Raw genomic sequence first — 69063 nt, 5'->3', positions numbered from 1 at the left:
CGCAGGTGCAGCGTATGGAGGTTCCCAGGCTAGGAGTCGAAGTGGAGCTGTAGCTGCCTGTCTACACCACTGCCACAGCAATGCCAGATCCGAGCTGCGTCTGCCACCCACACCCCAGCTCACCGCAATGCTGGATCCTTAATCCATTGAGCGAGGCCAGGGATCCAACCCACATCCTCACGGATGCTGGTCAGGTTCTTAACCCACTGAGCCACACTGGGAACTCTGAAGCTCCTTGATCTTCTATGACCTAGCCTCAAAAGACACACATTTCCACCATATCCCATTACTCAGCCAGGTCGGCCCTGGTGCCCGTGGGAGAGAACCACACACGAGCATGGAGAGCAGGAGGTTAGAACTGCCGTGGGTCGCCTGGAGGCGGCCTCCCACACGTATTGTCCTGCCTTCAGAATAGTTCTCTCAATACACAGAGTGACCCTCGCTTTTTAAGTGGATGCTCTGCCGGGTGGGTGCACCATGTCCTCTATGAGGCCCCCATTGGGGCTGTTCCATATTTTTTGCTGTTACAGTCAGAACTGCCATGACTCTTTTATAGGAATTATGTCCAGACTACCCGGAGGAGTGATACTCAGGGATGGAATGGGTAAGTCAAAGGATGTGGTGCTTTGAAAATGTAGTCATAATTTTTGTTTGGTTTTTTTTTGTGGTTTTTTTTTTTTTTTTTGCTTTTTAAGGGCCACACCCACAGCACATGGAGGTTCCCAGGCTAGGGATTGAATCAGAGCTGTAGCTGTCGGCCTACACCACAGCCACAGCAACACGGGATCCCAGCTGCATCTTCGACCTACACCATAGCTCATGGCAACACCAGATCCTTAACCCACTGAGCAAGGCCAGGGATCGAACCTGGGTCCTCATGGATGTTAGTCGGGTTTGTTACCACTGAGCCATGACAGGAACTAATCATAAAATGTTTGAAAGATGCAAACTATTGCATGTAGAATGGATAAACAACAAAGTCCTACTATATAGCACAGGGAAATATATTCGCTATCCTAAGATAAAACATAATGGAAAATATGTTAAAATATACACATAGGTATGTATAACTGACATTTTTGTACGGCAGAAATTAATACAACCTTGTAAATCAACTATACTTCGGAGTTCCTGTCTTGGCGCAGCGGAAACGAATCCAACTGGGAACCATGAGGTTGTGGGTTCGATCCCTGGCCTTACTCAATGGGTTAAGGGTCTGGCGTTGCCGTGAGCTGTGGTGTAGGTTGCAGATGCGGCTCGGATCCCACATTGCTGTGGCTGTGGTGTTGGTCAGCAGCTGTAGCTCTGATTCAACCCCTAGCATGAGAACCTCCATATGCCACAGGTACAGCCCTAAAAAGCAAAAATAAGCCAAAGAATACTGGAAAAAAGGGTATGGGAATTTTTTATTTGTCCCAGGAACTTACACACTTTAGCTGATTTCATCCTCCTAACAACACTTCAGGGCAGGTATTTTCACCCCCATTTTACAGATTGGGAGACTGAATTTCAGAGACGTTCAGCAACTTGCCTAAGACCTCACAGCAGGTGACTCAAAGGTCTGAGATGTTAGTGGACCTGACTCCAGACCCACCCTCTTACGTGAGCTTAGGGATGTCAGCTGAAGGAAAGAAGCAAGTCACTGTACCAGACTTGCAGGCTCAACCACACGGAATTACGAGACCTAAAGAACATACTGGGTTAGGTCAGAAGCTCCATCCCCTGGGGCCTCTGGGAGCTATTTTGGGCAATAACCACTTAGAAATTCTGTTTACTTTCCCCACCAATGGAGTTTAGTCAGGGAATACTGTGTCAGCTCTCTGTTATTGCTGGGAATTCTGTTCATTGAGAATCTTTATTTTTAGCCATACCCATGGCATGGGGAAGTTCCCACACTGGGGATGGAACCCACGCCACAGCAGTGGCAACACCAGATCCTTAACTGCTAAGCCACCAGGGAATTGCTGTTCATTGAGAATCTTGACGAGCCAGAGGTTCTCACCAGCAATTAGTGACCCCTCTGATGGACAAATGAAGATACTACTACTTCTTTTTTTTTTTGTCTTTTCAGGCCCGCACCCGTGGCATATGGAGGTTCCCAGGCTAGGGGTCTAATCGGAGCTGTTGCTGCTGGCCTAAGCCAGGGCCACAGCGACACGGATCCAAGCCGCGTCTGTGACCTACACCACAGCTCATGGCAACGCTGGATCCTTAACCCACTGAGCAAGGCCAGGGATCGAACCCACAAGCTCATTGTTCCTAGTCGGATGCGTTAACCACTGAGCCACAGCGGGAACTCCTTTATTTATTTATTTATTTATTTATTTATTTATTTTTGTCTTTTTAGGGCTGCACTCATGGCATTTGGAAGTTCCCAGGCTAGGGGTGGAATCGGAGCTGTAGCCATTGGCCACAGCCACAGCCACAGCCATGCGGGATCCCAGCTACACCTGCGACCTACACCGCAGCTCACGGCAATGCCAGATCCTTAACCCGCTGAAAGAGGCCAGGGCTCAAACCTGCATCCTCATGGACACTAGTTGGGTTCCCAGGATGGAAACTCTGATACCACTTCCTTTAGTGGGAAGAAAACTCTCTAAATGTGGGATTTTGTGGAGCGCTTTGCTGGGAGGAAGAACGCCCTCGCCTGGGCGAGTCCCCCCTACTGGTGGTGGGCGGTATTGCAACTCGGCTCTGTTAGACCCGCAAGGTGGGCTCAGCAAGAGGCGGTGCCGCCTAAGGGTCAAACCCGCCGTCTCAGGAGTAGGGTGATCTGATTTAAATCCCCGCCTTCGCAAACGTCAGTCAGGAAAGCAGAAACGCACCAGGTGTTTCAAACCCAGGAAAATGGTTTACGCTGAGGCTAATCAGGGGAGATGAGCATCAGCAGGAGGACGCTACCCCGCTGATGCTAACGGGACAGGAACGCGGAGATGGTGCCACAGAGAGGTCCCCGCTGCTGCCAAAGATGCCACCCGATGCAGAGGGAGACCCTCTGCTTCTCCCCTCCTCCACCCTCCAGTCTCCCGTTGGTGGAACCGAGCTGGAAGCCTGGGGGGGTGTCGCTCCTCGCCAGGCACAGGTGAGCAAGGATGGCTCTGAGGGCAAACAGGCTAATGCCACCTCGGGCAGGAGGCTGCCGCAGGTGACTTCCTGCTCCGGGCCTTGGTTTTGTCCTGTGCAAAAGGGGGATAACAACCCACCTCACGGGTCAACAGAAATGGCCCAGGGAGAGTGCCCAGCCGGCCGGGAGCCTGGCCCAGGGTCCAAGAGCCCTTCAGGCCTGGGGGGTGGGGGCGGGGAACTGTCAGGAAGTTACTGGTGCTCCCCCCCCCCGGGGGGGGGGATTGTTCCAGAGGGCCCAAGTCAGATTTGAGGACAGAAGGGGCTGGAAATGGGGGTTGGCTTTGCAGCCACGTCCTCTTAGCTGCCACCTGCCTTGTGTATGCAGATGGCCCAGAGGAGGCCCTGCTCTCTGAAGCTTGTCCATGTGTGAGCATGCATGGTGTGTGGTGTTTGTGTAAGAGCATTTGGTGTGTGTGGCTGTCGCATGTGTATGTGGGTGGGTGTGGATGCACTTGTGTGAATATCTATGAGTGTGCGAGGGGCTGTAGGGTGAGGGTCTGACACCCATCCTTCCGAAATCAAGCTCCGGAGGAGCCTTTGAGACACCCCCAGCTCCAGTCTCAGGGCAGACTTGGGGGTGCCCAGGGGGTCCCGGGACTGGGGTTCTTCAGCTCAAGAGGAAGCTGCTTCCTGCTGACAGTGTAACCTTGGTGGCCTATGTGGCCCCTCCTGTGTCTCAGTTTGCACATCAGTGACCTGGGGGTAATAACCGGACTTTACAGAATGGTGGGGAGGATTCAGGGGTTAGTATTAGTACTTAGAGAGCACTTCGCCTGGGACCTGGGGCTGGGGAACTGCTGGAGGTGGTAACTGCCGTTTCTGCCAACGCCTCCCTGTAAAGCTCCCTCTGGAAATAGCCGTCTGTTCGTTTCAGTATCCCTGCAGAATTTTATCCTGTTATTTTTCTCTCATTGTATTTGCTTAATCCAAGGAAGTGGTAACAGGAGTTGCCTGGTGACTTAGTGATTAAGGTTCCTGTGTTGTCACCACTCTAGCTCAGGTGTTCCATCTCTGGCCGGGGGGTTTCTGAATACCATGGGCCCCGCGAAAGGAAGGAAGACACCCCCAGTAGAAGGACTAAAATCAGCAGGGCTGACCACACCGCGGGGTGTCTGGGATGCCGATCCAGGTGCTCTCAGGCCCAATGGGGAGAATGGAAGTCACTAGCCACAACTGGAAAGCTGGCAGCACCCATGGCCCCCAGGTCCCCGCAATCCCACTGCTGGGGAGTAACCCTGAGACCCCGGTGCCCCCGCCCCCACAGTCAGGTGCAGGGCTGTTCACAGCAGCGGTGTCGCTAAGGGAACATCCCTGGAGATCCCAATCCATGTATCCGCCAGCAGGACGGGAGTGAACAGGGGGTGTACAGCTGTGGGGGTGGGGAGAAAGGTACTTGGCGCAGAAAAAGCACGAACGCCTCTTACGCACTGGCATAAGGGAAGCTCACAGACATCATGTGGACGGAAACAAGTCATATAGAAAAGCTCACAGGCTGAGTTCCTGTTGCAGCTCGATGGGTTAAGAACCTGACTAGTATCCATGAGGATGTGGGTTTGATCCTTGGCCTTGCTCAGTGCGTTAAGGATCTGGCGTTGCTGCAGGCTGTGTTGAGGGTCACAGATGTGGTTCGGATCTGATGTGGCTGTGGCTGTGGCGTAGGCTGGCAGCTGCCGCTCCAATGCAACCCCTAGCCCAGGAACTTCCATATGCTGCGGGTGCCGCCCTAAAAAGAATAAAAAATCAAGCCTCACACACTGTATGATTCCACTTATCTGAAGGCAAAATTCATCAAAAGGGACAGAAACCAGAACCAGTGACCACCTCTGCAGGGAGGAGGGGCAGGGTGGCCTGAGGGAACCTCCTTGGGTATCAAAAATGTCCAATATCTTAACACAGTGATAGTTCCACGGTGTCCTCTTGTGTCAGATCTGTTAGGTGGGACCCTCTGTATGTGCTGATTGTGTGTTTTACCCCAATAAACACTTTTGAAAATCTTTTTTTTTTTTGTCTTTTTAAGGGTGCGCCCTGGGCACATGGAAGTTTCCAGGCTAGGGGTCGGATCGGGGTCGGATCAGAGCCGTAGCCGCTGGCCTATGTAGGCCACAGCCACAGCAACGCAGGATCCAAGCCACATCTACGACCTCCACCACAGCTCCTGGCAATGCCGGATCCTTAACCCGCATCCCCATGAACACTAGTCAGGTTCTTTTCTGCTGAGCCACAGTGGGAACTCCCTTGAAAATCATTTTTAAAAAGTAATTGGTGATTTCTAGGAACTGCAGAAACGAAGTATGGACACCAGCTACCACACAGAAGAACCTGGGACTCGTCATACTAAGTGAACGAAGCCAGATGCAAAAGGCCACACACATCTGATTCCATTTGTGCGAAACGTCCAGATAGGCGAATCTTTCGAGAAGAAAGGTAGGCTAGTGGTTGCCGGGGAAGAGGGGCAGGGGGGAGTGGGGAGTGGGTGCGAATGGGTTCAGGGTTTTACTGGGGGGTGATGACAGTGTCTGGAACCAGATGGAAGTCACGATCACACAGCTTTGGGAATGTTGACGCTGCTAACCTGCACACTTTAAAATGGGGACCTTTCGGTCATGCGTATTTACTGCCATTGTAGATAAAGTAATTGACCTTAAAGCAAAACCTTTGAACTTCACTCTTAATCCTTACCCCTGAATGCAGGGAAGGCCCAGAGAGGTTAGTGTCTTGTCCGGGGTCACACAGCCTCCCAGACCTTGGCTGTGAGCCATCACCCACCATGGCAGGAAGGGTTCCTGGAAAGTAAGCTGCCCCCAGTTCCTCGTAGAGATCAGAGGAGCCACAAGATCACCAGGCCAGGGCAGAGGTCCCCACCCTGGACGTTGGTGACACTTCCACCAACGGAGTGAGGGGGGGCGGGGGACGGGGCGGGGATGCGCTGGTCTCAGCTCTGAACAGAACGTCCTCTCGCCTGTGGTTCTTGGTAGGCTGGGAACAGCCTGTCCTGAGGAGTTTCCTGTCACCTCCCTCACTGCCTGCTGGCCCCGGAGCTGCCACACCCGCCCCTCCCCCTCCCCCCACCTGCCCCCCCCACCCCCCAGCCCTGGAGAGGCTGATGTCCAGGTGTCCCGGGCTCCCGGAAGGGAGGGGGAGGGCTCAGGGCCATTCCGAGCTGAAAGGCCTCACACCGTGCAAGCCAACTCCTCTCTTGGGCAGCATTTTTTCCTTCAATCCAGGTGGTGCATGGCCGTGTGATAAAAGCCTAAAATATGGAGAAACAGAATGGATGCCCCACACCTGGAAATACCTCCCTCCTTCTTTCTTGCCGCATGCATGTATTGAGCACCTGCTGTATGCCAGGCACAGCTCCAGGCACTGGAGACACAGTAGTGAACAAAACCAAATCCCTGCTGTTGCACCATTTACATTCTGGAGGGACTTTCCATGCGTGTGTGTGTGTGTGTGTGTGTGTGTGTGATCAGGTGTAGTTGGTGGAGAATACAAGCTGAGATGTTTGCTGCATACACCCACTCAGCTCATCCTCAGGACAGCCCCATGAAGTAGGTGATGTCCGCTGACAGAGGCCCAGAGAGGTGAAGTGACTGGCCCAAAGTCGCACAGCCAGCCAGTGGCTGAGCCGGCGTGGAACCCAGGTGCATAACCAGTGCCCTGAACTCCCGTAGGAGACGGTGGCAGCCAGCGCTGGAGATTGTGATAAGCAGATTTCTCTCTGCAGCGCGGGCTGGCGGTCCCCTGGCTGTCTCTGTCTTGATGGGTTTCGTTGGCCCCCGAGTTCTCTAAGCTCGTTGTGACAGGTCCGAGTGAGGTGGGGGTGTGGAAAGCCAGCTGTGAAATCCTGCCCTTCCCTAGACAGCCCCTTCCCCCCAAATTCCTTCCTTCCGTTTGGGGCATCCACCCAGGCCCACCAGCCAGGTGGGGGCTGGGAGTGGACACTGCCGGCCCCCTGGGACCCAGCCTGGTTTTTCTTTCTGGCGGCATCTGCAGTGCCCCGCTTCTGTCACCCACAGCTATTCTGGGCCTCGGGCCCCTTTCACTTTCTGCTCTGCCTCTTCCTGCCTCGGTGGTTCCCCGACATCCCCTGCTCCCGCCTGCCTGCCCCCGCCTTCTCTCCCTACCCCCCCTCCTGCCAGGAGTGGCCCCGGCTCAGCCTGAAAGCCGTAGGAGGAGTCAGATGCGGAGTGTGGTGAGGCCTGGGTTCAAGTTCCCGCTCTGTCCCTTCCTGGCCTGGGGAGCTTCTCAAGCGTCTTCCTCCTGAGCCTCATGCAGCAGGGCTGGCGAAAACCCAGGGGAATGTGGACGCCCCAAGAGGGCTCTCTGCTCGGGTGGGAAGTGCTTCTGGGAGGGCTCCCAGGAGATGGGATCCCCGAGCTGAGCCTCAAAAGAGAATAGTGCTGATAAATCATAGAAGGTGGGCCAGAGCAACCTAGAGGGCGAAGTCAGCATGTGCAAAGGTCCAGGGGCAGAGCGGGGAGCTTGGGAAGGGCAGAGGGCTGGCGGGGAGGGGAGGGGGAAGAAAGGGGGCTGGTCTGCACGGACAGATCACACAGCGCTAAAGCTGTTGGAGGCTGCTCCCCAGGCAGTGGGGAACCTCAGAGGACTAGAAGCTTCAGCTGGCGAGTCTGCCACCCACCCAGACTGGGGACTTCCTGAGGCGGGGGCCAAGCCTTAGCTATCTTTGTGTTGCCCACGTCTGGCCCCGACCCTGCATGGAGTGGGCAGGAAGGTAGAGTCAATGAGAGAAAGACATCGCCCGCCCCTGAAAAAGGACGAGCCTCCCGCGAGTAGTTAACTGCATAAGGGTGGCCAGTTTCCTTTAACAGCTGTTGCTGCGTAACCAACCTCCCCAGACTGAGTGGATTAAAACAACTGGCTTCTCAGTTCCTTCTGTGGTGCAACAGGATCAGCGTCTCTGGGGCATTGGGACCCAGGTTCAATTCCTGGCCCAGCACAGCTGTGGCGTAGGTTGCACCTGTGTCTCAGATTTGATCTCTGGCCCAGGGACTCCATATGCCACGAGGTGGCCAAAGGAAAAAAAAAGAAAAAAAGAAAATCCTTCGCTATTGCTTGTCATCTGTGGGTTGGCTGGGTAGTTCTGGTCTGGGCAGGGCTGGGCTGATCTTGGCTGGTGCACCCTTCGTTTTATTTTTATTTTTTTATGGCTGCACCTGTGGCATGTAGAAGTTCCCAGGCTAGGGGTCCAATCAGAGCTACACCACAGCCACAGCACAGCAACGTAGGATCCAAGGCCAGGGATCAATCCGCACCCTCATGGGTACCATTTGGCTTCGTTACCACTGAGCCATGATGGGAATTCCTTTTTACATTTTTTTTTATTAAAGTACAGTTGATTTACAATGTTATGTCAATTTCTGCTGCACAGCAAAGTGACCTAGTCATACATTTATATATTCTTTTTCTCATATTGTCTTCTATCCTGTTCTATCCCAAGAGATTGGATAGAGTTCCCTGTGCTGTACAGTGCGATCCCATTGCTTATCCATTCGAAATGGAAGAGTTTGCATCTGCTAACCCCTAAACTCCCCATCCATCCCACTCCCTCCCCTCCCACTTGGCAACCACAAGTCTGTGCTCCGTGTCTGTGAGTCTGTTTCTGTTCTGTAGATACGTCATCTGTGCCATGTTTTAGATTCCACATATAAGTGATGCCATATGATATTTGTCTTTCTGACTTCACTTAGTATGAGAATCTCTAGTTGGATCCACATTGCTGCAAGTGGCATTATTTTGTTCTTTTTAGGACTGAGTAGTATTCCACTGTGTGTATGTGGCTGGTGCACTCTTGAATCCACAGTCAGGTTGGCCGGGACTGGCTGGTCTTGGGTGGCCTCAGCTAGGACGGTGCCTCGCTGCTCTGTGTGGCCACTCAATCATCCAGCAGGCCAGCTGGGGCTTCTTCTCAGGGTGGATGCAGAAAACCAAGAGAACAACTAGAAGCCAGAAGGCATCCTGAGGCCCAGGCTAGGAAACAGCACATCCTGCATCACTTCCTGTTGGCTAAAGCAGCTGAGGTTCTAGCATGAGGACATAGATTTCTTTTTCCTTTTTTTTTTGCCTTTATTTTTTATTATTTTAGGGCCACACCTGTGGCATTTGGAAGTTCCCAAGCTAGGGGTTGAGTCAGAGCTGCCGCTGCCACCTTACACCACAGCCACAGCCACACTGGATCCAAGGCAAGTCTGAGACCTACCCCACGGCTCACGGCAATTCCCGATCCTTAACCCACGGAGCGAGGTCAGGGATCGAACCCACATCCTCATGGATAGCAGTTGGGTTTGTTTGTGCTGAGCCACATCGGGAACTACCCAGTTCTTCATGAGAGGAGCAGCAAAGTCATATTGTCAAGGGATAGAGGAAGGGAGGGAAAATCGGGACATTTTTTTTTTTTTCCCCAGTTTGACACGTTCTCCAACATCCATTCCAAATCAGTGAAGGAAATTCCAGGCCCTGGTCAGTGGTTGTTTCAGCCTTGGGCAGGTAACCCCATTCTGGCCAGGGAGACAGGAGGAAAGTCTGCTGGGGGTTTCTGGGAAAGGGTTCCTTCCCCCCAAGGTGGGGTGCCAATGGTTCTGTTTTTCTTCTGGATATGACACTTGCAATCGCATCTGCCATCTGAGGACCAGCCTCAGGTGCAACCAACACCAAGACGTCAGAACAGAGAGATAAAGGAACCTGGGTCCATGCTGGCCTGGGGGAGCTGCTAACCAACCAGTCCAGAAAGAACCCAGCTCCAGACTTCCTGTTGAACAAGCTACTGCATTTCCAGCTTCTTTAAGCCCTTGATCTCAGGCTTCCTGTTACTTGGACCAAAAGCATCCTCAGTGATGCCTTGGGGCCCCTTTAGGTCTCTGTGAACTTGTTCTGCCTGATGGACCAGGTCAGAGCTGGGGGCTCCTGGCCTTTCTCTTCAGTGATGCTAGAGGGTCCCAAGGGCAGCCCCAAAGCTTCTGCCTTGTGTTTTGCACGGGGCCCACCACCTGCCCACTGCTCCAAGGACTCGCAGCCCCAGCGGCCAAGCCAGGAGGCATCAGTTGGGTTCAGAAGACCTGGGTTCGTGAGTTGCCCCTTTTCACTATGCAGTACCAGGCAAGTTTCCTAACCTCTCTGAGCCGTAGATTGCACTTCCATAAAATGAAGAAACGAAACCCACCTTTTGCATGGCTAATGCTTAATGATAGCATTTGAAAACATTTTAGAAGCTCTGTCAGGCAATGAAAATTTGCATCCCAATAGCTTTTTATAGTTTCCAGTTTGCTTCCTATACCTAAGCAATAACAACAACAATAATAATAATAGCCAGCAATTATGGAGCCTCTGCTGTGTGCCAGGATACTGCTGCATGCTACACATGTGTGTCTCATTGAATCCTCCTAGCGCTCCTAGGCTTAGAACACTCCTATGCTCACATTTCATTCAGAGTAAAAGCCAGAAACCTTTCAAGGATCCACAAGTCCCTACCTGATCTGCTACTACCTGCCCCCAGCTTCTCTGACCTCATCTACTCTTCACTCCCTCACTCACACTGTACCAGCCACAATCCCTATTTCCTCAAACGTGCTGCCTCAGGGCCTTTGCACCTGCTCTTGCTTCTGCCTGGAATGCTCTTTCCACATCCAAATGAGTAGGTGGCTCACCTTCTTTAGTTTCCTGCTTCTCCGAGAAGCTTCCCCGATCATCTAAATTAAATAGCAGCCCAACCCTGGCCCCTCCTTGTCCCTCACCTGCTTAATTTCCCTCCATAGCTCTTATTTCCATCTGACACACACCTTAGCATGGTTTGTAAAGTTATACGCTGTCTCTCCACTTGCTAGACTGTAAAGTCCTAAATGGCAGTGAACTTGGTCTGTTTTTTGTTTGGTTTGTTTGTTTTTGTCACAGAGCTGGAAAGATTGCCTGGCACATAGTAGGTGCTCAATAAATACTTGAGTGAATGAATGAATACACGCTCCTGGAGGCAAATGCCAGGGTTATTCCCACTTTCCATCTGAGGTACCATGAGCTTAGGGGAGGAAACGTGCTCTGGTCACACATCAGAAGGAGCTGTGCAGCGCAGGACACTAACTCAGAGCTGGCAGAATCCAGGCTTGAACTTCAGGGCTCACTGCCAGCACCTGCCTCAGTCACTCCCGTTGTCCCTCCTGTCTCTGCTCCTGAATCTGACACCAGCATGCCCTTCCTGTTGGCACCTCCGCAAAGTCTCGTGTGTCCTCTAATGGTAGCATATGACAGACAGAGCCACAGAGGCTTGTTCACCCGGGGTCACCCAAATGGACAAAGACCTTTCTGAGCAGTAAGCAGAGGACAGGAGGGAGCCCCAAGGGGCTGGGCCAGCCCAAGAGAGGACAATGTCCCTTGCAGCTCAGGGATCAGAGTGGGAACTGTGCCATGTTCAATTCAGGGCCCAAACTTTCCCTGAACCCTGGCTCTGAGCCCCTCTTGCTTGGGCCTAAAGTCCTAGAGTGGGAGACGGAGACAAAATTAGATTCCTCATATGCAGCAGATGCCTGCCGGGCCCTTCAAGGGGTGTTCCGTGTTTGCCCTCTGCTCTGTTCCTATCCTTCTAGTGAAGAGTATCTCCTCATTTCACAGATGGGGAAACCGAGGCTCAAAGTGGTTCAGGAACCTTCCCCGGGTCACTTGGCTGGGAAGGAATAGGTCTGCGTTGATGATAATGATAATGCAGATGTGACTCCCAAGGCCAAGTCCAAAAGGCTTGTGGCTTCTAAGTGAGCCCCTCGTGGTTCACTTGCTCTGGGAGAAGCCAGCCTCCGTGTTGTGCGGGCGCTCAGGCAGCCCCGTGGCGGATCCTGCACAGTAAGGACCTGAGGGCTCCTGCCCACAGCCATGGCAGTGAGCTGGCATTGACGAGAGTCCTCCAGCTGCGGTGACAGCTTTTTTTCTTTGCTTTTTAGGGCCGCACCCGTGGCACATGGAGGTTCCCAGGCTAGGGGTCGAATCAGAGCTACAGCCACTGGCCTTCGCCACGGCCACAGCAACGGAGGATCCAAGCTGCATCTGCAACCTACACCACAGCTCCCGGCAACCCCGGATCCTTAACCCACTGAGCAAGGCCAGGGACCGAACCTGCATCCTCAAGGACCTGCATCCTAGTCAGGTTCATTAACAGCTGAGCCCCGAAGGGAACTCTTTTTTTTTTTCCTTTCTTTCTTTTTTTTTTTTATTAAAGTATGGTTGATTGACCATGTTGTATCAGTTTCTGCTGTGCAGCGAAGTGACCCCATCATATATATACACATTCTTTTTCTCGAATCACCTTCCATCATGGTCTATCCCCAGAGACTGGATACAGTTCCGTGTGCAGTACAGCAGGACTGGGCTGACAAGTTTCCTGCAACCTCGGAAGAGACCCTGAGCCACAACCACCCAGCTGAATCACCCCCTGATTCCTGACCCACAGAAACAGTGTGAGATCCGATCCACGTCCCGTGAGATCAACGCGCATTGTTTTAAGCAGCTCTCTGCGTTTTCTATCGCACAAACTTTGTGGCTTCAAAGAACGAGGATTTACTCTCTCATGGTTTTCGCAGGTCAGGAGTTTGGCACAGCGTGGTGCACTTCTCTGCTCAGGGTCTCCCCGGGCCAAACTCAGGGGGTCAGCTGGGGTTTCAGTTCCCATCTGGAGGCTCCGGGGGCGAAATCTGCTTCCAAGCGTGTTCTTTTTTTTTTTTTTAATTTATTTATTTCCTCCCCACGGCATATGGAGTTCCCAGGCCAGGGGTCAGATCTGAGCCACACTTGCAACCTATGCCAAAGCTGCCGCAAGCCTGGATCCTTAACCCCCTGTTCCAGGCTGGGGATCAGTCCTGCATCCCAGTGCTCCGTCCGGGTGCTGCCAATCCTGTTGCGCCACAGAGGGAAATCCCCAAGCTCAGTCTTGCTTTTGGCAAAATTCAGTTCCTGTGGTTATAAGGTCTGAGGTCCCCGTTTCCTTGCCGAGTATCAGCTCTCAGCTCTGGAAGTGACCCCCATTTCAGCCCATGCCACCCCTCCTCCTCCTCCCTTCCAGCAACTTCGCATCCCATCTTTCCTGTGCTTGAAATCTCGGACTTCCTCTTCTGGCACGAGCCAGAGAAAAGGCTCCGCTTTTGAAGGGCCCTGTGATGAAGTTAGATCCCTTGGATGCCTCCCTTCTATAAAACCAACCACATGCCGTGACCTAATCACGGGAGCAAAATCCATTATATACACGTCCTGGGGATTGGCAGGGTGGCAGGAAAGGAGGGGGGCTATTTTAGAATTCTTCCCACCGTAGCGCTGAGAGCTGGGGTCATTTGTACACAGAAATAAAACACCAAGGCAGTCGTGGATAAGCTTTTCCGACATGGAAGCTCGCGTCCTCCCGTTTAAGAAAAATATGTCCCTCTGTCTTCTCTGTTCTGTCTTCAATGCCTGTGAGTTTGCATCTCGTGGAATGAGCCTCTCACGTCTTTGCCTTTTATGTCGTATATTCAGTCTCTTTTTCTGGGAGATTTTTCCAGTCTTCTCTTCCAATGCTGATGTTGAAGTTTTTTTCTCTGTTCTCCATTCTCCAGTTCCTTCTTGGTCATTGACTGTGTCTTTAGACAGACTCTTGTTCTTGTCTTTTTTTTTTTTTTTTTTTGTCTTTTTAGAGCTGCACCTGCGGCATGTGGAGGTTCCCAGGCTAGGGGTCCAATCAGAGCTACAGCTGCCGACCTACACCACAGCCACAGGAATGCCAGATCTGAGCCACGTCTGCGACCTACACCACAGCTCACGGCCATGCCAGAACCTTAACCCACTGAGCGAGGCCAGGGATCGAACCTGCAACCTCATTGTTCCTAGTCGGATTCATTTCCACTGCACCACGATGGGGACTCCTTGTTCTTGTCTTATAGAGTCAACCAACCTCTCTTATTTTCTCTGAGGTTTTTTTGTTGTCTCGATTTTTTTTCCTCCTCCCTGCATTGGTCCTGTTCTCTAGGATTCTTTTCCTCTGCTGATTTTGATCTTCGACTTTTGTTGAACAAGCCTGCCTCAAGTGTCCAGTGATGCTCGGTTGTGAGTTCATACTGAAGATCAGGAAGCTAAAAACAGATCATCAGAAGTGTCACGCCTAAGGGCAGGGTGTGTGGACATGTGCTTCTCAACCAGGCGACTGGGCAGGATCTGGCTGTCACAGTAGACTCCTAGAGCCAGCATCCGAAGTGTCCTCTCCTCGGCAGGTCAGTTTCCCCAGAGAGGATCCCCGGACCTCCTGTCTGGGGAAAAGCAGGGCTGCCAGCTCCTAGGGACCACACAGGGGATGGGGAAAGAGACATCCTATTGATGGGCACATGGCCTTTCCCTTTACCCCTTGTGTCAGGCTTGACCACATCCTCAATTTAGTCTGCTGTCCTCAAGTTCAAGGCCCCTGTCCTCAAGCACAGTTTTTATTTAGACGGTATATTTCTTAGGGGTGTGGAATGAGAGGCTGATGGTGACTGGACGGCTGACAGCCTTCTAGATTATCCCTTGGCACCTCCACAATGCCCGGTGGTGGGGTATAAAAATGAACCGGACGCGGAGTTCCCACTGTGGCGTGATGGGATTGGTGGTGTCTTGGGAGCGCTGGGACCTGGTTTTGATCCCTGGCCCAACACAGAGGGTTAAGGATCTGACGTTGCTGCAGCTGTGGCTTAGGTCTCCCCTGGGGTTCAGATCTGATCCCTGGCCTGGGACCTCCATATGCCTTGGGGTGGCCAAAAATGGAAAAAAAAAAAAAAAAAGGAACCAGACATGTTCAGCCACCAGGGTTGAAGACCTACTAATTCAGAGCACCCACTATGTGCCAGGCACTGACTCCGGATGCAGGGTTTGGCCCCTCGGGGAACATGTGGCCATGGGAGACATGTTTGGGGTCATACCTGCAGAGGGGGTGTGGGCACTACTGGCGTCTAGTGGGTAGAGGCCAGGGATGTTGCTGAATGTCCTATAATACACAGGACTGTCCCCATAATAGGAAAGTCAGTAGGGCCAAGGTGGGGGGTCCCACTCTAGAACAACGAAAGACATGGTCCCTGGCTTCAGGGAAGAGGAGCAAAAATTTTCTGTCTCCTTAACACCTACTATGTGCTTTTGCAGCAACCCTCCCTTGCAGGAGAGCTCGGCTCTCAGCCTGGGCCAGGTGTGTCGCAGTAAGAGCTGCTCATGCCCACCTTCCTGCCCAGCGAGCCCCCCCCCCCCTTCAGCCTCCGGGGAAGCACGCAGGGTGGCAGCAGCTGCCAGGGTGCGAGCCGGCCCAGACCTGCGGCCCTGCTTGACGTTGGTCCCCACCAAGCCATGTGACGAGGCCAGGCCACAAGAAAGAGGTTTCAACAAGCGTTATCGCTTCCTGGAACTCCGACTCGGCGACTTCCCCGAAGACCGGCTGTGCCTGGCGGGTGGGCTGTGTGCACGGCGGGGGGGTGGGGGGGTGGGGAAGAAAGGACAGGCTGCTCCCTTCCTCCTCCGCTGTCCCCACAGCTGCCACCCTCTATCTCAGTCTACCTGGAAATACTCCGCCCCTCCGGGCCCAGCGCCCCTGCGGCGGGGGCTGTCAGATCAGTAGCATCCCCGGGAGCGGAGAGGTGGGGGGATCCAGAAGGTCCCCCCCACAGCCTCTGGGATGCCCGGGCAGAGCCCGACCAGGCCGGGTCCCCGGGGGGTCCAGAAACCCGCCCCCAACAAGGGCAGCTGGCAACCAAGTTGGACACAGATTCACCTCAGTTTCACTGGCCGCAAAACGGACACAATCTCCCACTCCCTGTCATCTGCCCTCCAGATGGGGGACACTTGGTTGGCACACAGGCAATTACTGTTTCTGTCTGGCTGGTTCGAGCCTTGGAAATCCAGAGGGGAGGAGAAAAGTCCCACAGAGGCGGGGGCGAGAGGGACAGTCAGAAACGGAAGGTTCTTGGATGCCGTTATCTCTGGTTGGCTGTGATGACTCTGGAATAAGTCACTTCCTCGAGTCCCACTTCACAGAAACCCAGGCTGTAAATATAGACCCGGCCGCAATGGGGAGGGGTGGTGGGGTCACGGGCAGCCAGGGGAGGGAGGCTGAGGAGGAGGAACCCAGGGCGAAACCCGAATCCTCCGAGCAGGCGGACCCCTCCAGGCCCTGGCGGTGGGCTTTGCTTCAGCTGTAGCCGTGAAGACAGGTTGAAGCTCACTGCTGGCACTCTTATTAGAGTTTTGACCTACAGAAGTGGTGATGTCATGAGCTGCGGTCCAACGCGATCCACCTACAAGATGGTTTCAAGAATTAAACGAGGAGTTCCCACTGTGGCACAACGGGATCGGTGGCGTCTTGGGAGGGCTGGGATGCGCGTTCGATCCCCAGCCCAGCACAGTGGGTTAAGGATCCTGCATTGCCGCAGCTGCAGCTTGGGTTGAAACGGCGGCTTGAATCTGATCCCTGGCCTGGGAACTCCATGTGCTGAGGGGCAGCCCAAAAAGGAGGAGAAAGAAAAAGAATTAAATGAGATAGTGTGAAGCGCTTAGCACCGAGTCTGTATTAATTAGTGCTAAATGAAGAAAAGCCTTTAGGTCATATGATGGTATCTACTTTATATCGCTTATCGAATAGCATATCATCAATGATATTAGCGACCCTAAATGTTACCCGTTCTCTCCCCCATCCTCCTCTTGTCAAGTACACATTTTTTTTTTTTTTTTGACTGCACCTGTGGCATATGGAAGTTCCGGGGCCAGGGATCGAACCTGCGCCTCCGTTGTGACCGGCACCACAGCTGCAGCGATGCCAGGTCCTTAACTTGCAGTGCCACAGGGGAACGCCTCACATCCACACATGAGCATGCAGTGTGTGCCCAGGATGGGCGGGAGCATTCTTCGTTGTCACCGGTGCTCTGTGTCACTCCTGATTCCAGGGACTGTGCCATGTGCAGGCATGAGGCGAGGGCTCCACGTCTGTGTACGCAGGTGCATACGCCAACACTGTCACAACGGGTCACTTCTCATTCTGAACACCCTGGCTTGGAAGGTCCAAGCAGTTGTGCAAGCTGCAGCTGGCTCACGAGGCACCTTGTGTTTACGTTGGGCCATGGTATTGAGGCCAGAAGTCAGCCTGTATGGGGGCAATTGCCTTTTCCAACCCCAGTGTCAGACTTTCTATCAATGTCTTGAATGTCCCCTTGCCAGTCACTCGATGTCTTGTCTTTTGTCTTTTTGCCTCTTCTAGGGCAGCTCCCGAGATTTCCAGGCTAGGGGTCTAATTGGAGCTGTAGCCGCCAGCCTACACCACAGCCACAGCCACAGCCACAGGGGATCCGAGCCGCATCTGTGACCTACACCACAGCCCACGGCAACGCCGGATCCTTCACCCACTGAGCAAGGCTAGGGATCGAACCTGTAATCTCATGGTTCCTAGTCAGATTCGTTAACCGCTGAGCCATGACAGGAACTCTGGTCACTCAATGCCTTAACCAAGGGTTCATTTGGGATCCTGACTGTCTCCCAGGTGTTCACCGCCCTTGCCCTAAGCAGGAGTCTGGGAAGATGGAAGGATGGATAGAACTGAGGCTAGAGCTTTGTGGCACACGTGTGTGTGTGTGTGTGTGTGTGTAACCATTTACAAAGCCAGGGACCCACCCGGGACAGTGACGCTTCTGTCTGCATTCAGACCTCACTGTGGTCCACATTTGGTTTTACCCCATGTTGGCTGTGTGGCCCTTGGCAGGTCGTTTCATGTCTCTGGGCCTCAGTTGCCTCACCTGAGAAATGGGGCTCATAACGGAGCTACCTTCCAGGGTGGTCAGAAGGATTAACCAAGAGAGCGTGCATGGCACCCCCAGCGGTGTCTGACACACAGTAGGTACTCCGTGTGAGCTGAGTAGGAGAACTAGTCAGAGGCATGACCTTTTTCTGCACCTGACACAGCCTGGAAGGGTCAGCGGTAGCATGGCTGAGGCAGGGGTGAGGCAAGGCTCTTGCTGGTCACTGTCCCCCTGCCTGGGGACTCAGGTCCCCCAACCAGAGTGACTTTCCCTCTCTGAACAGTAATTCCCCACCCAGGAAGGAACAAGACCTCAGCGGCCAGTTTAGAGCATCCAGTGAAATGTCCATCGCAAAGTCCACCCGGGTCTCTTCCCTGCTCCCGCTGGACCCCAGCGTCCTTACTGGTGAAACAGGTACCATCACCACCACCCCCCGCCCCCGCTTGTCAACCAGTGACCTGGAAGGCTGCTCACGAAATGCTCAGCGGAAAGAGTGGGGTACCGTAGGGGTTGTAAAGAATGATGTCATTTTGGGGAGTTCCTCTTGTGGTGCAGTAGAAACAAATCCGTCCAGCATCCATGAGGATGCAGGTTCAATCCCTGGCCTCACTCAGTGGGTTAAGGATCCAGTGTTGCTGTGAACTGTGGTGTAGGTCGCAGATGCGGCTCAGATCCCGCGTTTCTGTGGCTGTGGTGTAGGCTGTGAGCTGCAGCTCCGATTCGACCCCTAGCCTGGGAACTTCCATATGTCGTGGGTGCAGCCCTAAAAAAGCAAAAAAATAAAACAAAAAAAGAATGATGTCATTTTTAAAAGAAAATATATACATATCTGTAGAAATCAGGAAAAAATATGTATTTCATACTCACATTATTGGTAGATACTTTTTTAAATCGAACAACAAACACGGAGATTAAAACATAATTTGGAGGAGTTCCATTGTGGATCAGTGGGTTAAGAATCCGACTAGTATCCATGAGGATACTCAGTCAGAGGGTTGAGGAGCTGGTGTTGCCGCAGGCTATGACATGGGCCACAGGTGTGGCTCCAATTGAACCCCTGGTCTAAGAACTTCCATGTGCGGCAAATGTGGCCCTAAAAGGAAAAAAAACAAAACCAAAAAGCCATAATATGGTGTTCCCACTATGGGACCAGTGGCATCTCTGCAGCACCAGGATGCAGGCCTGATAGGTTAAAGGAGCCGGTGTTGCCACAACTGTGGCTCAGATCTGATCCCTGGCCTGAGAACTCCATATGCTACAGGGCAGCAAAACAAAACAAAACAAAACCAAAAAAAAAAAACTTAAAAAACAAAACAAAAACCATAATGTGGATTGATGAGGGCTGTTGATAGCGGTGGGGGGGAGGCTGTGTGTGGGGGGGGGCGTGGGGATATGGAAACTCTGTGCTTTCCACTCAATTTTGACGTGAATCTAAAACTGCTCTAAAAATAAAGTTGGTTTTTTTAAAAAAAAAAATGGGAAGGAAATTTTTTTAATGTGGAATTTTTTTTTCCAGTGCAAAAAAGTCAGTTATTAGCAACCATGAATCCGGAGGTGTGAAAGGGTCTACATTCCAGCTTTCCTTGAGGGCAGACGTCAGCCAGAGAGGGGGTCGCTGTGGGCCCCAGCTCACTAGTCTTGCCTCTTTCAGTGGGTGAGTCATTTTACCTCTTCTTGGAAAGAGTGGTTCCATTTCACTCACTCACCCTTGGTTCCAACCAAACCTGACCCCGGACCCTTGCTGCTCTTCAAACTCTGATTACCCAGGGCTCTTTGGGTTGCAAGTGACCGAAACAGAATTCAGACAAGCCTAAGCAAACAAGGAAACTCGTGTGTGTAACAAGTACGTCCAGAGGTGGATTTCAGGGATGGCTGGATGCAGGAGCTCCCACGATAAGTCAGGGCTCTGCTCTGTGCGCCTTCTCTTCCACTCTCTTGACCCAGTAGGCACTGCTGGTGGGCCTCAGTTTAGAGGAAGGAATTCCTGTTTGTTTCAGCAGAAAAGTCCCAGGAGGGTCTCTGACTGGGACAGCTTAGGTCATGTGCTTACCCTGAACTGGAGATAGGGACCTCTGATTGGCCAGGTCTGATCCATGTCCACCTGTTGCCTGGGGCACTGTGACTCACAGCTCCTTGAGGATCATACAGGACGAAGCAAGGCAGTTCCCTGAGAGCAAAGCTCTCATTCACCCTACGTGGATTCTCTTTTCCAGCCACCGAGACTTGGTGCTTGTTCTTCCCGTCACCTCTTTAGAACATGGGGACAGAGACTATCAGGTCAGGACTGTGTTCTGCGAGGGCCCAGATGCCTCTTGCAGAAGGAGGATGGGGCACTTTGGTCCCATGCACCTGGGCATGAATCACTGCTTTGGCCCAGCAGGCTGTGTGACCTGGGCAGGTCCCTTTACTTCTCAGAGCCTTATTTTTTCTCCCAGCCACATCTTGCTACAGAGCGGTGCTGAGGATTTAAATGACAGGTGTGAGAGCCCAGGGCCTGGGTCAGAGGGCGTGCTCCAGTGAGACAGCCTTGGTGGGGATCCAGGTGCGACCTGAGGCTCGCTTAGGAGAGACGAGACACCGGGCCCACATCTGTATCTCCACCGGAGCGGTGAGGTCTTGGGTGAGTCAATCACCACACTTCTCTGAGTCTTAGTTTTTCACCTGCAAAACCCATAGAATCATGCTGACTTCTGGAGCGGTTATACAGTACAGGCAAGTCACTTTGCCTATGCTGTTCCCTCTGCCCGAGATGCCCTTCCCCACCTTGGCTACCCCGGTGAATTCCTTCTCCCGCTTTAGGACTCAGGCAGCGACACCTCCCTGGAGCCTCCCCAGACCCCTCATTTCCCACCCTTCTCCCCATGATTCTTAGGCTAAAAGTCACTATTCTTGTCCTGGTGCTCCCCCCTGCTCCCCCCAGCCCCCTCTTCCTGCTGGGGCCTGGATCAGGTGATACTGAAACCTTATATAAGTCCTGTTTGCCCCTAACTCTCTGAATGGCCCGGATTCATCTGCTCCCCTTGCACCTGGCACACAGCAAACCCGAATCAACATTTGTAAGATGAGTGCATGATTCCCAGGCTTTTTGGGGTGGTCCCCAACTCCAGCACAGGCCTCTGGTCCCACTTCTGCTGGCAGCGTGGGCACCCAGTGGGTGCCGGGACCCTTGGGTGAGGGCGGAAGTCCAGGCTGCAGCTGGTAGCCAAGGCAGCTGATTTCTAAGAAACCAGCTGAGGGACAGGAAGGCTGGGGCAAAGCTCAGGATGGCTTTTACTTTCAGTTTTCAGGCACTGGAGCCGAGTAGGTGCCCAAGGTTCGTGGTTGGGAGGGGCGGGGGTTGCAGGCCCGGCTTTGTCACATATCCAGGACACAGCCGCCACTTCAGGACATGGACCAGGCCAGGAGCCCAGAGAGGTCCAGCCCGGTCCAGCCTCGAGGGTAGGAACAGGGGGGCCGCCGGGGCTAAGGACCTGCCACCTGGCCCGGCCACCAATGCTTCCTCTTCAGTCACTTGCCCTTTATCTGCTTTGGCTTTTTCATTCCTTCACCCCCTCCCCCTCATTCAGTGATGGATCGATTCATTCACTCTTTGGCTGGTGAATTCCCTCATGCGCTCGTTCACGCACTGTCCCCAAGCTGGTTCTCGAATTCCCAGGCCCCCCTCTCTGTGTTCTCTTTGCTCCCTGTTTCCCTTCCCATCTTTCCTCTCCTCTCCCCCATCCTCATCTCCCCACCTCCGTCTCTCGCTCCCTGGCTCTGCCTGTCCCTATCCCCTTCTTCCCCTCTCTCTCCGACTCCCTTGCCCTTGCTTTCCCCAGGGGAGGCAACGGCTGCGCTGGATTTTGCAGGTTGCTTAGGGGACTTCCGGTTGTGGCTCAGCAGGGTAAGAATCTGACTAGGATCCACGAGGATGGGGGTTCCATCCCTGGCCTCGCTCAGTGGGTTAAGGATCCGGCGTGGCTGTGGCTGTGGTGTAGGCTGGCAGCTGTAGCTCCGATTCAACTCCAAGCCTGGGAACCTCCATATGTTGTGGGTGCGGCCCTAAAAAAAAAGGATCTATATTATACATATTCTGTATTGCTATATACATATGGTATATATTATCCATGCAGGCTGACTGGGAATTTACCAAACAAATAAAGAGGAAGCAAAAGAAACATCCAAGACTTTCCCCAGGTCGCTCAAAATGCCTAGGGAACGATGAGAAATTGGGGAGGACGGAAGAGGTGGGGAAAGGGAAGGGAGCAGTGAGGGGCTAAAAATGTCCATTGAGGGAGTTCCTGTCGTGGCACAGGGGAAATAACCACGAACCATGAGGTTGCGGGTTCGATCCCTGGCTTTGCTCAGTGGGTTAAGGATCCAGTGTTGCCGTGAGCTGAGGTGTAGGTCGCAGACAAGGCTCAGATCCTGCATTGCTGTGGCTCTGGCGTAGGCCGGCGGCTATAGCTCCGATGAGACCCCTGGCCTGGGAACCTCCATATGCCATGGGAGCAGCCCTAGAAAAGGCAAAAAGACAAAATAAAAAAGTCCATTGAGGTAGTAAAGGATGTCACATCCCATGGGAAAGGTGTCATATTTTAGTGTCTAGCAGCTGGAAGCCACTAGAAGGCTCTGGGGTTGTGTTGCTCGGTTCAAATACTGCTCCGACTACTTTTATCGACCTTGAGACCATCGACAAGGAACTTAACCTCTCGTGGCCTCAGCTGCCTTGTCAGTAAAATGAGATAGTAGTGGTGCCTAGCAAGAGCCAGATAAAGGGCAGCCAACGCAAGACTGCAGTGGGAGCTCAAGGGTGTGTGTGACCAGGGCTGTGAGATGATCAAATCTGCAATTTGGACAGTCAGCCTCAATTCCCTCGACTTCTTGCAAAGGAGCTGGCAGCCCACACCTCTCAGTTTCCCATCTCGAATCCCGTGGAGGGGGATGCCCACAGGAAGGCTGGAGGGTGCACCCCCAGCCCTGCCCACTTGGCTAGGGGAGCCGGCCAGGCCCCAGTCTGCTGGACCTGAGGTAGTTTCGCTTTGACCCACCTTCCAGAAACTGTGGCCCTTCCTGTCACCAGGTTAGCACAGAGGGGACTGGCAAAAGATAAGATAAAAAGCATGGAGGAGCCCCAGGCTGGCCATGCGGGGCTTTCGTTTTCAGCGTCCCGAGCTGGAGGGGGGCCAGGCACCCCTGATATAGAGCCCAGCCTGCCCTGCCAACATAGTGCCACTTATTAGGCACGTACAATCACTTCCTTTTAGTCCTCTGTACTGGGCGGGATCTTGGTGCTTACCCATTTCACAGGGGAGGCAACTGAGACTCAGAGTCAGGACCTACAACATGCAGCTGGCAGCCAAGCCAGCTGTTTCCCAGGTGTGGGATGGGTACCCTGGAAGGTTCCTGGATGATATTTTTAGGTGGGACACAGGGACTCTTTTTTTTTTTCTTTCTTTTGTCCTTTTCGGCTGCACCCCCGATGGATGGAAGTTCCCAGGCCAGGGATGATATCCGAGACTGGAGCTGCGACCTACACCACAGCTGCAGCGACCCCGGATCCTTCACTCACTATGCCAGGCCAGGGATTCGAACCGGCATCTCCATAGAGATAAGCCGGATCATTAACCTACTGCACCACAGCGGGAACTCCCAGGGACATTTTGCTGAAACAGTGAGCCCACCCCCTGCCGTGAAACAGTGATTTCCTACTTTCCTTTTCGTGTAGTCTTTCTGCTAAGTCAAGGAGAAAGTCTCATTTGGGTGCTGCTGTGTCTCAAACATGTCTCTGACACTTGACACATTTTTCTCTCTCTCTCCCTCCCTTTCAATCAAACACAAAGCAGACCTTCTCCTAGAGCAGAGCAAGATACCAATCTCTAGCTAGAACCTACTCACATTGCTTGCATTTCATTGCATTTTTTAAAGGGTTACCTCTTTGTGGCCGGTGAGTCTGGCTTTCTGCATGTAGTAACGATATGTTTCCCTTTAAATAAAACTTACTTAAGGAAACCAAGTGACTTGATCTGAAGAATATCATTGCATAACATGAAGCTGAAACTTGGATAGAACTGGCAAAAATCATAAAATTGGAGTTCCAGTGGCTGACCTCCTGGCCACCTCAGCTTCAAGCTTAAAACTAGGGGATGGCTGTGAAATTGGGCTGCCTGTGTTAGAACCTCCTAAGGTCTGCCACCGAGCTGCTGTGTGACCCTGGCCCTTTATTTACCTTCTCTGTGCCTCGGTGTCCTCATCTGCAAAGTGACCATAACAACAATAATTATACCTGTTTCACGTGGTCCTTGTGAGGCTCCATGGCTGTGCTGATTCAAATATACGTGGGCAGCTGGTGTGATGCAAAACAATTATTATTATTATAATTCCTATATTTGGGTGGTGACCTATTTCATTTCCACTTATATTAAATCTTCTCTTCCTCGTGACTCTTCTGAAGCAAGGCAGAGTGGGTCTAATTGAGTCTAATTCTCATTTTACAGAGCAGGCCACTACAGGCATATGGTTAACAGTCAGGACTTGAACCCAGGTCCTGGGGCCCAGTTCTTTCTGCTCCCCTGTGCTGCTTCCCACAGTGAAATGTTGATGGGGAGGGGCCCTCCGAGGCTGACTTACCTGGGCCTTGCGCCCTCCTCTCCATCCTGCCTCTGGATGCCCCTCCCAGCTCACCCAGGTGTGGGAGGTAAGGGAGGGAGTGTCTCACCACACAGGTCCCTGCAGGTCCCCAGGTGGGGCCAACCCTGAATGTCACCCTCCCAGCCCTGCTCTTGCACAGGATTCAGCTGTCTGGCTCACTTGTCCCGGTCCCTGCCCATCCTCATTTGCATCTCCCCCCCACCCCCAGCTGCCAGGGCTGGCCCGGAGCCACTCCTTCAGGGTCCCTTTTGATCCAGCATCCCTGGCCATTCTCCTAGGCTGAATTCTGATGCAGATTTGTAGTTAAGTTACCAGCCTACCATCTTGCCTGGCTTACCAGCCTAGGTTTGGAAAGAAAGGGCAGGTGCCTGAGGGGCTCTGAGCACTGACCAGTTCCGTGTCTCCGAACATCCTCTGGGGTGGTCCTAAGTGTTAGAAACACATTAATCCATGCACTCTAGAGCACTGTAGGGGGTGAGATCATGACCTTGGGCCTCGAGCCCCTGGAGGCAGACGCTGCCTTTGCCATTTACACATCACGCGGCCAATTCCTTCACCTTTCTGAGCCCATCTCCTCATGGTGCAAACTGGGTAAATATTAGCATCCGTAGGTGCTCATTAAATGGCATTATTTTTTTGGCCGTGCCCACGGCACACAGAAATTCCCTGGCCACGGATCCAACTCACGCCACAGCAGTGACAATGAGCCACAGTAGGGACAATGTGGGATCCTTAACCGCTAGGCCACCAGGGAACTCCAGGAAATGGCATGATCTTAAAACAGCAGCAGGGCAAAAATCAAGAAGCAGAGAAGCCAGTGCCAATGACTGGATCCCTATCATGTGTTAAACATTTTATAGGCACCGTCTTCATTTTGCCCAAGGGGTGGGTACGGAGGTTACTCTCATTTTCAGGTGAGGAAACCAGGGTTTGGGACCTACGGGCTGTGTGAGCTGGGGCAGCAGGGGTGGGTACAGACTGGATGGGGTGGAAGTGATTTTTGGTCTCTAAAGACTAGAGGGGGCGGGGCGGTGACCTGGCATGCCCTTAGGACACGTTCTCTCAGGGCAGGTGCAGGGGTGTGTGTGGGGGGGAAGTTGGGGGTGTGTGTTCCAAGCAGGCAGCACACATGGGGTGGTGTTGGGACCACGCGAAGGCCAGAGGGTCTAGGAAGGCCCAGGATCCGAGCCGGATGAACAGAGCCGAGCACTGCCGAGCGCCCGTGGACTCGGCGCCCACAGCGGCCATGAGAGCGGCGTGCTGACGTCATCAGCGCGCGGCCCGGGGCGGCCTGATAGGTCGCGAGCGGTGCGGAGCTCTTGGCTGATGGCGCTGGGACCTGTACGAGGCCTTGATTTTTGAAGCCAAACGAGGTGTGGGAACAGCACATGCAAAGGACCGGTGGCAAGAGGGAGTGCGGTGAGTGTGGCGGAGGCGGTGGGGCCCCTTGCAGCCTCGCGGAAGGTGGGCCTTCTGAGCGCCGCGGGGAGTCACTGGAGGCCTGCGGCTTGGAGATGCCCAACCTCCCAAGGGGTTATGTGTGTGTGGTGGGGGCGTGTAGGGGTTTGTACTGGGGCCAAACAGCCGGTATAAAATGCATGGCACCCGTTTCCCCTGAGGGCTGTCAGGTGCCAGGACCAGGTGGGAGGGGCGGTTGAACTCGCGCCTTGGGCACCATTGTCCCTGTGTGGACTTGCTTTGTTGAACACTGCACTGCCCTCCCTGAGCGACCCTGAGACTCCCTCCCCCCACCCTAAACCCGCGCGGGAATAGGCCAGGCCCCTGTTATATCCCCGGAAACCGCGCGAGCCCAAGGGAGTCTCCGGATGATGGTGAGGGTGCTGCCCAGGTGAGGGAATGCAAAGCAAGCCTCCAGGTGGCACTGGCCACCCTGTGTCAGGCCCAATCCGCCTCCTTTCAGGTCCTGTGGGTCCTTCCCCAAAGCTGAAGCCAGCTTTGCTCTTCACAGACGATCGCCGCTCTAGGAAGCCCCTCACTGGAGTCTGGGGGGCTCTGCCCTGGGTCTCTGTTCAGACCCAGGCTTGGGGTCTGGTCAGAGTTGGGGTTTCTGACTAATGCCAGGTCTGGCCCACACTTGCTGCCAGAATTGGGCCAGGCAGGTCCTGTGGCTGTCCCTGCCTTGCTGTGGCCCAGTTGGCTGGAGCTGAAGGTGTGGCCAAGAGTGACCCCCCCCCCCCGTCCCCAGATAATACATCATAAGGCAAGAAGCCTAAGGCCATCTCTGCCTCGCCATCAGAGAATCAGGCCACCCCCATCACATTTCAAATCCACACTCCTCTCCTTGGCCTACAGGGCTCTGGCCCTTGCCCACCCGTTCCGCCTCATCCCTTGCCCGGCCTCCACTCAGTCCCCTCCAGTTTGGCCAGTGTCTGGAATGGGCTGAACTTTCTCCCAGCTGACAGCTTTGGACTTGATGTTCCCTCTGCCCGGAAGGCCCATCTCCTGGCTGGCTCCGTCCAGTCATTGCAGTGTGACCTGTGGGGAGCCTTCCTGACCTTTCTTTTAAAATAGCCCCACCCCCCACCCAGCCACCTTGTTGAGTTTTCGTCTGAGTACGTATGGTCACTACTCAGAATGGTCTTGTTCCTTTTGTGCCATATTTAGTTACTGTCTGAAGCCCTGAATGCGACCATGGCGAGAGCAGGGACCAGACTCCCTTGGTTTCATCCATTCCTGTATGTATCCTTTGGGCTTCGAGTAATGCCTAGAACATAGTAGGTGCCCCGTGAATGTTCATTTAATGAACTTCAGTATCATTGTGTGAGCAACGCATCATTCAGAGATGTACTGCCAGGCTCTGTGCTAAATGCTTCAGGTGCAGCACCTCAGGAAGCGGCTTGGCTCTCCACTTCCTGGCTGCGGGACTGTGACAGTTCCACTCATGAGGTTGGGAGAGTCAAGCAGGCCGAGGTGAGGCCTGGGAATAAGCATCTCCATAGGATTCCTCCCTCTTCCCACCTCTCCTCGTGAAGAAACCAGTTGTCTTGAGAGGGGGGTAGACCTGGTGCAAGTCTTGGTTATGACCTTTGAACTGTGTGACCCTGAAGAAGTGACTGTACTTCTCTGAGCCTCCATTTCTTCATCTCTAAAATGGGGAGCAGAGTCCCCAGCTCAGGAACAGCTTCGATGCCAGCCACAGGCTGTTCCCGAACCTGTGCGCCATCCCTATCGTTCTGAAGAGCTGCCCCTTCCCATTCTGCGTGCCCCCCACTGCCCCGCTCACCCACTCACTGCCAGTGCAGAAGACACCTCAGCCGCACCTGGGCCCCCAACCCGGTCCCCCCCACACCAACCCTCCTCTCACTTTTCATTCTTGTAAATTGACGTCAGTGCTGCTGAATCATGAAGCTGAGGTTTGAGAGAATCTGCACCACGGAGAAGCCACACAGGGTGCGGGGCCCCCACTCCCTGCCCTTCTCCGAGGCGAGTCTCACTGGTGTGTGCCTGCGAGCTGTTGCTCAGGGCCTGGAGTGCAGCTCCTGGGGGCTTTTAGGTCATTTAGATCCCTGTATGTATGTTAGTATAGATTTTTTGAAAAATCACTCACAGAGAGAAGGGCCAGCTCTGGGGAGTGTGATTAGAGGCATTTTATTCTGAGCTATTTTGCTAAGGGGAATGGGTTGGGATACTGAAGATATAATTTTAAAGCCTTTTTTGAAAGGATAAAACCCTGGAAATACTGTAAACGAACTGCAAATTAGTTCCTCTTTAATTGAGAGCCTGTTTCCTCATCTGTAAAATGGGGATGTTAATAATACCTCAATTCTAAGGCTAGGGTGAAATTGACTTTTTAAAAATTTATTGACCATTTTAATATAGGTAACTAGGCACTTGGAATAGTGCCTGCACATTGACACTCTATATAAATGTTAGCAGCTGCTTTAGTATTACTGCAGCTGTGAGGCCCTCGTGGGAGGCTGTGCTGGCTAGTGGTACCCAGCTTCTGAAGCAGGACTGTCCTAGGTTTGAAAATCTGGCTCCTCCACTTGCCTCTCTGAGCCTCAGTTTTCCCATCTACACAATGAGGGGAGGTTACTAACTCACAGGCCAGTTGTGAGGCTTGAACAAGGTAGCACGGGGGCCAGCATACAGTAAGTGCTCACTAAGTGTCTACCCTATGCCCAGGCACTGCCTTCTTGGGTTTTTCTCCCAGCACTGCCCAAGCTGGGTGGGAGACAGGGAAGTCGGGAACAAGGCCAGGACTCGATCTACAGGGCAGAGAACAAAGGGCAGGGACACAGTTAAGAAAAAGCAGTGATTCCTTGGAGGCACCGAGACAAGACGTCTCCTCCTTCCCTCCCAGCCCACCTCATTAAAGGATGAAATTGCCAAAGCTCTCTGAGATCCTAAATCTCTCCTGGCCATCCTTAACCTTGAGGCCTGGAATCTATTTAATCCCCAAGACAAGCCTGGGCCGCCCCAGCTCTCTGGTTATCAAGTTAATTTTATGCTGCACTTTCAAGTCTGAAAGGTATTATTAAATATTAGGACACTCCATCACAAGCATGTCCAAGGCTGCAGAGGGCCATTCTGACTTCTAAAAATGAAGTGTGATGTGTCTGTGAGGCTGCTTAACCCTAAACCTGAAAGTGATTCAATCCACCAAGAGCAGCAGCACAGGCGTGAGTGGCCAGCAGGCCGGCCACAGATGCAGGAGTAGCCTGGGAACCCTCTGGTGATGCTGGCCAGCCCAAGTTCCCAAAAACACCACCTCCTCCAACCACTACGCATCAGTGCCTGCTGCTGAGGGTTACAGCAAAGCACCTCTTCCAGCCAGCCCATTTTAGAGGTAGTCACTGAGGCCCCGAGAAGCAAAGGGAATTGCCCAAAGCCGCCAAAAGGGCCCTCCTGCCACCACAGACCACAAAGCATCTTTCTGGCTCCAAGTTGTGTGTTCACCAAAAAGTACATGAGTTAGAAGAGAGCGGGAAGAAGGAAGTCAGTCCCAGCACTGAATCCCCATCCCATTTAAACTATGTCTCCCTAGATACTGAGTTTCAGAATGTGCCACTCCTTCCAAAAACTCATCGAGCCCCCACCCCCACCCTCTTCCTGGAAGAAGTTGTGGTCATAGAATGAAAGAAGTTTCCTCTCTGTCATCCATTTCAGATTTCTGGGAGGACAGCCAAAAAAGGCCATAGGGATGACCACAGGCAAATTTAAAATGCCTCAGTGTTCTCTTCTGTAAAATGGGGATTAGAGCCTTGCTTCATAGGGTTGTCTTTATAGATTAAGTCAATTTAAGCATGTGAAGCACAGAATAGGGCTTGGCACACATTAAGTGCTCAAACTCGAGCTGCCATGTTACCAGAGACAAGACCAAAACTAGATAAACTGTTCCTCTCCCCTTGAGCACTGTGGGTAGAGCCATGCAGGGCTCCCAGCCAGAACTTGGGCCCACACGGCCTTTGGCCAAGCCGAACAGGTCAGTCTTAGGACCCTGGGGACCCGCTCAGAATCATGGAAAACCTTTGACCAAAGCACACGCTCTAGAAACCTTTTTTCTTAAAAAAAAAAAAAACTTTCATAATAAAGTTTATTACCTAAACTGGTGGTAAAAAATATAAAATAGGATTCTGCACAGCAGAAAAATAAAGCCAGAGACCCTCCCCCAACCCCTGGTTTGTGCAAAGATACTGGGTATATGTAAACATGAAGAGGTAGGAGGTACTGAGTTCAGGTCCTGGCCCCAGATAGTTAAGTTAAGCTACTACCAGGGGGACAACCAGGGGGACCCAGAGGGAGCACCAAGAGGGGGCACCCCCACAAGAGGTGGGGAGGGGTCTACGGGAGGGGTCTCCAGCCGAGGGCGGGAGGCGCCTCGCCCCCACACTCGCTCCCTCCAACCCACATGGTTCCAAGGAAATAATAATTAATAATAGAAAATAATAAGGCGCCCCAGTTAATGCTCCGTGCAGGGCGGGCGTGGCCGATCATATCTGGAAGGGGAAGGAGCTCAAGTAATCGCGGAGGACGGGGTTGAGGGGGATGCGCGCCAGGTTCTCGCGGCCCACGGTAGCCACAATGCGCTGGCGGCACAGCTCCTGCAGCGGCCGCACGCGGCGCTGGCGCAGCGGGGCCCCCAGCATGCGGCGCGGCGCCGCCACGTAGTGCTCCAGCAGCTCGAAGAGGCAGTCGAAGCTCTCGCGGCTGCCGTCCAGGTGGAAGCGGCCGGCCTGGAAGTGCACGCGGATGCTTGTGGGGCCCGAAGCCATCTTCACACTGAGGGCGAAGAAGCAGTTCCGCTGGCGGCTGTCGCGCACCAGGAAGGTGCCCACGGGCTCGGCGCGCAGCCGCTCGTGCGCCCCGTGCACGCTCAGAGGCCCCCAGTAGAAGCCGCAGGCGTCGAGGAGCGCGCTGGCGCGGGTGATGCGCCGGTAGTCGGCGTGCGAGCGGAACGTGCGGAAGTGCGTGTCGCCCGGGGCTGGAGCCGGGGCCGCCGGGCAGGGCCGCGGGCGCGCCGGGACCCCGGGTGAGGAGGAGGAGGAGGAGGATGAAGATGAGGAGGAGGAGGAGGAGGAGGAAGGCTCTGGCCGCCGTCGGGTCTCTGCTGCCGTGGAGATTGCATTGTCGGCTGCCACCTGGTTGTGTGCTACCATCCTACACGCGGGATCGGCCGGAGGGGTGGGCCATAGCGTCCGGGGGTGCGCTGATGGGGGAGACAGTCAGTGAGCGGGGAGTCTGGGTGGGGCTGGGCAGGTGAGAACCCGCGAGGCAACTTAGGAGGGGTGGGGATCCGTTTCTAATGGGTCGAGGGCGCAAGACCAGGTCGGGGCGGCCCTTTGAGCCTCAGTGGTCTCATCTAGAAAATGGGCTTCCCCGTCCGCAGAGTACTTCCACGCGGCTGGGAGCTCGGTGGGGCTCGGAGTCGCTCAGAGTTTGGTTAAGAGAGGGGGGCGTGGAGAGAGGTGCTTTGGAGAAACCAGCCCCAACTCCGGCCACTCGGCTCCCCATTCGCCGCCCTACGGCCGCCGCCTGCTGGCCAGGCCGGGGATTGGCGCCTCGACTCTGAGATTTGCGCAAAGGCAGAAAAGCTGCGTTGCGGGAACCCCCACGCGCGGGGGGTCTGCCAGGGTGGAGCCAGCCGGGGCTAGGGGCGTGGCGGCCGCGACCCCACCACGCAGCCCCCGAGGCCGCCCTGGCAACCTGGCTCTCCTGTGCCGTCCTCCCCTTTCCCTCCCGCTTTCTTGCCCAGTGCCGGGCTCACCTGGCGGCGGGGCGCGGGGCGCCGCGGGCGGGGCGGCGGGGGTCTCCGGGGCGGCTCTCGCGCATGCTCCGGGGCCGGGAGCCGTGCAGCTGCCACGGCCGCAGCTCGCTCTGCTCCGCGCCCGCCCCTGCACCAGTCTTTTAAACTGGCTTGAGGTGTGGTCAGTGAAGGCCCCGCCCCCTACGGCTACACCCCCCCCCTACAGGCCCGCCCTTCCGCGCCACTTTCGGTTTCTTTTTGTGCGCGCCTCGGAGGCCAGGCTCGCTCGACCTTTGCCACAAATCCGGGAACCTTTCCCCGGGAGGCCCCCTGTCCTGATCTAGCCTCGCACCTGTCCTAGGACCCCTCTATTCAGGTCTCCAACCCCATCCCTGAGCTCCCTGGGCAGTTCTCAGACGCCCCCTCGGACCTAGTGGCCCAGCTTCCCCCGCCCCCGCCACTGCTCTCGGTCGCAGATTTCTGCAGCCAAGCCCTTCAGGATACTTTGGACTGACCCTAGCACATTCTTCTGCCCCATCAGGTGTCTCATCACCCATCTTGGCTAGATCTGGGTCCTCTACTCTGGAGCCAGACACCTCCACCCGCCCTTGGAGTCTCGTTTGGGACCCCTCCGGACTGCTTTCGCCATTGCTCTGCCCCGTAGTGCCGGAGCCTCTAGATGGCTGCTTCTGCGCCCCTCCCCGCCTGTTGCTGTCCCCAGTTTTGTCTTGGGCTTCCCAGGAAGCGACGATCTGACCACAGGCTTCGGAGGAACCCTTCGGCGGCGCGGGAGGGGCGCCTTCGCTGCTCACCCAGTTCCTCGGAAACCGGGCGGGGCCGGGCAAGGTCGGTTGCCGGTGGCCTTGGCCGGCCCTCTACTACGCCGCAGCCGGAGAAACTGAGGCTCAGTGACTGGTGGAGGGGGAGCTCCGAAGGAGGCACGCCCTCCTTGCTTTTATTTCGGGAAGAGGAGCAGCTAGGCACTCTGGAGCCCAATGAAAAAATGGTTCATTTTCAGATGTGTTAATTCCAAAAACCTGCTCTGAGTTTTCCTGGCCAGCCCTCCTCTTCCCCCTCGTCTACTTTACTGTTGCCTCCCCACTGCTCGCGTCTGCTCCCTTCCCACACTCGCACCTCGGCTTTGGGATGACGGGGTACCAGTTGTGATTCGTACATTTGTGTGTGATCCTGTTTGTCCTGGAAAGGCACGGAATAGGTGCCTGGCTGCTATTTGTATTTTTGAATGAAAGAAAGAGCGAATGAGCTTTGAGGCTGGTGGGTGGTGAGTCTCAGAGCCGGAAGGCATCACGCGGAGGACACCAGGCTTGGCCGACCCTGGCTGCACACTGCCCTCTACAGGCAGATCTCAGGCTGCAGCCCAGCTCGCTCCTCTGCTTGGAGCCCTGGTGCCAGGTCCTCCAGCCTCTGCGCTTGTCATCCCTGAACCCAGCCCCCCTGTGTTTCCTCGTGAACACAAGGGGATGGCCCAGGACCAGCTTGCTTAGAACCCCCTTGGCTCCCTGAATTCATGTTCACAGCAGCTGGTGTTGGTCATTGATATGGTTCTGTGTGTGCCCTGGGTTGTGTGTGTGAACGTGCACTTGGGTGCAAGGGAGTGAGAAGATGCAGAGCCATGCATGTGCCAGTGGTCAGGTGCTGTGGTCATTCAGGACCAGCTGCATGGGGCCGCCTTGTGGTAAGTGACAAAATATAAAGTAATGGTTCAAAGCTGGACTTTGGACCCAGACTAGCTGGTTTCCAATGACAACTATGCAACTTTCTGTCCTTGTGACCCTGAGCATGTAATTAACTCCTTTGCTTTGGTGTCTCCATCTATGAAGAAGGTCATGATATTGTCTCCCTCCAAGTACAGGGATTAAATGAGTGCTAATGGGTCAGGTGCTTTGAACAACCCCTGGTGTAGAATAAGCATTCAGGAGGTGTTTGCTGTTGCTGTTATTGTCCATCAGCGGCTGGCTGTGGCTGTGGCAGCGTATTGGAGCCACAGACATTTGGCTTTATTTTAGAAGCCCTAGCCCAAGGAGAGCAGGCCATAGAAGGCATGGGGGAGTAGAAGGAGAGTTTCATGGCCCCTGGATGCTGGCAGTGGGGAGGCATAGCACCTCCTTCTCCCTTTGAGCTGGGGGTGGGTGGTCCAGTCCCAGAGAAGGCAGCCAGGCTGGGCTGGCTCCTGTATGACTTGTCTTCCTGCCAGCGGTCTACTTGGCAGGCCTCTGGGCAGAGGGAGATGTATAAATAGCTGGTGGCCCACATGCCCCCCGCCCCCCATCGACAGCCCAGGTGACTCCTACCTCTTTTTCCGGAGACTCGGGCCTCCTCCCCTTGGTCCTCCACTTGCCGCCACACTCCCACCCATCCCCATGGCGCCCCCGCCTTCACTTTGTTTACCGATATTCATTTAGCATTGGCCTAAACTGTGTACTCAGTGCTTTAGAGTCCTTAGACCCTGGATTGGCACAACAATCCAATCTGCCCATTATACAGATAGGGAAACTGAGGCTTAGAGAGGGAGCCACTTGCCCAGGGGCACACAACTCAGAAGGGGCAGAGTGGAGACTTATATCCGGGATGAGAGACCCCAAAGCCTTGGCCTGCTCTGCCATAAACTCTTCCCCACCTTCAATCCGATTCCTGGTGATCTCGAGTCCTGGTTTGTTTTCTGGAAAAACAGTAGATGGCAAAGAAATCAGAGCGATTCATTTGTATCCTGGGCCTCCTGGGGGAGGCGTGAGGACCTTTCTGCAGACTTCCCTCCTGTGCATAAGTTTGGAAAGGCTCCAGGTCTTGCCAGTCAAGCCTCTGTCTCACCCTTTGTGGCCCTGGGCCCCCTTGAGTCTCGGTTTCCTTGTGTGGACAATGGCCCTGGCCTTACCCTCCATGCAAACCAGATCCTGGTTGTGCAACCGTGGTGAGACAGGCACAAGTTGCTGAGCACACGTGGGTCTCCTCCCCACCAGCAGTGACCGTTACCATAGCTCTGGTTTCATTCTCAAATCTCCAGTTCAAAACGAAACCAAATCCAGACGCAGAAAGGGAAAAAGAAACATGCTGATTGACAAGCATCTGTCTGCCAGGCTCCTGGGAAGCTGGGCAGCATGGGAGCCCTGAGGAGTTTGGACTCCAACGGCCATGAGACCCCAGCCGAGCAGCCTGCTCTCTCTGGGCCTCAGAAGGGCATTGGAAGTTTGACGCCTCACAGAGCAGCACAGAAACAAAACCTGAAGCAGGGTGCCAGGCACGGAGCAAAGTGATGAGCAGGAGTGGCTTCTTGTCCCGGGGCGGTTGGGTCAGCCCTAGGTCCACAGCTTGTCTGGCCACGGCCAGACATGTGGGCTGGTTTTCCCCCCACCCCACCCCCCTGGCAGCTGAGAAGTGAGAGGTCCAGTCAGTAGCGGGGGGGGGGGGGGGGGGTCATGGGTTTGGCGCTCAGAGCTCAGTTTTTTCAGTTTCTTTTTCTAGCTTTGGCAAAGTCCTGCTGGGAAAAGCAGCCCCTGGTTAGGTCTTGTAATCTTGAAACTGCCCTGTGCTCCAGGCTCCTCAGCCTTTCTTCACAGCCAAGATTCCCATGGGAGTCTGTGCTTCTGGGGAGCCCTGAGCTATGGGGTTTGGAGCATGGATTCTGCTGTCAGCTGGCCTGGGTTTAAATCCATCGCTTCGTGAGCACATGGCCCAAGGCCAGCTTCCTAGCATCTCTGTACTTCAGTTTCCTCATCTGCAAGGTAGGGTAATTATGCTTACTTCACAATTTCAGTATTTATTCAGTAGGTTTTTATTGAGTGCTTCCTGTCTGCCAGGCACTAGGACTCAGGGGTCTTCAGGGAGACCCCGAGAGTGAATTCACATGGTCATTTCAGACCATGGTAAATGCTCTGGGAAGATAAACAGGGGAAAGGGGGCAGCAAGGTGTGGGGACAGGAGTGAGGTGAGGCAGACAGGGCAGGTTGGAGCTGAGGCCTTTCTAAAAGCGGGATGAAAAGGATTCCAGGGAGAGAGAACCACCAGTGCAAAGGCCCTGTGGTGGGAGTGATTGGCGGAGCTGAGGATCATAAAGGAGACATGTATAGTTGGTGTAGGGAGCAAGGAGTGAGTGCAGGGGTGAGGTATAGAGGTTGAGGGGGTCCAATTGATGGGACAAGGTTTTGTTGGGACGTGGGAGGGGTTTGGATTTCACCCTGACTGCAGGAGACACTACCGGGTTGGGTGTGGAAAAAAACTCCGGCTGCTGACTTCCCGGACAGCTTGGGGCTTGTAGCCACAGTGGTGACAGTGGGGACCTTGGGACATACCTCACGACGGTCCGTGCCCCCCACCCCCGTGTCACCACACTAGTTCCTGAAATGGGTGCAAAGACAGTCCTCAGGGACAGCCAGGACATGCATCCGACCTGAGTTCTGGGGTCAGCCCTCCCTTCCCAGGAGACCCTGGAAGTGGAGGCACTGTTTTCGGAGCCCGCTCTGGGCCAGGCGAGGGTGTCTTGTTCACTCTCGCCCATGGTTCTGTGACTTGGAAATTCTGTGTCTCCATGTACTAGGCGAGGAAGGTACTTCTCTGGGGGCTGGTGGAACAGCTTCGAGTATTTTGGAGAGCCTGGGGGCTGGGCTGCATCCCACTCGGAGGCCTCTTTCTCCAGACAGGTTGCTTCGTTACCTCGGGTGGAACCTTGTCCCCACAGCAGGAAAGATAGTGTGTTTCGGTGGTGAGAAGGGGTGTGCAGCTGGGGACACTTGAGCCCAAGGAGAAGGCTCTCGTCGGACAGAGGACTGATGGCCTGAGCTGGTGGCTGGGCCCCCAGATCCTGGGGAGACTTGGTGAGGACATTCCAGCAAGCCTCTTCAACCCACATGGCGGATGAAGGCGGGAGATGAGGTCAGAGCTTACGGGCAGTACCCGGTACTCGCCAGCTTTCAGAAAGCAGAGTGGGTGCTGGGACTGGGTCAGAAACTCCAGAAGAGGAAAGCAGACTTCTGAAACTCTGGTTATGGGGTCCAGACACAGACCCAGCCCCCCCCCCATTGTAGCTTCTGGCATGTCGCCTTCATCTAGTGGCCGCAAGAACCGTCCGAAAACCTAAGCCTGGCAGGCCCAGTGCCTTTTCCTCAGTGAGTCTCGCAGCACCTCACTGGGAGCCCATGGTTTCTATTTGTCCACCCTCTTCTAGTCTGCCCATCTGGTGGCCACCCTACCCCATCCTGCAAGTAGCAAAGTAAGTGTCAGCAGCTGACAACAGGGACACTGGCAGTGACCTTTGGCAGTTGACACATAGGGGAAACAAGCATTTGCAGAAGCTGTGGAGCTAGATGAAAGGGCTGACCATCAGCAGGCTGGGGACGCCGAGAGTCGGGGCAGGGCGTCTCCTCAACCCTGGGCACCAGCCCCCACCATGGGGAGTGGGAAAGCTGCTGAGAGAGGCCAGCTTGAGGCCCATCGTTTCGGGGCACGAAGACCAGCAATAGACGTGCTGTGGGCAGCCCACAGCCTGCTGGCTCCAGCAGAAGTCCCTGGCTGGGCCGGCAGGGCTGAGTGGGCTCTGGGAGGCGGTGGCCCTTCACCTGCACTTTGAAGAGCAAGAGAGACCTGGCCCAGGGAGAAGGGAGAGCGCCCCTGGCAGAGCGCGGCGCCAGCAAAGGCCCGGAGACCAACGTGTGAGGGCCCAAGGGGCAGGTGACAGGCGATGAGGATCAAGAAAGCAGGAAAGGCCCTGGGGCCACCCTGATGGTTTCTGGGCAGAGGCTTGGCTTGGGGAAGGCAGCGACTCTCCCTGAGGAGAGCCTTCGGGGTCACCTTGCCTGCAGCGAGCCCAGAAAGGGCAGATGGCACCGAGGACAGATAATACGAAGCCTTTGCAGACTCAGAGTTTACATCCAGCATTCCCGTGCTCTCTGTTCAGAGGCAGCAGAGCTTGGCTGAGCACCAGGTGCCTCACTGACACCCTTTCCGCCCTACTTTATTTGTCTGTTTCCTTGTAGAAAATTATTTCCCCTCCCCAGACATATTCCCAGGCCTCAGCTTAGTCTTCCAGATGCTTTTCCAGGCACCCACATGCCTGCATTTTCCCTCTAAAAGGACAGTGTTGCTTCGTGTAGAATTTCCCCTCCATCAATGGTAACCCTTTCCCCATCTTGCCCTTTCCACGCAGCAGCATATCCTGGCAACCAGGAGAGGCCACACATAGGTCAACCTCATTCCTTTAAATACTGCATGATGGAGCTGCCATTGTGGCTCAGTGGTAACGAACCTGACTAGTATCCATAAGGATGCGGGTTCGGTCCCTGGCCTTACTCAGTGGGTTAAGGATCCGGCGTTGCCATGAGCTGTGGTGTAGGTTGCGGATGGGGCTCAGCTCTGGCGTTGCTGTGACTGTGGTGTAGGCTGGCAGCTACAGCTCCAATTCAACCCTTAGCCTGTGAACCTCCATATGCCACGGGCGCGGTCCTGAAAAGAAAAAAAAAACAAAAAACAGAAAACAAAACTAAAAACTGCACAATAATCGTCAGTGAACCCGTGTGTTCGTTTAGCCATGCTGTGGGTATATACTTAGGGTGTTTCCAGTTTTTTACTCTTGCAAATCACATGACCCTGCATCCTGGCCCACATGTGTGAGCCCTGCTCTGCACGCTGTAAATGTTCTCGGACGCTGCCCAGTTGCCCACCACACGCTGTGCTGGTTTGCCATCCTCGCTGCTGCCCTCTGCCTCCCCGTGCCTTCCCAGCACTTGTTATTATCCAACCTTTTCTGGTTTTGCCCACTGAGTGGCCCATAGCCGGCATCTCACTGTTGCATTAATGTCTGCACATTCTTCCATTCAGCAAAGCTCTACTGAGCTCCTGATATGTGCCGGCCCCACGCTAAGTACTGGGCTGCAGCGGTCCAGATGGCATGTGCCTTGGATTGCTTCACAAAGCCTGTGGCGCACATGAGGCTCAGAGAGGTTCAGAGACAGGCCTAGGGTCACCCAGCGAGCGAATGGGGGAGGTGGTACAGTTTGAGGTAGTTTTCCTCCCAAATCGTACCTCAGGTTGACAGCTCGACATAGGCTCTGTACCCCCTTCCCTGGCTGCTCTTCACTCCCCGCAGGACTGCTGGGCCCCTTAGTGACCACTCGGGCCCGCAGGAGTGACAGCTCCCCAGGCAGCTGAGCGAGAGTCCCACCACAGGGGAGCCAGGTCTTTCTTTCAGGGCCCTCCTTACTCCGGCATCCAGCCAAAATTAGGTCTCTTGACCAGAAAGGCAGGTTAGGTTGCCTTCAGAATGTGGCTGAATTTAGCAACTGTTTCTCTCTGTTTCTTGAAATAGGGTTTCCAGCAAGCCAGCCCCCAAACTCCTGCCGCCCCACCCCCAGCCCAGCAAGTGAAAGAATGAGTCTGTGGTTTGATTTCTCTCCACTTGTTATCATGTGTGTGTCCGCGGGAGAGTAGCTGTGTGTCTGCAGGTGTGTGACTGCGGGAGAATAGCTGTGTGCTTGCTTGTGTGTTTCAGTGTGTGTGTGTGTATGTGTGTGAAGGGGGGCTGTGTATCTGGGAGTCCGTGTATCTGGGGGTCCGTGTAATTTGGGGGTCCGTGTGTGAACCCAGGGCTCTGTGTCTGGGTGAGTTTGAATGGAGATTTTTTTGTATGTGTGTCTGTGTGTGTTTGTGCCACTTTTTTCCTGAGTGTTGGTTTCAGGGAAATGTGTTAGGATGGGTCCATAACCCACACATGTGACCGAGTCTGTCTGCATCCAGCTTACTTCCTCTATTGCAGAGATGGTGTCCCTGTAATAGAAGAGCTCCTGCCTCCAGTGGTCGTATCATTAAAGGACACTGTCCAGGGAATAGGGAGGTCCTTTGCTGTGTGGGGCTCAAAGCCCCTGACCTTATCCTCTGACTCTCTGTCTCTGCCTCTTCTCTTAAAATGTGCTGCCTACAAGCACATCCCACACTGCTGTACTGAGTGACTATCATGTCACTGACTATCATGACATTATGTGGCCTTATGATTTTAAACAGGGAACCAGGAGGTTTGGGGCGAAGCATGAACCTCTGATCCCAAACCTACCTTCCAAGAGACCTTGATCAAATCACTTCTCTTCGGAGTCTGCAGGAGGTCAAGGGACCCCCTCAGAGCAAACGGAGTGCCGAACCCTCTGCTGGACGCTGCCATATGCATTATTTCCATGACACCCCCTCCCAACCCCTCAAGGGAGGCACTTTAGCCTCCCATTTTACAGAGGAGGGGACCGGGCTGCAGAGGAGAAGTGACCTGCTCAGGCCACACAGCCAGGTCTGAAAGAACCCACCACTGCCCAGGGCTCCGAGGAGCTCAGTGTCCTGCAAAACTTGGCCTCCTCTTGTCTACCTGAGACCTTGCTGGTTGGCGCATAACGTACACATCAGGCATGCACCTCAGTGATTCTGTATCTGTGTGCTGCGGCCTGACCCCCACCATGAGGCCTTGCTCCAGGATCCCCAGCATTTCTCTGTCCCCGCCCTCCACCGCAGGCACCCCCGCCGTTTCCACATGTTCGCCCCTCTCCTTTAGCCCACATGCCAGGTGTCATAGAAGGGGGCCTAGCAAGGGTGGTCTGCCCTCCGGGGTTGGCCTTACTGCCCCCAGGACAGATGAGGTTGAGGGGGTCTCAGGGTAATGAGCATGGCCAGTCCACGGTCCCCCACTCAGGGTGCAGAAGCCAGAGGCAACTTGGGTCTGACCCGAAAACCAAGGCTTGTGAGTTTGAAGGTTGGAAAGTTGTTTATGTGGGACCCTGACCAGTCCCTGATCCTTTTTCCTGGCAGCTTCACAACAAGTTGTCTGGTACTTTATATGACATACCAAGAACAGCAGAGGCTTGGGGTTGTTCTGTTTTGTTTTGTTTTGTCATCTTTTTAGGGCCACACCGGCAGCATATGGAAGTTCCCAGGCTAGGGGTCCAATCAGAGCTATAGCTGCTGGCCTACACCACAGCCACAGCCACACCAGATCCTAACCCACTGAGCGAGGCCAGAGATTGGACCTACATCCTTGTGGATGCTAGTCAGGTTTGTTTCTCCTGAGCCACAAGGAAAACTCTAGCAGAGCCTCCTTGGGGCTTCACATATGCTGGTCCCCTGGCCTGGAATGTGCTTCCCTCAGGCTCCAGTGGCCCTTGACCTCCCTCCCCACCCCTGTCCCACCAGAGTCGCTCAGCGTTACATCCAGACCTTGCCCCCTTGATACCACCGCGTAATGTGACCAGGAGATCTTGTGCTCATGAGTTTGTGTGTTCTGAGAACAGGGCCTAGCCCAGCCCCTGAAAACACGTGGTCGCTTAGTGAAGTTTGTTGAAACAACAGGCGAGGCTCAGAAGGGTTGATCACCAGCCCAAGGTCACACAACGGGGAAACGAGATGAGCCAGGATTCAAACTCTCCTGCCATGTGCCTCGGCTGCCTGCTGCATATGTGGATCACATGAACAGTGTGTGGACCCGTGGGCATCCTCTGTGCATGTGTGCATGCGCGGGAGTGTGCGCTCATGTGTACAAATATGGGAGCAGGTGGGGCAAGGGAGGGCTCTGCCCAAGCGGAGTGTTGCCCGTCCACTCCAAAGGCTTCTTGGTGCCTCCAGCTGCCTTTCATTTCTGCCCCTGTGGCAGGACTGGCTCCTTATACTTCCATGAGTGACTGTCACAGGACATGGCCCTCCTCCTTACCCAGCCACTTCCCTGCTTTGTGCTTCTAAACCAGGCCCCCAAACACGTGACCCCCTTTAGTGAAATCAAAATGCCAACTCAAGGCTAAGTCATCCTGTGTACAAGCTTTACTCAATGTTGCATAGAAATCAATGTAGTAACATGTTCCTGCCAAAAGTTTGACTTCTTCCTTCCAGCATTCCACGTGTGATGGCGTTTCTCATCTGGGTGAAACCGACACAGGAACAAGCCTTGGGGTGTCTTCTCAGTTGTATTTTCGCCCTAAGGAATAGGAATGGGAAAGGGAGCCTTTAAGAGCAGAGTGCTTCATAGTCACAACCTGCTCCTTTGGGTTTTGGATGCTCATGTGTAATCACATACGGGGCGGGGATGGGGCCTGGCAGTCTTCAGGCCCCTTTGACTTGTGAATCCTTCCATTTATTATGCACCCATGAATCACCCAGTGCAACATTCATTTCATTCTCTAAACAATATCCAGGCTACCCATCCAGTCCGCCAGTCCAAATATCCTTTCTTCCATCTATTGGCCCAGTTATTCCATTCATCCATCTATCCAGTTAGCCAGTCAGTTTATCTACCTCTTTATCCATCCACTGAACATCTCATCATCCGCCCACCTGGACAACCGTTATTTAACCAATTCATCAAACCAGCCATCCTCTCAAAATTTACCCCACCAGATAGCCAGCTATGTTCAATTCACCATCCATTCACCAACCACATCCTTCCAAGCGTATCTAATCTACTCAGCCATCCGCCCAGCCAATTCATTCGGCCTACCCGCACCTCAACCCAATTCAGCCAATCACATCCACTGTTCTGTCCTTTCATACATGCATTCCACCCCTCTGCCTAACCAACCTGATGTTCATCCACCCAGCCTCACCCCCGTCCATGCTTCCTCTAGCTAATCTGCCATCCCTCCAATCAACCCGTCCAGTTTATTTAAAGACCTGGTGTCTCGGTGTATTGTGTACACAACGGCCATAGCTGCTTCTCCCCCGTTACCCTTGCCTGTTGCACCTCTGCCCTCTGGCTGGGAGGCTGCCACCCTCACCTCACTTCCCCCAAAGTCTGGCTGGGCTGCTCCCCCTGCGGCCCTTCCCCACCAGCCTGAAAGGTACCTGAGCTCCGCCTCTTAGTTTTGTACACCTGCTGGCTCCTCTTGATTCCCTTCCTCTTGTTCGCCTTCCCCTCCACGTTCTTCCTTTTCTTGGAGTGGCTGCAGGAGCGGCTGCCGGGCCGAGAGGGGCAGCGGTGGGAGTGCATGGCACGTTTGCGATGCCTTGGTGATGGGCTGGGGCTCAGACTCTGGCTCTGGTGGCCAGGTAGACTGCGGTGGCCTGTTGGACTCTGACTGGAGCTCCGGCTCCGGCTGCAACTCTGGCTTCGGCTGCAGCTCTGGCTGCAGTTCTGGCAGTGGTGGCTGCAGCTGCACTGGTTGCAGGCGTGGCTTTGGGGCCCAGAGTTGCTATGGGGCTGGGTGTGGGCGTTGGGAAGGCTCTGAGTCTTGGTGTCCATGGGAGGCCGCGCTTGGAGGGGCAGAGCCTCCTCCTCCTCCTCCTCCTCTTCAGGCACACCCAGCTTCACAGAGGCCCTGGCAGCCCCTGGTTATATAGTCGGGACCGATTGTGATGGCACAGGCCTCAGGGGTGTAACAGATGTGGCCTGACTGGGACAGAGCACCCTGCCCTTCCCCTAACCCTATCCCACGGGGGCGGGGGCAGCTTTCAGAGGGCATCTGGGGTCCTCCCATTGTTGGTTGAGAGGAGTGACCCTGGGGTCCACATCCCAGATCTGCTGCTTCCTTTCCTTCTGCTCCCTCCCCTGGGCATTCACCTCACCAAACCCCAGCCCCTGTCTTTGTAGATGGGGGACATAAGAATCCATCCCCTACATGGGGACATTGGGCAAAGTCAACGAGAGGATCTATGTCCAGCGGGTACCTCAGGGCCAGCCCATCCTCCAAGCATCCCAGCTCTGGTTCCTATTCCTCGCAGGTGGCTGGAAGCCAGGAGCACAGCCCTGAGCCCAGCAGAGCAGGGGCGGGGGTCGGCGAGGCCGGTGACTCGCGCATGGGCGATGTGATAGGCTGGCTTATTGGGTGGCTGGCGATGGATGGATGGATGACGAGAGTAGCCAAATGGGCTGATGGTGGTCCTGGGGCTGCCTGGCAAGCCCCCCACCCCAGTAGGGTTTAAAGCCGAGAGATTTAGGACCGGGTTCAGATCCCGCTTTGCCCTGATGTCCCATCTTGGGCAGATCATTTTGGTTTTCAAGGCCTTGTTTCCTTATCTGACAGAGGGACGTCGTCCCTTCCTTCCTGGTATTCTTGTGAGCCCGAGATGCCTGTCAAGCCACAGGAGGCCTTGAAAAATGTCTTCCTCTCTCTGGTTCCTGCCTCTGACACTACTCCCCTCCCTGCTGGTGCGGCCGCGTGCAGTGGGACATTGTGCTCAGACCTCCCAGCGCCTGTGGCAGAAAACCCACAGTGGCGCGCACCCGAGGCCCGGTTGGAGCTCCCTCGCACGGAGCATTCTCCCCACAGCCCCCCACCCTCCCCATGCCTTGGCCAGCGCCCTTGGTCTTAGCTCTTGGCCTGCCCTCCCCACCCCTCCCCTCAGGAAGCTCCCTCCACGTCCATCTCCCCTCCCCCTGGAAGGCCCCCCACCCCGCCCATGTCTGCTTTGCCCTCGCTGTTGCTTGTGCACAACTTTGCTGTCATCTGTTTTTATTGTAACTTATTTCTTGATACACATGTCACATCACTCATGGTGAAAACCATCCTGTTTACAGAGCGCTTCCTGCGTGGCTGGGCTCCTGGGCCCACTCTTTCTAGGCGGCTTGGTCCCCGAGACTTACAGTGACCCTTTGTATTGGACTGAATACTCCCCCCAAAGCTGTGTCCATGTCCTAGGCCCTGGAACCTATCCGTGTGACCACATTTGGAAAAAGCCTCTTTGCAGATGGAATTAAGTCTATTTAGAGCATCCTGGATTATCCAGGTAGGCCCTAAATCCAATGACAGAATAAGTAAGAGAGAGAGAAGGCATGGGGAGAGGAGACTGCGGGAAGGTAGAGGCCAGGGTTAGAGGCGTGCAGCTGCGAGTGCAAGAGCGCCTAGAGCCCCTGTGAGCTGGGCAAGGCAGGAAGGGTGCTCCCATAGGCCCTGGGGGTGGGGGGTGGGGCAGCTGTGGCCCAGATGACTCTTTAATTTCAGACTTCTGGCCTCTAGAAGGTGAGAAGATAAATTTCTGTTGTTTTAAGCCACCAAGTGTATGATCATTTGTTACAGCAGCCTTGAGAGGCCAACAGGCCCTGTGAGGTAGGTGTGGTTATTACACTCAACAAGGGAGAGGCAGGCTCAGAGAGGTTGAGTAACCAGCCCGGAGTCCCACAGCGGGTCAGTGACAGAGCCGAATTTGCCTCCAGGCCTGCCACCTCTCATCGAGCCTCGTGGTCACTGAGGACTCTGGGGGCCTTAGGGAGACCCTGCAACTCTGTTCTGAAGGCACTGCCTTGCGCGAGCTCAGCAGGGCTGGTTGGTTGCTCAGGCTATGAAGACTCTCCCCTCTTTTCCTCTCCCCTCTGCTCTGACTGCCCCTTCCCACCCTTGAGAGCAGAGTGGGACGGAGACTGTTTCATTAATCACAGGGCCCACGGTGGCTGGCACAGTGCCTGGCGTACAGCAGGGCCTTGGCAAACGTCTGCTGGGCACTCGAACGGGTCGGTGGACCTGTTGGACTTGAACAGAAGGACAAGTTCTGACCGAGATGCCCGGCGGGGCAGGCTGGGTGGTCACGGGCAGTGGGGCTGCCTCCTTCAGACCTCACGTGCCCTGTGGTGCCCCAGGCCTCAGCGGTGGCCACCTCTGAGTAACCCCAGGCCTCCCTGTCCTCCCCGCCCCTCCGGCAGCCCCAGCAGGACCCTTCTCAGCCCCGACACCGGGGCCTGGGGGATTCTTGAGGGAAGAGGGTGGAGGTCACAAATGTTATTTCTATTGGAAAGAAAAGGGTTAAGGGAGCCGGGGCCAGGATGGGTGACAGACACCCAGGCTGCTTCTGGAGGAAGGCCAGTGAGTGGGCGTGGGGCCTGGGGCCTGCCTCTGTGTCTGGCCCCTCTGCTGATCTCCCTTTACCCACTTCCCTGATGGGCTGTCGGCTCTGCCCCCATGGCTGCTCTTGATAAGGGCAGAAGTGAGCCTCTGGTGGGGTTCACGGGGTCACCTTGAGTGTGAGGATGGCAGCTGAGAAGGACCCAGACCCCTCCACCTGCTGTGACCCTAAAATCAGGGCCTACGAGTCAGATGGAACTGCCACGGTGGCAGTGCCCATCTCGGTGAAATGCACCACTGCCAGGCCCGCTCCCACCCAGCATTTCCGTTGGTCCCCTAGCCGGCTGGCCTACGGGGTAGCTACTCACCTCCCCTTAAACAGGGAGGGCAGGCTGAGGGTCAGAGACAGGCAGCGATTGGCTCCGTGTCACACGGCTAGCGCCAAGAAGTCAGCAGGTGTGCCGAGCTCCCGAGCCTGTGCTAAGAAGAGTGTCTGTGGTTAGTGTGTGGGGGCTTGCTGAGGGGGTCACGCTGGTCCTGCGGGTGCCCTCAGCCCATGTCTGCTCAGACTTGGAACCTTCCCCGGAGACGGGACTGGCACAGGTGACTTTCCAGCCCAGGCCACCACACTTCCCACCCCCCAAAGCGGGGAAGGCAGCCGAGAAGTCACGGGAGTGGACCTTGTGAGGACTTTTGGCTGGAGTTCAAGGACAGGGGTCACTGACTCCTGCTCTTCACCCTCCTACATACATGCACACGCACACGCACACACACACACACACACACACACACACACACACGCACGAACACACACATGCACGCATGGTACCATAGCCTTGGGGCGGGGAGACCAGACAGGAGGAGAAGTTTCCTTGGAGACTTTTTATTGACTCTTCTCTGAAAGTCCGCTCTGGAGCAGTGCAGGCACCTCTTCCCAGGCCGTCGTCGTCGTCGCCGTGGGTCAGGAGTGTGTCTGCTTGGGCTCGGGGCTCTGCTGGGCCACAAGGTCATTCTGGGTGCCTTCCTCCTGCTGATCGGGCTCCATCAGCAACAGCTTGCCCTGCACAGGGAGCTCCTCTTCCTCTTCCTCTTCCTCTTCCTCTTCCTCTCCCTCCTCCTCTTCCTCGCCCTCCGACGACAAGGAGAAGTTATCCTGACTCACGCAGGCCACCAGCTTCTTCATGGACGATTCGTGGCCCCGGGCGTGGCCCGTGCTGAGCTTGGCACAGCGGGAACCCATGGTCCACTCTGGCTGCCTGTCTGGACTGGGAGGAAAGGCCACTGGTGGGGAGTGCAGGGGCTGTTGAGGGTGGTAGGCAGGGTGCTGACATCACAAAGGGCCCCCCACCCCCGAGCGTCTCGCCCTCAGATACCTAAGTCTGGGCCGACAGCCTACTCAAACCTCGGACCCAGTTGCCCCACTGAGTGCCCCCCTCCCCGCCCCCAGGGCAGGACCAAGGCCAAATGCTGGCGCGCCTCTGCAGCCTGCCTGCTGTGTTGCCTTCTCCGTCTGGCAGAAGTCCAGCACGTTTCTTATCCCCAATGACAGTGCGGGATAGAATTTCCAGAAGCAGCAGAGCGCACAGCCTCCTGCCCCCATCCCAGAAGTACCAGCCAAGAGAGCTGCTGACAGTGTGTGATGAGAGGTGGCAGCTTCCAGGGCCGCTGGAGCTGTCTGGTTTCTGGACCTGGGTGGTGCCTTCAGGCAGGCTTCACCCTCATGCCCAGGCTTCTCTGAAACTAAAGAAAACCCTTCTCACGCTTCCCTGTCCTCACAGCACCCTTTAAAGGCAGTGGCTCCTAAGCTTTTGGGGTCACGGTCTCTTTAGCGGCACATGCCCCTGCGGGGAGGGGTAAAGCCCCCTTGGTCCTTCTGAGGGCGAGGAGTCCACTTCTGACATACCCACCCTCCCCAGGGCTGGGGAAGGCTGAGGAGCGACCCTCCCCGGATGGCTTATCCCCGGGCAGCAGGGTGGACCCCTGAAGCACAAGGGTCCCCATGAGGGGGAGGCAGAGAGATTTCACACAGGAAGCAGGGGTTGGAGGTGTGGCTGCAGCAGAGGAACACCAAGGATTATGAGGCAGGAATGGATTGTGCCCTGGAGCCTCCAGAGCAAGCATGGCCCTGTCATGGTCACGAGGGTCCCATCTCAGAATTCGAGCGGCCCACAAGGCCTCACCCCTTGCCCCTTGTTGGTTCCCTCCATGCTAGCCTTGTTCTTGCTGGAGCATGCCAGACCTGCTTCCCATCCTGGCACAGTCCACACTTTCCCCAGCCGCCCGAACAGCCCTTCAGGTTCTTCAGGTTGAGAGACAGTGAGATGGGGGTTGACAGGGAAATGCGAAGGTCACAGTTGAGTAGAGTAGCGTGGTCTTTGGCATCCCAGTGGCTCTGGGTGATGGGATGCCAAGGGTGTCCCAGGGTGAGACAGCAGCGTGGTACTCCGGGGGGCCCCCACCCTCTCCCCAGCCCCATGGGAAATAGAAGCCCTGTTTGTGCTCAGCGAGTTTCTCATCTCAAGCTTTATTGGCAGATGACTTTTGCTCATTTTACTCAAGATCTCGCGGGCTCCTTGCAAACACAGGGCCTGGGCATCCGTGGGGGATTGCTATGGTCTCGAGAGGTGGTTCCTGCAGGTGACTTTTTCTTTTCCTTCATTTCCAACCAGGGGTGTGATGGGCCCAGGGAGGCTTAGAGCCTCCTTCTGCATCTTCTCCTCCTCCTGATCCGTCTGCAGCCTTTAGGAAAAAGTTCTAGTTAGAGCCTAGGGAATCTGGGTGGGGAGGTAGGGCGTTCCCGCGCTCCACGAGCCTCCCGCCGCCGCCCTTCCGCGCCCTGGTCTGGAGGCGTGGGGGCGCCCGGCGTGGGGGCGAGGTGGGGGGCACGGACCTCTGCGGTGCCGCCTGTGCCGGCAGGCGCGTCTCCTGCGCCTCCGGCAGGAGCGGCGCCGCCGCCGCGTGTGGCTCCTGTGTCTGTAGTGGTAGCGGCCTCTGTGGGTCCTGCCGTAGACCGGGACGTCCTCCGGCCTCAGCTCCTGGTCCTGGTCCTGGCGCTCATTTTCGCGCTGCTGCCCAGAGCCCTGCTGCGGACTTTCGCTTGGACTCCGCACGCGGCATCGGACCATGGTGGCGGGTCAGGCGGCTCGGGCGGGGCTGCAGTGGCCTTGGGGGAGGAGGCTGAGGCCTGCCCGCCGGCTCTTGCTCTTAATAGTGTTGGTCGGGTCTGTCCGCAGCCCTCCGGGGACTTGTATATAAAGGGGGCCCCCACTGTGACTTGGCAGCCCCACCCCACCATTGTCCCCACCTTGGCCCCTTCTGTGAAAGCAGCACAGAGCCCAGGCAGCCAGCCCTCACCTCTGCCGCCCATAGAACGTGTCCCTGTCCCTCGTAAGGTGGGACTCTCACAGGAGAGCGCCAGCCTCTTCTGTCCAAATGCCTTCATCCCCCCCCACGACTGCTGGGAGCCCCCGCATAGCCTCCCCCGAGGCTCCTCGCCCCCGCCCGTGCAGCTGCGCCACAGGCTGGGGTTTGCAAAGCACGCAGGGTAGGGAGTGGGGCTTATCTGTCCCCAGGGTGATCTTATGCTTACTCTCTGCCAGAAATTCCAGAAATTCCATACATTTACTCATTAACTGAGGCACCGAGAGGTTGAGTGACTTGCTTACGGGCACTGCAAGTAAGGGGTAAGGCCGGGCTTCAGGGTCAGGCCCGGGCTCCCCAGCCGCACCCTGGGGACTTCTTCCTTCCCCAAAATGTGTCACCTTTCCACCACCTCTGGCTTCCTCCTAGGGTTCCCACTGTGCTTTGATGGCCTGTTAAAATCCAGAATCATTGGGGAAACAACAATTTAAAAAAAGAAAGAAAGTAGCAAAAAATGAAACTAAAAGATGTAAAAGAACAATAAAATTAAAAGAGGAGTATCTTAAAAAAAAGAAAAAATCCAGAATCAGTCTTAGCATCTGCAGGGAGGATGTGGTAGACAGAGCCATGCCCACCCCACTCCATGTCCATGCTAATCCCTGGGCCTATGAGTGTTACCTGACGGGCAGAAGGGATTTTCTGAATGCGAACAGTTGAGAGGTGTGATCATCCTGGATTATCTGGGTGGTTCATTGTAAGCACATGGGTCCTTAGAAGGAAGAGTCATGGCTCAGCGGTAACGAACCTGACTAGATGAGGATGTGGTTCGATCCGTGGCCTCGCTCAGTGGGTTCAGGATCCGCGGTTGCCCTGAGCTGTGATGTAGGTTGTAGATGCAGCTCAGATCCTGCATGGCTTGTGGCTCTGGGGTAGCCAGCAGCTGTAGCTCTGATTTGACCCCTAGCCTAGGAACTTCCATGTGCCAAGGGTGCAGCCCTAAAAAGCCAAAAAAATAAAATAAAATAAAATAAAAAAGAGAGAAGTAGGAGAGTCACAGGAAGAGAGATTTGAAGATGCTGGACCACTGGCTTTGAAGATGGAAGCAGAGCTGTGAACTGAGGGATGCAGGTGGCCTCTAGGAGCTGGGAAAGACAAGGCTTCCTGAGGCTTCCAAACCTGCTCACACCTTGATTTTATCCCCGTGAGTCCCAAGTAGGATAATAAATTTGTGTTTTAAGCTGTGAAGTTTGTGGTAATTTTTTTTTTTTTGTCTTTGTCTTTGTTGTTGTTGTTGCTATTTCTTGGGCCGCTCCTGCGGCATATGGAGGTTCCCAGGCTAGGGGCTGAATCGGAGCTGTAGCCACCGGCCTACGCCAGAGCCACAGCAACTCGGGATCCGAGCCGCGTCTGCAACCTACATCACAGCTCACGGCAACGCCGGATCGTTAACCCACTGAGCAAGGGCAGGGACCGAACCCGCAACCTCATGGTTCCTAGTCGGATTCGTTAACCACTGCGCCACGACGGGAACTCCCAGTTTGTGGTAATTTTGTTACAGGTGATAATATAGAGGCCTCTTCATTTGTGCCCTCAGGCTCCCCCAGGACACTTGATCAAAATATGAATGCCCAGGCCTGGTCCCCCCAGCCCCTGCTAAGTGAGAATCTCCATGTCTGGAGCATGATCTGGTCATAAAAGCCTGCCTGGTGAAGTCAGCCATACAATGAGACACCAACATCCAATGCTTTCACTGACATGTGGAATCTGAAAAAAGGACAGACTGAACTTCTTTGCAGAACAGATTGACTCACAGACGTTGAAAAACTTACGGTCTCCAGAGGAGACAGTTTGGGGGGTGGGGGGATGTGCTTGGGCTGTGGGATGGAAATCCTGTGAAATCAGATTGTTATGATCATTATACAACTACAGATGTGATAAATTCATTTGAGTAATTTAAAAAAAGAAAAAAAATAGATTGGCAAAAAAAAAAAAAAAAGCCTGCCTGGGGGTCCAGGGTCAGCATCTTCTGAGCGTGGAACCAATCTAGTAATTGGGTTCTGGAAGCAGGTTCATCTCCCACTCAGTGTCCTCACCTGTGAGGAGGGGCCATCCATGTCTGCCTTGCATGTTCGGGTGGCCTTGGAAGTGGTGAAGGCCGAGTACCTGCTCCACGGCGCACTCTACATGATGTCATGGCCATCATGTCTCTGTGACTATCGCTCTAGGGAAGTGGGTCATTGAGGTCTGGTCCCTGATGAAACTGCCTGAGCTTTGCTCTGCCACCGTGAGATTGTGACCTAGACTGTGTGGCAAAGATCAGACCGTTCAAGCCTGGGGGACAGAAATGTTCTGTGAGCTGTTGTCACATCTGGGTGCATCACAGGGGTTGAGTGGACCAGTCACCTTGTTTCCTTAACTAGGGCTATTGTGTCTGAGGATTAACAGAAGCTTCGCTCAGCCCCTGTGGGCAGGTGACTCACTGTAACCTGGACACGGCTGTAAACTGGAATTTCAGCTCCGGGCACCTTGGGGATTGGTGGGATATAGTATTGAGCTTCACTGGTAAAGGCTTACTGGCTCTCAGGGGCAGGGGAAGGCTGAGGAAGCCCTGATGTGTAGCATTTGCCAGTCTCTGTGGCCCATTTCAAGCTCTCAGCAGAAGGCCACTGAGCACAGCTAGGGAAGAGAGGTCTTAAGAAACTAGTACAGCCGGCTTCTGTCCCCCTGGGTAGGGAGCCATAAAGGGGCGGCAGGGGGGAGGCAGATGTGGGTTGTGCCTTGGGAGTAGTCTGAAGTTTGGAACAAGATCCATTGTGACAACCCTCACTCATGTCCTCTCTTCCTGGTGTCCCCAAGCCCTCCTCTCCCTCCCCTCCCCGAGTCACTCAAGGCAAATGAGACCAGAGTGGCATTTTTTCAACATTTATTGACAGGCGGCGTTGTTCGTTAGCAGGCTCCTGTTCACTTCATTGGAACGGTGGCATGTTCAAGATGCGGCGAGAGGGTCTTGCAGGTTGGTACTATTTCAGGCAGGAGTGCGGTGGTCTTGCTACTGCATGTTTAGCATCTTCTACACCTTATAACGGTGTAGCGGCGGCAGCACACCGCTGGGAACAAGAGGGAGAGAGGACATTAAAGCACCAGCCGAACCCCCAGGCCCAGCGCAGCTCTGCCCGCCCCCCCCACCGCCCCGTGATGGAATAGACCCCCTTACCTCTCCTCCGCCTCGGACAACATCGCCTCCTTCGTCTGCGACATCTTCGTCTTCGGGGGCGGCACCTGCTCCGGCTATGGCTGCGGCAACATCTGTATCTGGCCATGGTGATGGATGGACTCGGTCTGGATGCTCAGAGCAGGGGATACCGCCTTGGTTGAGCCAGCCAACCTGTGAGCAGGTGGAACTTTGGAGGCTGTGTGCCAGGGGCTGACTGCTGGGCCTCTTATAGACGCGGGGAGGGCCCTGGTCATTGTGAGGTCGCAGAGGCCTAGGCCTCACAGACCAGGGCCAGAGTCGGCCTGCATCGCGTCCATATATGGGCATGTGGGAGGGCCTTGTGAGGGAGGGCGGGGCCATGATGCATCCGCAGAGGGACACGAGGTGACCTCTGTAAGGACATTCACTCATTCACTCGGATAGTTTACAAATTATTATTGAGCCCCTATGTTTGCCAGATTCCGGCAAGCCCTGCATACAGTGATAAACAAGGCAGACGTGTTCCTGCCTAGTCAACTTTATAATCTAACTCCAGGAGACATGAATGAAATGACCACACAGAGTAATTATAATCATGAAAATTGCTGAGGAGAGAACCTTCAGGATTTTATGAGGATGTATGTTGGGGAGGTGGGTCTTGACCTCAGGGGAGGCCATAGGAAAGCCTCGTGAGGAAATGCTGGTGAAGGAACTTCCTAAAGGATGAGTCAGAGTCAGAGGAGGGAACAGCATCTGGGAAGAAGGAACAGCAGGTGCTAAGTTCTGAGGCAGCACATAGTGTGTGATTCCATTTTCATGAAATGTCCAGAGAGGGGAATCAGGAAATGTCCAGAGAGGCAGAAATGGATTGGTGGTTGCCCAGAAGTGGTCGGAGTGGGCAATGATTGCTCAATATGTTGGGGTTGCCTTTTGGGGTGATACACTTGTTGGGGCCTAGAGAGTGCAAATAGTTATCTGACATCATGAATGAACCAAACGCCATTGAATTTTCACTTTAAAATGATGAATCTTGGAGTTCCCGTCGTGGCGCAGTGGTTAACGAATCTGACTAGGAACCGTGAGGTTGCGGGTTCGATCCCTGCCCTTGCTCAGTGGGTTAACGATCTGGCGTTGCCGTGAGCTGTGGTGTAGGTTGCAGACACAGCTCGGATCCTGCGTTGCTGTGGCTCTGGCGTAGGCCGGTGGCTACAGCTCCGATTCAACCCCTAGCCTGGGAACCTCCATATGCCGCGGGAGCGGCCCAAGAAATAGCTAAAAAGACAAAAAAATAAAAATAAAAATAAATAAATAAATAAAATGATGAATCTTGCACTACGAGCATTTGACCTCAATTGAAAAAAAAGGTTGGGAAGCTGAAAGGTGCTTAGTGGGAGTAAGGAGTCAAAGGGAGGCCCTGGGGGACGGAGCAGAGAGCGAGGGGACGCGTGGGCAGGACAGACCTTCCCACGTCATCTCCATGGACCTGAGGGATAAAGAGAGTGGCAGTTAGACTTAGTTACTTGTAACAGGAAACCAAAATAACTTTTAGGTGACTTTTGGGTAGAAGTTATGTTTCATTTAAGAAGTCAGGGGTGAATTGGTTGGCCATGAGAGTGTTCCGTTGGCGGGTGCTACCCTTCAGGGTATTTGGAGTTAATGGGTATCCTGTGTGTAACCTGCTCTCGAGGGATTCAGAAGAAGAACAGGACCATGTGACAGGGGAGTGGAGGAGGTGGCATACAGTGTTAACAGTGGAAAGTCTGTGTGCAGGCAAGTGCTTTGTATGGTTCTTGAGACTCTTCTCTAGAAGCTCTCTTTGAAGCTATTTCAAAATCAATTATTAAAATAATTTTTTAAAAAAGAAGTCAGGTGGAAAGCCTCCAGGACTGGTGTAAGGGCCCACACTTCTTTTATCTTTCCCCTCTGTCCAAGGCAAGTACTTGCCATCTTCAAGGCTGCCTCACAGTCCAAATCCAGGGCTGCCATGGACAGTTGTGCAGTTCATGTACAACTCAAAGCTCAAAGCTCTCAGCCAACAGTTCCCATCTGGCTGAGTGGAAACAAATCTGACTAGCATTCATGAAGATGCAGGTTTGATCCCCGGCCTCCCTCAGTGGGTTAAGGAGCTGGCATTGCTGTGAGCTGTGGTATAGGCCAGCAGCCACAGCTCCGCTTCTACCCCTGACCTGGGAACCTCTATGTGCTGCAGGTGTGGCCCTAAAAAGACAAGGTAAACAAATAAAAAGAAAATAGAAAGCTCTCAGCCAAGGCGTTGAATGGTGTAGGCCTGGCCCAGCACCCATAGGCATGCTTTTGCCCGTGGGAGCTGTCTTTTAAAATTCTAATTAGACTGCTCACAGTGGAAGTCTTTTTCTAATTTGAACAAAAGCACACTAAGGGCTAGCCTCGGCCCTGCTGGAATCCAGCGACGTCCACTGGCCAGGAAGGAAGGAAGGAAGAAGAGGAGAGGGGCCGAAGGGATTGTGACCCTGTAAAGAGCTTTCCCAGCAATCTGGCCTTACAGTGAGGGCGCCTTGCCCCTCAGGGTAAAGCTGGGGTGCAAGGGGCCAGTGGGTAGTTAGTACGCTTTGCTCCAGAGGGGGTGTAGCCAGAAACGTCCAGGACCCCACCCTCCACCCCACAACAAGATGGGGAAACTATGACTTTGAAGCTGAAGTCCAGTAAGTTATAAGAAGGCTGCCCCTGGCACATAGAAGCTGAGAAATACATTCTCACTTTTTTTTTTTCTTTTTTGGCCATCCCTTGGCATTTGGAGTTCCCAGGCCAGGGATCAGATCTGAGCCACAGCTGTGACCTACGCCAGAGCTGCAGCAACACTGGGCCCTTTACCCACTGTGCCAGGTGGGGATCAAACCCGCGTCCTGGTGCTGCAGCGATGCCACTGATCCTTTCACACTACAGCAGGAACTCCACATTCTCACTTATTGACTCCTGTCTAGACTGACTTGAAATTCTCACCCCCAATCCTGTACCACTTAGATAACCTGCATGGTCCTGGAGGAGCCCCATGAGGTAATGGAGACGGGTGTTTACCCTGTTTTGCAGATGAGGAATTTGACACATCCAGACCAGACCCCGCACGTGTTTGAATTCTTTTTTCTTTTCTTTTTTTTAAATCTTTTTTTCGTGAAGCACTCGCGGCTTATGAAGTCTATAGCCCATATGCTAGGAGTTGAATCAGAGCTATAGCTGCCAGCCTCTGCCACAGCCACAGCAATGCCAGATCTGAGCTGCATCTGTGACCTACACCACAACTCATGGCAATGCCGGATCCTTAACCCACTGGGCAAGGCCAGGGATTGAACCCGTGTGTCCTCATGGATATGAGTCAGATTCCTTTCCTCTGAGCCACAACGGGAACTCCTTTTCTTTTTCTGATGCCCCCAAGTTCCCAAGCCAGGGATTGAATCTGAGCCGCAGTTGAGACAACAACAGCTCTCTCAAAGCACTGCACTGAGCAGGGGCTCTAACTCTCGCTACTATAGAGACAATACCAGGTCCTTAACCCATGACACCACAGTGGGAACTCCTCGCTTGTGTTCTTGTTGAGCATCTCCTCTGTGCCAGGCACTCTTCTGGGTGGTGGGAATACAGCGTGAGCAAGAGAGGTGAGAGTTCTTGCCCCAGGAGGCTCACATTCTAGTGGAGACAATGGTATGATTCAAGTGAACAAAGAAATGAACGAAGGGCCTTGACGTTTATGATGTGTGCGTAGGAGCGGGTGAGGTGACAAGCTGACTGGAGGTGCTGGGGAGAGGCCTTGAGGAGGCAACCTTTGAGCTGCCAGCTGTGTGAGAAGAAGGAGCCAGCTGTGGCAGCATCTGGCCGTGTGGGTGTCCCAGCTAGGGAGGGAGGGAGCGACCCTGCCCCACGCAGTCCCAGCCGTGGCTCAGAGGGGGAGAGGGTAGGAAAGGCTCTTCTGCTCCTGAATTGCCTTGTTCCAGAAGCGCCACACTCCACCGCTGTTCCTGTGGCACTGGGGAGCCAGTCACGTGACCCCTGGAGGCCACGCTCTGGGGCCACCACTTCCTCGCAGCATTGCCGTGGAAGGGCTGAGAGTCTCTGTACTCCTCTCCCTCTGCCACCGCCCGGAGGGGCCCAGAGGGGCTGGAGGGGCCCTGGTACCACAGGGAGGCCTGAAAAGGCCGTTCTGTTGGGGGCACGTGTCTGCGGAGTCTTTGGCTGGAGTGGCTCGTTGGTTTGAGGACAAGCAGCGGGACAGGGAAAAGCTTGGCACTGAAAGGAGCCCCCCCCATGGCTGTAGCGGAGGAAGCGAGTTTGGCCTTAGGGTTTAGTGGAGGGACGGGCATGGATCAAAGCTCCCAGAAATGCTATGTATCAGAGTGCCCATCGTGGCGCAGCAGAAACGAGTCCAACTAGGAACCATGAGGTTGCAGGTTTGATGCCGGGCCTCGCTCAGTGGGTTAAGGATCCCGTGTTGCCATGAGCTGTGGTGTAGGTCGCAGATGCGGCTCGGATCCTGCATTGCTGCGGCTGTGGTGTATGCTGGCCGCTGCAGCTCCCATTTGATCTCTAGCCTGGGAACCTCCATATGCCGTGGGTGTGGCCCTAAAAAGCCAAAAAAAAAAAAAAAAAGTTACATATCCTGGAAGAGGGGCCCTTGGAGCTTGGGATGGGTGTTTGATCTGGTCTGCAGTCTGGGACTGCGGGGCCACAGAAATGTTGGGGCTGGGGGGTTCTAGCAGCTGGCTGTTACCCTGAGTCACGCAGCCCTTGCCACTAACACACATGCATCATCTTTCTTGTCTCTTTCTGAGGAGAGTCTAAATTCTATGAGAACAGAAACTTCATGTCCTTCCCTGCGGCAGTCCTAGCACTGAGAGTGATCAGTACCTACGAGAAATCCAGATATTTGTTGAAGAACCGAACGATAAATGGGCGCTTTGTATGATAAAGTTCTTTTATTGTCGATTTTCCAAATATAAAACGGTTTCGTGCTGTGACTTTGGAAATGTCGCACACCCTCTCCCTGCCCGGTTCTGCTGGGCATGGCCTCCGGCTGAGGAACCTCCAAGACTCCCGCCATGTCAACACACTGAATCTCAGAGGGACATCCCGTTCTGCCCGCTGAGGTTATGGTTGGCCAGTCACACGGTGTGTCCTGCCCCCACCCCTGCCCCATCAGTGATGTCACAATGGCCACCCACAGCTGCTGTAATCCAGGGGAGATGTCACCAAAGAGATGAAGGGAGGGGTGGGGGCTGCTCACCCCTTCTGCCTTTTTTTTTTTTTTTTTGGCTTTTTGCTTTTTAGGGCCGCACCTGTGGCACATGGAGGTTCCCAGGCTAGGGGTCTAATTCAAGCTACAGCTGCCCACCTATACCACAGCCACAGCAACGCCAGATCCTTAACCCACTGAGCAAGGCCAGGGATCAAACCCACAACCTCATGGTTCTTATCATGGTTCCTAGTCGGATTCTTTTCTGCTGTGCCACGGCGAGAACTCCCCCTTCTGCCTTGAGAAGGATGGAGCCAGGCAGTTAATTCTCGGGCTAACAGGAGGACAATTGGCAGTAGGAAGGTGGTGTTTTACATGTATTACTGCACCCACCGTTCTGCAGCCGGGGGTCTGTCCTGGGGGCGTTCCCTGGCGTGGGCATGAAGGTGTGGGTAGGAGGGTGCTTACTGGAGCATTGTTTGTGGGAGGAAGATTGGCAGCCCCTCACTGTTCATCTTTAGGACAGTCACATCCCCATTGTCAGAGCAGAAGGTCACTGTAGAGTGAGGTGCTCTGATACAGAGCAAGGTCCATGTTGTATCTACACTAAGCAAGTCACTGAAATGTAGGGCGTCACCCCCAGTTTGTAAAAATTTTTAAATGTTCAAACGTGTGGGGTTCCCGTTGTCGCTCAGCAGGTTCATAACCCAACTAGTATCGATCCCTGGCCTCACTCAGTGGGTTAAGGATCTGGCATTGCCAGCTCAGACCTGGCATCATAGCTCCAGTTGGACCCTTAGCCTGGGAACTTCCATGTGCTGCAGGTGTGGCCGTAAAAAGAAAAAAAAATGTTCACATATGCATAGAGGGAAATCCAGAATAGAATATATTGCCTTAATAGTGGGGAGTGGAATTATGGAAGGTTTCACTTTCTATTTTATTTATTTTTGTATTGTTTGGAATTTTTTACCTAAGAGCTGTGGCATTGCTGGATATTAAGTTATTTCTGTCATCAGGAAGAAAATACTAGAAAATCATGGCATTCCCATTGTGGCTCAGCAGGTTAGGACCCCGACTAGTATCCATGAGGATGCAAGTTAGATCCCTGGCCTTGCTCAGTGGGTTAAGGATCTAGTGTTGCCAGCATAGGCTGCAGATGCGGCTCAGATCTGGCGTTGCTGTGGCTGCGGCTGTGGTGTAGACTCCAGCAGCAGCTCTGATTTGACCTCTAACCTGGGAACTTCCATATGCTGCAGGTATGGCTCTAAAAAGAAAAAGAAAAAAAAAAGATCGTAATACCCATTACCTTGTTATCTGAGCAGCTGCCCTGTTCCATGATCCCATTTAGTTGTCAAGTTATGATTTTTTTTCTTTAATAAATTTTTCTTTTGGGAAAAGTTGAAAAGTTAGTTACAGAAAGTGCCCATCTGCTTCTCACCCAGTTCCCCTCCCCGCCCCCGCCCCCCAGAACATTTTATTTCACCATGGCGTATTTGTCACAACTGAGAAACCAGGGCTGGGGCACTACTGTGGATCAGCTCTAGACCTATTTGGATTTGCCAGTTTTTCCACTAATGCCCATCTTTGTTCTAGGATCCATTCCAGGGTGTCACATCCATTTTGCTCATTATTAACATCTTATTTGCGATGGTGTGTTTGTCTCTATTAATAAATCAATTTTGATGCATTATTATTAACTAAAGTCTACGCTTTCTTCAGATTCCCTGAGCTTTTCCTTAGCATCCTTTTTCTGTTCCAGGATCCTATCCAGGATCCCGTTTAACCATCATGTCTCCTTAGGCTCCTCTGGGCTGCGATGGTTGCCCAGACTTATCTTGGGTGGTGGCGACAGTTTCGAGGAGTACCAGTCAGGTATTCTGCAGAATGTACCTTGATGAGGATTTGTCTGATGATTTTCTCATGATTAGACCAGGAGCTGTGTGTTTGGTGGAAGAAGATCACAGGGGCCCTTCTCCTGTCCTCCTAACAGCGACGCGAGCTCTCAAGCCCGCTCACCGCGGTGGACATTGACCTCGGTCACTGGGCTGGGGCACTGACCGTCAGGTTTCCCTATTGAAGAGTTACTCTTTTTCCTCCCCCACTTTATATCCCACTCTTTGGAGGCAAGTCACTCTGTGTAGCCCACACATAAGGACTGAGGGCAGAGTATGTACCTAAATTATTTGAAATGATCCTGCCCCGAAGACATGTCTGTGCTCCATCCTTTATTCATTTAATCATATATTTCATCTCAGTATAGACTCATGGGTATTTCATACTGTGAGTTAACATTCAGTGCTACCTTATTGTATTGCTCAGGTTGGTCCCACTTTGGCCATTAGGAGCTCCTGAGTTGGCCTCTGTGTCCCTTTGACACACCCGTCATTGTGAGGCTTTGAGCCCCTCCTCACTTTCTGGCCCTATGAGATGCCCCAGGCCCATCTTGTGCATTTCCTGATTCAGGCGTTGAGTCAACCATTTCTCCAAGGAGCCCTGGTTCCTTTTGTTGGAGAATGGTGTTAGAAACCAAAGTCTGGGTGCTGCATATGCTCAGGATGCTGTTGCTTCTAGGCAAGTGTATGCGTGTATGTTAACCTGTATTAACACAGATCTATAAATATTTACTTAAATATGTATACATCTATAAATATTTATGTTAACACAAATCTGTAGATATTTCTGTGCGTAACCGTCTGGGTCACTGTTAAACACGAGTTCGTCATGAATTCTCCACCTGTCATCCCCCACCACCTGGATCACTCTAGCCTTCTCCCTTTGCTTGGCTATAACTTTCCCAACGGTGGGAAACCTGGCTTCTGCTATCCACCGTCCATTTTCTTAACTGTTCAATTCCTTTATGCATGTATAGTGGTTTTAGAATTGTTAACCATTACCCCGTTTATGACTTTATTCCTTTGATATTTATGGAGGGCCCTTTATGCTGAGAGCACTGTTGTAAGCACAGTAAACAAAACAAAGATCCCTGCCCTCATGGAGTTTATAGTCCAGTGCAAGCAATAGCGCAATGAGTATGATACATGAGTAAATTGTACAGTATATTGAAGGACAACAGAAGAAGTAGAGCAGAATGAGGATGGTTGGGCTTCCTGTGGGTGAGTGGGGTGAGTGGCAGTGTGGGGTGATCGGGGCAGGCCTTGTTGATAAGGTGACATTTGAGCAAATTCTGAACACAGTGAGGGAGTCAGAGATGTGGGTATCTGGGAAGCATATCCCAGGCAGAGAAAACAGCCAGTGCAAAGGCCCTGGGGTGGGGCTATATCTGCTGTATTCAGGGAATAGTGAAGAGGCTGATGTGGCTGCAGCAGAGAGAGGTGAGGAGTCAGGAGGAGACAAGGTCAGGGGTGGGTACCACATCATGGATGGCTTTGTCAGCCACACTAAGGATTTGTCTTTTCCTCTGAAGGAGATGGGGACCACAGGTGTGACATTCTCTGACTTAAGGGCTCCCTTGCTGCTGCTGTGTTGGGAATCTCATGGGGATAGGTGGAAGCAGAGGGCCCAGTTAGGTGGCTGTGTGCATCACGCAGATGAGAGGTGATGGTGACTCAGCCCAGGGTGGTAGTGGTGGGCATGGCAAGGAGTGGTCAGCTTCTGGCTCCGTTCCAAAGATGGAGCCAACAGGATGTACTCGCAGCCTGAATGAGGGGAGCAAGAGAGAAGGAAGGGTCAAGGGTGGAGCTGAGGCTTTTGGCATGAGCACCTAGGAGGATGGTAGCCATTGAGCGAGATGCGGGAGCAGTGAGTGGAGAAGGCTTGGGAGGGAGGCCCAGAAATCAAACATCTCCAAGGAGGCCCTGAGCGGGCAGCCTGATGGAGGTGATGCCTGTGGACCTTGTAAGCGTTTAATTCTGAGACGAGATGAGCTCACTGTCCCAGTTTCCTGTTGCTGCTGTAACATAGCACTACACCACATACAGGCGCAAAACAACAAAACCTATTACCTGAGAGTTCTGCAGGTCAGAATTCCAGAATAGGTCTTATGGGGCTAAAATCCAGGCGTCCACAGGGCTGCCAGCCTTTCTGGAGGTTCTAGGGGAGAATCCATTCCCTTGCCTCTGGCTGCCCGACCTGCTTTAGCTCATGGATGCTTGCTTCCCCCCATCTTCCAAGCCATCTGTGACATCTCCAGATCTCCCCATCTCCGGCTCTCCTGCCTCCGTCTTTCCTTTACCTGGTCCCTTATGATTGCGTTGGGCCCTCCTGGATAGTCCAGATAATCCCCCCATCTCGAGATCCTTAATTTAGTCCTATTTGTGAAATCCTTTTGCCGTGTAAGATAACCTGTTCACGGGTTCAAGGATTAGGACAGGGACATCTTTGGGGGGCCCATCAGGAGCACCCGGGAGGTGAGTGGAGATGATGGAGATGAAGACAGCCTCAAGCGCTAGGCCTGGGGCCCTGAAGAGTTGGGGATTTGGGGCGTTGAGGAGCAGCGGGGTCTGAGGGAACCAGGAGCGCACAGGGTCGAGGAAGCCAAGTCTGGAAGGGCGCTGGGGAGGAGGGAGGGAGCAGCCGTGTCAGAGGGAGACTTCAGCAACGCAAGGTCACTGGCGTCCTTGAGAAAGGTTTGTGGAGGTGAGGAGAGCCTGATGGGAGTGGGTTTTAGAGAGAAGAGGAGACGAGCTGGAGAGCGGGTCCTTCTGCTGCCGAGGAGAACCGGAAGCAGGAAGGGAGCTGGCAGAGGCTGTGGGGCCCGGACAAGGTTTGGTTTGGTTTGGAGATGGGAGAAGAAAGCAGGCTTGTTTTCTGGTGGGAGTGAGAATGAAAAGCAGAGGCGAGGGAGGGAGGGGAGGCAGACCTGTCTGCTGGCAGGGGAGAGAGGGAAGGGATGCTGCAGGGTGGGCCCCCAGCCTGCCTGGGCTTCACTTTCTCAGGGAAGGCCACCGATGGAGCCTGTTAGCATGACTGCCTGGCTTCTGCGGGGTGTCCCCGCTCACTGGTCAGGAAGGATTTACAGAGAAGGCACATGAGGCTCAGGGCGTTAGGGAGTCGCCCAGGGCCTCACAGAGTCAGGGTTCAAACTCAGAGTCCAACCCCTGCCCTTGGCCCCACCCCCAGCCATCCCTTCTGCCGCCAGCGCCAGGATGTAAGCACCAGGCTAGGCTCCCTCCTCAGAGCCGCAGGGAGCCTCACTTAGAGAGCCACTGCCCAAACTGGGGTGTATGTATCTTTTAAATGCATGTAGCTTGCTAGGCAAATCAGGGCATCCGTATTGAAAAGAATTCATACCTTTCAGAAGGAGGTGGAGCAAACAGCAGTGGTCCCAGTTTACCCGCCCCTCCTCCTGGGGAGTCTGCTGAGTCCTTTGATGGATCCTTCCAGACCTTTGCTGGTGCATTCACACACAGACACACAGACACACACACAGACACACACGAAGTTTGTTGTCTTTATTTACTTAGTCTTTTTTTTTTTGGTTTCTTTTTCTTTTCTTTTCTTTCTTTCTTTTTCTTTTTTTTTTTTTTTGCTTTTTAGGGCCACACCCTTGGCATATGGAGGTTCCCAGGCTAGAGGTCTAATTGGAGCTACAACTGCCTGCCTACACCGCAGCACATGGCAACACCGGATCCTTAACCCACTGAGCGAAGCCAGGGATCGAACCCGCAACCTCGTGGTTCCTAGTCGGATTCATTTCCACTACACCATGACAGAAACTCCATTTATTTTTCATTGAAGTATATAGTTGCTGTACGGTGTTGTGGTATTGTGCTAGTTTCCAGTGTACAGCACAGTGATTTAGTTACACGTTTACTCTTTTTCTGATTCTTTTCCCATAGGTTATCACAGGATATTGAGTATAGTTCCCTGTGTGCTGCAGGAGGCCCTTGTTCGTTAGCAAGGACTTTAAAGACATTGGTCTCACTCAGTCCTCTTAGCAACCCCAAGAGGGAGGAACTACAATTGTGCCCATTTAATTTATTTTTTAATAGCAGGTTTTGGAGTTCCTGCACAAGGGGTTAAGAATCCAACTGCCGTGGCTCAGGTCACTGCGGAGGCGTGGGTTTGATCCTTGGCCCAGAGCAGTGGGTTAAATGATCCAACTCTGCCACAGCTATGGCTCGGATTCACTCCCTGGCCCAGGAGCTTCCATATGCTGCCATTAAAAATACAAAAACAACAAAAACAGACAAACAAAACACAAAAACAAAAGAGCAGTTTTAGGTTCACAGACAATGAGGCAAAAAGTACCGGGAGTCCTCATAGACTCCTTCTCTGACCCTCCCCACCCCCTGCTCCCCCCCCCCCATTGTTAACATCCTGCATTCTGTGGTTCTGTGGTTCATTTGTTACAATTAATGAACTAATATTGATACTTTTTTATTACTCAGAGAATTTTATTACATGTATATTTGTGCAGTGGTCATCACAACCCAGTTTTATAGCATGTCCATCCCCAACCCCAGCCCACCCCCCCACCCCCCAGGCTGTCTCCTTTGGAAACCATAAGTTTTTCAAAGTCTGTAAGTCAGAATCTGTTCTGCAGAGAAGTTCATTGTGTCCTTTTTCAGATTCCACTTGTAAGTGATAACATTTGATGTTGGTGTCTCACTATCTAACTGACTTCACTTAGCATGATAATTTCTAGGTCCATTTGTGTTGCTGCAAATGCTGTTATTTCTTTCCTTTTAATGGCTGAGTAATATTCCATTGTGTGTATGTGCCACATCTTCTTGATCCACTCCTCTGTCGATGGACATTTAGGTGATTGCCTTGTCTTGGCTATCGCAATTAGTGCTGCAATGAACATTGGAGTACATGTGTCTTTTCGAGTCATGGTTTTCTCTGCATAGATGCCCAGAAGTGGGATTGCTGCATCAAATGGTAATTCTATTTTTAGTTTTCTGAAGAATCTACATACTGTTTTCCTCAGTGGTTGCACGAATTTACATTCCTACCAACATTGTCATAGGGTTCCCTTTTCTCCACACCCTCTCCAGCGTTTATCGTTTGTAGACTCTTTGATGCTGGCCATTCTGGCTGGTGTAAGGTGGTACCTCAGAGTGGTTTTGATTTGCATTTCTCTGATAATGAGTGATGTTGAACATCTTTTCATGTGTTTTTTGGCCATCCGTATGTCTTCTTGGAGAATTATCTGTTTAGCTCTTCTGCCCATGATGCATTATTATTAGCTAAAGTCTATGCTTATATTAGAGTTTTGACAAACGTCTAGTGACATGTACCCCCCATTGCAGTATCATACAGAAAAGTTTTACTGCCCTAAAAGTCCTCTGTGTGGAGTTCCCATCGTGGCTCAGCGGAAACAAATCTGACTAGGAACCATGAGGACGCAGGTTCAGTCCCTGGCTTTGCTTAGTGGGTTAAGGATCTGGTGTTGCTGTGAGCTGTGGTGCAGGTCGCAGACCTGGCTTGGATCTGACGTGGTTGTGGCTGTGGTGTAGGCCAGCAGCTACAGCTCCCATTTGGCCCCTAGCCAGGGAACCTTCATATGCCATGGGTGTGGCCCTAAAAAGACAAAAAAAAAAAAAAATCCTTTGTTCTCCACCTGTTCATTCTCCCTCCTCTCCCACCTTGGCAACCACTGATCCCTTTCCTGTCTCCAGAGTTTTGTCTTTTCCAGGATATTACATTCATTATTTTTTTTCAGGAATACCAGTTTTGTAGGTGTTGTCACCAAACATTCAGAGTAGACGGGGGGTTGAGATGAGGGGCCCTCACTTTTAACTTTGTGTGGGTCTCTACGAATCATGTTTAAAGAACACATTCTTTTTGAAATTTTGTGAACAGAGCTTCTCAGGCACACAAAGTGTCTTATCCCTGATCTCTGGCTTAAAAATTAAAACGTTTTGGAGTTCCTGTCGTGGCCTAGCAGAAACAATCTGACTAGCATCCATGAGGATGTGGGTTGGATCCCTGGCCTCGCTTAGTGGGTGAAGGATCCGGCGTTGCTGTGAGCTGTGGTGTAGGTTGCAGACGCAGCTCGGATCCCGAGTTGCTGGGGCTGTGGTGTAGGCCGGCAGCTACAGCTCTGATTCGACCCCTACCCAGGGGACCTCCATGTGCCAAAGGTGTGGCCCTAAAAAGACAAAAAAAAAAAAAAAGTGGAAACGTTTTGGGTAGGTCCAGATCCCCCTTCCATTCCCTCCTTCCCCACCTCATTCCCTTCCCCTCTCTCTGCCTGAATGTTGGGGTTCGCATTCCAGGGCTCCTCTGCATAGCCGTATGTTCCCAGTCAGAACACTTTGGGTGCTGAAAGCTTTGGCTGGCAGCCTTCTGTATCTTGTAACTTGCTTTGTCTTTGGGATTTTGTGTGTAAAACTTACCCCTGTGGACACACGGGGGGTTGAGCTGGGTGGGGCTGAGACACCCACCTCCCACCCCCTGCCATGTGCGGTTGGACTCCGCCTTTTCACTCGTGGCTTCGTTTCCTTGCGAGGGACCCTTAGGCTGATTCCAGCTCTCTCTGTGAGCATGTGCAGGGATTACTCTAGAATACATTTGTGGACTCTCAGATTTCAGCATGCATCAGAGTCACCTGGAGTGCTTATGAAAACATCCATTGCTGGCAGGGATTTGAGGTTGTTTTTGTTGTTGGTGGTTTTTGTTTTGTTTTGTTTTGTTTTAGGGCCGCACCCATGGCCTATGGAAGTTCCCAGGCTAGGGGTGGAAACAGAGCTGCACCTGCTGGCCTACACCACAGCCACAGCAACCCAAGATCCGAGCTGCGTCTGTGACCTACCCTGCAGCTCACAGCAACGCTGAGTCCTTAACCCACTGAGGGAGGCCAGGGATCGAACCCATGTCCTCATGGGTACTAGTCGGGTTCGTTACCACTGAGCCACAATGAGAATTCCTGGGTTGTTTTTTCAGTTTTTTGTTTTTTTGGGTTTTTTGCGGGGGAGATTCCTTTTTTTTTTCCAGTTCGTTGGGGTGGAGCCTGGGGATCTGCATTTCTAACAAGTTCCCAGGTGACGCTGCTGCTACTGGTCTGAGGACCACACTCTGGAGCCCCTGCAGTAGAGGCTTGTAGGTCTGGCCTGTTCTGAACTTGACCCCAGGGGCTACCTGGCTTTGCAGGGTGCTTGTCCCATGTCCCTCCCCCCACACCATGCCTTTCGCCATGTCCAGCTTTATGTTTTTACCAGTCTGACGGGTGGCTTGCTTTTCTCTTTTTCTCCTTTAATTTCCTTTTTAAAACCCACCTTGTTCCTTTGGAATACTTTTAGATTTACAGGAAAGTTGCAAGGTTAGTACAGAGAGTTTCCAGAAGGGCCCTCAGCTGGTCTCCCCCATTGTTCACGTGTGGCCTTGTCGCGTTGCACTGATGAACTGGAGCCCTACCCTTGGTACCTCGCTGTGAACCACCCTGCAGACTTTATGCAGACTTACGTTCTCCACTAATGTCCTTTTCCTGTTGTAGGATCCAAACCAGGGTTCCATGTTGCGTTTAGTGTGTTCCTTTTTGAATTAATAGAGCAGTAATTAATTCAAAATTAATGAGATGCCGGCAGGTACCGCTGTGTCCAGTGAGGAGTGGGGGCAGAGGTGGGGCTGAAGGGCCGGGGGCTTGGCTGCCTTGGTGGGAGGGCCTCTCGGGCCAGGGGACTTCTTCTGACTGGGTGGGGTGGGAACTTTGTCATCCCGGCAGGTCCTGGGGTCACCTTGGCTTTTGCGTCTTGGAGGCCTAGGAGAAAGTGGGGAAGGGGACTCAAGGGCCCCTGTGGAAAGGAGGCTGGGGAAGGGGAGGCAGCTCAGAGGGAGCTGGACTTAGATCCAGGTCTTTGCCTCCTGTAGTGAATGGGGGCCAGCACCGTGCTGGTGCGGGGAGACACCAGCGAGCCAGCAGAAGCCTCACAGGTGGGGAGACCCTCGGAAAACAAAGGCTCCCACAAATACAGACACAAAAGCAATTGCTGACTGTGTTAAATAGCACAAAGGAAGAGGCCAAGCACGTCAGAGGGAGGGGCGGGAGGACCCTGGAAGCTGGAGGGCGCGGTCGTGTCCCTGCTAAATGACATTCAACCGAGACCCCACGGGGGAGGGAGGAGTTGGCTGGGAGGAGCACAGGGAAAGGTGTTCTGGGCAGTGGAACAGCCCTGAGCAGGGAGAGAGTCCAGGGCGGCAGAGAACGCGGGAAAGGACCAGCGGGTGGGGCTGCGACGAGGGAGTGTGGCTCAGGTTGCCAAGGGCCCTTGGACAAGTCACCCTGTCCCTTCTCTAACCTCCCACCCACCCAGGGGTGTGGGCAACCCCTTGGCCTCTTGAGTTGGCCTTGGAGGTACCAGACTGTCCCTACCTGGAACTGAAGGCCTGTGAGCCCCTCACCGCAAAGTCCCATGGGCCCCCAGGGCTGGCCTGAGACCAGACCTTCCCCGGAGCACACCCGTCTTCCTCTCCCCCACCCTGCATGCTGCAGACACCCAGGATCCCGAGGGCCACCTGGCGAGCCTTCCAACATAATTAGGTGTTCCCACCTCAGGACCTTTGCACTGGCCATTCCCTAGTACTGGCCCATAGCTTGGCCCGCCTGGCTGCTGCTTGTCATTAAGGTCTTTGGCTCGTCACAGAAGTCCTCCCGGCCTCCCTGTCTAATGTTCCTCCTTCTCGCCTGGATCACATCGCCCTGTCTTAGTTGTCATAGCCCTGATATGATCTGAAACCATCTCTTCATGTTTCCTGTTTACCCCAAGATAGACCTGGTCTGTCTTGACCCTGCCATCTCCCCAGGGCCCAGCTCAGGGAGTGACGGTGCATTCTGAATGCTCATCAAATGAACCCACTCTGTCCCCTCCCTTGTTTTCCATGGTTACAAGTCACCTGTGCCCTCTCCCAGGGAACACTCCTTCCAGGGCCATCAAAAATGGTCCCCCTCAACCCTTTGGGGGTCATAGACAACTTCTAAGAAGAAAACCAGGGCCTTCGCCCCCAGCACTCAGTGCTGAGGTACCAGTATGTTCAAGGTAGTACCAGCTCCTCTGTCACCTGGCCTTGCAGTTCTGGGTCAGGGCACTGGACACACAGAAAAATTCTAGAAAAATCAGATCAACAAACATGTGCCAGGCATCCAGCCTGGGCCAGGCATCCAGGAAGGTGCGAGGCAGACCCTGCACTCTGGACACAGGCTCCTCAGTTCACGAACTGTGATCATGCCCAGCACTCTCCTCTAAGGGGGTGTGACATCAGGGTCCCACCTCAGGCTCTGGACTTGGCGAGGGGTGGGGTGGGTGGAGGCTGCTGTTGTCTATAACAAGTGGCCTTCATGTAGATATGGACCTTTGAGTGGGGTTTTAAGGGGTGAATAGGAGTTCATAAATTCAGTGAGAGGGAGAAGGACATTTATTGAGTGCTAAATGTATTATTCATAAAATTCTCACTCTAAATGAAAAACAATTAGGGGTCCAGTTATTTCACTTGTCAGACTGCTGAGAAACTCCAGGAGACCCTGCTGAGCAAATGAGGTACCTGGGGCCAAAGAATTTCAAACAGCAAAAGGAGGAGTTCCTGTGTGGCTGCATGGGTTAAAGATCCAGAGTTGTCACTGCAGTGGCAGTGGCTCAGGTCACTGCTGTGGCACGGGTTCAATCTCTGGCCTGGGAACTTCTGCATGGTTCAGGTATGGCAAAAAAAAAAAAAAAAATTAGAAGAGCCTTTGGGGAAAAAAGTTTTTACTCAAAAAAAAAAGAAGAAGAAAGAAAGAAAGAAAGATGTTTAATGTGGCTCACAGGTCCTTTTGTAGGTTTGCTGTGATGGGTGGAGTGGGGCCTCCTGAAGACGTCATGCCAGGGCCTCTGAGGTCTTCACACCGCTCTGGGCAGCCAGGGAGGAAAACCGTTTGGCACTGTCTCATGAAGTTAAACATACAC

At 53.7% G+C, this 69063-nt stretch overlaps 4 protein-coding genes across 4 annotated transcripts; all 4 read right to left on the bottom strand.

Annotated features, from left to right (window-relative positions):
* Positions 1 to 30061: 30061 nt before the first annotated feature.
* Positions 30062 to 31878, bottom strand: SOCS1 (suppressor of cytokine signaling 1). The gene is made up of 2 exons (XM_047780494.1): positions 31747 to 31878; positions 30062 to 31188 (listed from the first exon to the last, which is right to left on the bottom strand). The coding sequence occupies exon 2, from the start codon at positions 31136 to 31138 to the stop codon at positions 30473 to 30475; it is 666 nt and encodes a 221-aa protein (XP_047636450.1). The 5' UTR covers positions 31139 to 31188; positions 31747 to 31878; the 3' UTR covers positions 30062 to 30472.
* Positions 31879 to 41325: 9447 nt separating this feature from the next.
* On the bottom strand, positions 41326 to 43009 carry TNP2 (transition protein 2). Its single transcript, XM_047779159.1, has 2 exons — positions 42538 to 43009; positions 41326 to 41674 (listed from the first exon to the last, which is right to left on the bottom strand). The coding sequence occupies exons 1-2, from the start codon at positions 42932 to 42934 to the stop codon at positions 41658 to 41660; spliced, it is 414 nt and encodes a 137-aa protein (XP_047635115.1). The 5' UTR covers positions 42935 to 43009; the 3' UTR covers positions 41326 to 41657.
* Positions 43010 to 46368: 3359 nt separating this feature from the next.
* Positions 46369 to 46868, bottom strand: PRM3 (protamine 3). The gene has a single exon (XM_047779158.1). The coding sequence runs from the start codon at positions 46705 to 46707 to the stop codon at positions 46429 to 46431; it is 279 nt and encodes a 92-aa protein (XP_047635114.1). The 5' UTR covers positions 46708 to 46868; the 3' UTR covers positions 46369 to 46428.
* A 1107-nt stretch (positions 46869 to 47975) lies between these two features.
* PRM2 (protamine 2) lies at positions 47976 to 48667 on the bottom strand. Its single transcript, XM_047779157.1, has 2 exons — positions 48358 to 48667; positions 47976 to 48206 (listed from the first exon to the last, which is right to left on the bottom strand). The coding sequence occupies exons 1-2, from the start codon at positions 48590 to 48592 to the stop codon at positions 48160 to 48162; spliced, it is 282 nt and encodes a 93-aa protein (XP_047635113.1). The 5' UTR covers positions 48593 to 48667; the 3' UTR covers positions 47976 to 48159.
* Positions 48668 to 69063: the final 20396 nt, after the last annotated feature.

The sequence above is a fragment of the Phacochoerus africanus genome, chromosome 5, assembly GCF_016906955.1.
Source record: "Phacochoerus africanus isolate WHEZ1 chromosome 5, ROS_Pafr_v1, whole genome shotgun sequence".
Classification (NCBI taxonomy): Eukaryota; Metazoa; Chordata; class Mammalia; order Artiodactyla; family Suidae; genus Phacochoerus; species Phacochoerus africanus.
This window is presented reverse-complemented; position numbering and strand designations above follow the sequence as displayed.

What these genes read in the sequence shown, in the direction of transcription:
- SOCS1 (XM_047780494.1), bottom strand. Translation starts at nt 31,138, where the DNA reads ATGGTAGCACACAACCAGGTGGCAGCCGACAATGCAATCTCCACGGCA.
- TNP2 (XM_047779159.1), bottom strand. Translation starts at nt 42,934, where the DNA reads ATGGACACCAAGACTCAGAGCCTTCCCAACGCCCACACCCAGCCCCAT.
- PRM3 (XM_047779158.1), bottom strand. Translation starts at nt 46,707, where the DNA reads ATGGGTTCCCGCTGTGCCAAGCTCAGCACGGGCCACGCCCGGGGCCAC.
- PRM2 (XM_047779157.1), bottom strand. Translation starts at nt 48,592, where the DNA reads ATGGTCCGATGCCGCGTGCGGAGTCCAAGCGAAAGTCCGCAGCAGGGC. An exon ending in GCACAGGCGGCACCGCAGAG is followed by an intron (nt 48,207 to 48,357) that starts GTCCGTGCCCCC and finishes TTTTTCCTAAAG; the next exon opens with GCTGCAGACGGATCAGGAGG.